The sequence below is a fragment of the Octopus sinensis genome, linkage group LG16 (genome assembly GCF_006345805.1).
Source record: "Octopus sinensis linkage group LG16, ASM634580v1, whole genome shotgun sequence".
NCBI lineage: Eukaryota > Metazoa > Mollusca > Cephalopoda > Octopoda > Octopodidae > Octopus > Octopus sinensis.
The window spans coordinates 8,916,467-8,988,555 of NC_043012.1; the positions used below are offsets into that span (position 1 = coordinate 8,916,467).

At 39.4% G+C, this 72,089-nt stretch overlaps 3 protein-coding genes across 3 annotated transcripts in view; 1 reads left to right on the plus strand and 2 right to left on the minus strand.

Moving 5' to 3' along the window:
- LOC115220552 (UDP-N-acetylhexosamine pyrophosphorylase) overlaps positions 1-8,571 on the minus strand; it is a 36,691-nt gene extending 28,120 nt beyond the window's left edge. The window contains exons 1-2 of the mRNA XM_029790697.2: positions 8,206-8,571; positions 530-804 (exon numbers count right to left, since the gene is read on the minus strand). Coding sequence (XP_029646557.1) covers positions 530-800 — 271 coding nt within the window. The 5' untranslated portion in view covers positions 801-804; positions 8,206-8,571. The remainder of the gene's footprint in view (positions 1-529; positions 805-8,205) is intronic.
- A 31,544-nt stretch (positions 8,572-40,115) lies between these two features.
- On the minus strand, positions 40,116-41,397 carry LOC115220411 (cell growth-regulating nucleolar protein-like). Its single transcript, XM_029790531.2, is given in 2 exon segments — positions 40,116-40,799; positions 40,801-41,397. Coding segments are annotated over 2 exon segments (1,071 nt in total). The 5' UTR covers positions 41,284-41,397; the 3' UTR covers positions 40,116-40,211.
- A 173-nt stretch (positions 41,398-41,570) lies between these two features.
- On the plus strand, positions 41,571-53,100 carry LOC115220535 (tRNA N(3)-methylcytidine methyltransferase METTL6-like). Its single transcript, XM_036509878.1, has 8 exons — positions 41,571-41,612; positions 41,645-41,665; positions 44,981-45,228; positions 47,747-47,863; positions 48,725-48,895; positions 49,732-49,873; positions 51,923-52,097; positions 52,614-53,100. The coding sequence occupies exons 1-7, from the start codon at positions 41,606-41,608 to the stop codon at positions 52,066-52,068; spliced, it is 852 nt and encodes a 283-aa protein (XP_036365771.1). The 5' UTR covers positions 41,571-41,605; the 3' UTR covers positions 52,069-52,097; positions 52,614-53,100.
- Positions 53,101-72,089: the final 18,989 nt, after the last annotated feature.

The following is a 72,089-nucleotide window of genomic DNA, read 5'->3' on the forward strand; positions in this document are numbered from 1 at the left end:
CCCGGAACCATGTGGTTGGTTAGCAAGCTACTTACCACACAGCCACTCCTGCGCCTATATATATATATATATATATGTAATAAATATGTTGAGTTACTTCTTCAACTTGTCTTTATGTACAGGACACACAACTTTGTACCAACTGGCTACATACACATTGACAGTCCTGTACCAACCAGGACTAGACCTGTACCTACCGGTACTAACTAAACACACACAAAGTAAGGGGGGTGGAGACAAGATAGACTAATGGAGCTATCATTTACCTTACCGCTTGACCTTAATGATCAATTTCAATAAACAATCTGACTCATACAAGCATGGAAAGTGGACGTTTAAAACAAAGATGATATATCTAAGTGTTTTTCTGTGTGATGGGCTTCCATACAATTTCTAACCCACCCTGCCAAATTTCACCCACAAAGCATTACAATTTTTTTTTAACTCTACGAAATCTGCTAATACAAACTGAAAAACACTGAAAAATTTGATTGTGAAATTATAAGAAACATCCAAAAAATCCTCTTACCTTTTTCATAGTATTTGGCTAACTGTTCTGGTGATGAGTTCTGAAAACTCCCATAGACATCTGAAGGCAGAGGCTGTAGAAGATCATCAATCTTGTTGCAGGCTGCTTTCAGAGTTTCCTGGGCATTTTTAAAGTAGCCTGTGATTTCTTCCAAGTTCAATTTCTTCAGTTCTTCTAGATAGCTGTTTTGTTCAGCTTTGCTTAGTTCATTCCAGAACTTAACAAGATGTTCTTGCCCATATTTCTCCAATTGTGGTTTAATACTCTCCATATTTCTGTAAACAAAGATTAAATATATACACAGATATACATATATATATATATATACATATATTATACACCATCTCCACGCCCCCCCAAAACTTAAGTTTCCCAAAGTATTAGGGAGTTTTAAATTGTCAAGTTTTATATGATATTCGTTTGAAGATATTCAGGTCTTGATGTTGGTGGTCTTGTACTATGGTTGTAGGTAGCAGTGGTAGTCATGGATGGCAGGATGTGTAGTGTGTGTGTGTTTGCATGTTGGTGGTAGTGTTAATATGGATCTATGTGCATGCAAAAGAAATGTGCACTGAAAGAAGCCCGTCGTATATATATATATATATATACATATATGTGTGTTATTGTGTTTGTCCCCCCAACATCGCTTGACAACCGATGGTGGTATGTTTATGTCCCCGTAACTTAGCAGTTCGGCAAAACAGACCGATAGAATAAGTACTAGGCTTACAAAGAATAAGCCTTGGGGTCGATTTGCTCAACTAAAGGCGGTGCTCCAGCATGGCCGCAGTCAAATGACTGAAACAAGTAAAAGAGAGTATGCATCTCTTGATATACAAGGGGAAGGAAGACAGGAGGAAGTAGCATACGTGTGTAGGTATGTACAGACATACATCTCTATACATGTAAGTGCATGTGTGTATACATATACACATGTATAACCCTTTAGCATTTAAACCAGATGTATCACACCAAATTATTCTATCTGTTTTATGCTCAAACTGACCTCTCACACCTGCCCTACAATGTCATTCTAAAAATAAACAATCACATCACATCTCCAAAATCTTAAAGCTATAAGATAACGCATGATTTGGTGTCACATAACTGGCATATAAAAAGCACCTTTGAGCATTGGGCCTCATGGAGGCAAAGTGGCCAATGCCGGTGGTATGTGAAAAACCTCCTTTGAGCGTTGGGCCTCACAGAAGCAATGACCGAGACCTTTGGTATTATGTCATGCTTGAGAGGAAGACCCATCAAGCCAAGTAGAAATCAGTCATGGCAGATACTGGTGTCAGTAGCACGTAAAATTCAATTCAATTCAATTCAATTTTTATTGGCTCAAAAAGCAAAAGCAAGGCCATGTAGGGGGACAGGGAGTTATGTACAGGGAGGGTGGTCATACAAAGAGTTCAGGCCATTACGCTCTCGGAGTGGTTGGCATTGGGAAGGGCATCCAGCCATAGAAACCATGCTAAATATCAGACTGGAGTCTGGTGCAGCCTTCCAGCTCTGGTCAAATTGTCCAACGCATGCCAGCATGGACAACGGACGTTAAATGATGATGATGTGAATAAATAAGCATTACATTTGATAGAATTATCTCAGTGCTAAAGGAATACACACAGACACATACACACATAAGAGTTTGCAAATATCTAATTAACATAACAAAATACTGCACAATTAGGAAGAAAGGTAACTGACAGCAGAGTGCTTCTGAAATTATTCTTGTATACTTATATCCTGTCATTTCATTTGTTATGGATATGACCATATCATCACAACAAGGTGACATAGGATTTGGCCGGACTGAGGCTATAGGAGAAGACACTTGCCCAAGGTGCCATGCAGTGGAACTGAACCCAGAATCATGTGGTTGGTATGCAAGCGACTTACCACACACCCACTCCTGCGTCTCTCTCTCTCTATATATAAACACATACACAAATACAGCTGTAATATACACACCTATAATGTCTGGTGTTTACTAGATTTTGGAGCTGACGATAAAGGTAGGAGAGGAGAAACTGAGTGTGTATGAAATGGGGAGAGAGAGAGGAGAGTGAAGAAGGAGGGAGAGAATAAAATGGGGGAGGTTAGAACGACATAAAATTATAGAGGGGGAGATGGAGTAAGAAGAAAGCATTTGACAGAAAGGAAAACAAGTTTAACGCACCAGTAATAGTTTGTATACGTGTTACAACAACAATAAACCGTCTACTTGTATTTTAGAATATTTTTAGATCACACCTCGTATGAATTGTCTAATTATGAGTGAAAAGAAAAATATAATTACATGCAAAAGCGTGAAATAACGATTGTAAGATGTCTGAAGTGTTTATAAAAAAAAAGAGAGAGAAGAATTTTAACAAGTTGATTAGCGTTGTAGGGCAAATGGCACGAGCGACGTGTTGTCAGTCATGTGAAAGTTCTCTAACCACCCTACTACCACTTTCACTACTATGATTTTAAGATCACAAATGTTGAACATTAATCACGAGTTTCTCTCCACTTTGCTACAGGTTGTGATAGTAAGTCAGACTGCGTCAACCCTAAGGCAGTAGGGCCACTTTAGATTAACCGCTTGTCTCCAAATACCTCATCATATCTGTTTCTTTACTACCCACAAGGGGCTAAACATAGAGGGGACAAACAAGGACAGACTAACGGATTGAGTCGATTACATCGACCCCAGTGCGTAACTGGTACTTAATTTATCGACCCCGAAAGGATGAAAGGCAAAGTCGACCTCGGCGGGATTTGAACTCAGAACGTAACGGCAGACGAAATACGGCTACGCATTTCGCCCGGCGTGCTAACGTTTCTGCCAGCTCGCCATCATATCCACACCTTAATCCAGTAGTTCTCGAACTGGTGTTTAATAAACGGTTCTCCTCATTAAATGAATAAACCAAAATAGCTTGTATCTTTAAACTTTCTCCAGCATAGTATTGCTGGACAAGTTGACTGTTAATCTATCCTAATTTTATTAAACGTGGTATTTTGTCTTCCCCCATTTCAATCCTCACAGCCAGTGCATACAGAGCAGTTGCCCGGGGCCTCACGGGTTTAGCTAGGAGCTAGAGCCGACTTAAGATAAGGTCACATTGGGCAGTTACCCTGGTGCCCTACGGATCTAAGGGCCCTATACTGAACTACGTATGCTGTAGTTTGTTCTCAATAAATACCTAAGGACTCACGGGGTTCTATAATATTACTAAGACGGCCCTGTTAGGGGCCTCAGTTCTGATCCACGTATGCTGTGGTTTAGTATCATTAAATAAATACTATAGGCTCCCAGTGCACTGATTTACCCTCAGGCCTATAATGCTAAGACGGCTCGGGCTCAAAGCCCTTAGTGAGAAACACTGCCTTACTCCACCTAAGGCTATCATTGTATTAAAGCCCACACTTAAACTACTCACCACCTCATCACACGAAGTACATCATATTTCAATAAATCTAAGACATAAATGTTCTTTGATAAGATCCCCCCCCCCCCAAAAAAAAATTAGACGGGAAATGGTGTACTGATATATCAGATGCAGTAGGGCTGATGCAGCTGAATGTTCATATCTTATACGAGATCGTTTTATCTATATATATATATATATTTTTAAGAGGAAAGAAAGTTAGGAATGTGTGTGTGTGTGTGTGTGTGTTCATATTTTTTTTTGTCTCCGCTCCTCTGCGTTCTGAGTTCAAATCCCGCTTCGTCACGGAGAGAAGGAGGAACAATTGTCAGGAGTTGCGACCAATTGATAGTATCAGGAATTTTAAAAATAAAAAAGCAAAAAAACAACTGAAATAGTTTCTTTAGTTCAATCGAAGACCGACTGTCTCTACCCCGCCACTCTTAGTTTATTAATCGTGGAAAGACGTCAAACAAATTCAAACATTATCAGATTTCATGTTCTAGTTAAAAATAGACGATAGTCTGTCTCAGACACTTTTTATTGCTAAGTCAGGAGAGGCGTGGGGGGAAGGTCCAGAGCTCACGACACGAGTTATTTTAATGGCTTTTGAGACGAGGGATGAAGGGAGGATGATATCCTCAAACCAGACTCTTGGCTCGACTGGTTAAACAAGGACCAGGAATTTGTCTTGAACCAGACGACATACATCACACACACATACCATATGTATACGGGGCCACCCATTAACAGCAGCCTTCACCAGCATTTTGAATCTCCCCCACTCTACTAAATAAACACTAATAGGGTTTTCCTAAAAGTCAAATGTACTGGACACCTCCTTCTCTCGTCATCACTTATCAGTGGCTTCTCACCCTTGAGAAATTTTATGAAATTTAACATCGTTGCATTTAACATCAGTAGTACATTCGACCATGACTGAAAAGTAAATCTCCTGGGGGCAGAGGCAACAGTACCCGCCCATGTGTTATATTCATTTCTTGAATAGGTTGCTTCTTGCCATATCATATTACAGCAGTGTGAGTTGAAACAATCTAGAGCCAAAGATTTGTGAATTGTTGCGTGCTCCAGGGTTCATCTTTATTTATTTGTAACACACGACAACGCCTATACAGGATAATTCTACTCTTCATTGCACTCAAACCTTTCACACCGAAGGGTTATTTGCAAGCAACTTAGAAGACCTCATACCAAAGTATGCATTGGTTCCTTAATTTTGCCCCCTTCAACCGTAAAAGCACACACACACACACACAAATTACGAGTCCCCACCTTACGCTTAAGCGTCACGCAATTAGTACCCTTATGATAGCTTCAAATAGCAGGCATTATCATCACTGGTTTTTGAGGTGTGTGTCTGCACACACATTGTAGTCGGACATATATATATATAAGTATATATATATATATATCACAAAATAAAAGGGTGGGGAAAAACCCAACGGAGTTTCGGATTAGACCCCATACAAATTGGAAAAAAACCCCAGCAAATTATCCCTGTGTTTCGAACAACGGAAATTACAATTCTGAAAAACAATAAAACATACACAGAGACAAGCGGGGGCGGGGGAGTCATTCGACTGAATGGTCTTAGAAGTGGGTTTTTTTTTTTGTCCCACGCTCAGCTTCGATTCGCCCCACCCACTAAGTTTATAGCGCATTTCGTTGCGGACAGCTGGGGAACCGCCTTCAGAAATTTTATTCCAATAGACACCGGTACTTATTTTATTTTTAAGCTAGGTACTTAATTTATCGATCGTATTTGCCGAGCCGCTAAGTTACGGACATGTAAACACACCAACACCGGTTGTCAAGCGGTGGCATGGGACAAACACACACACACGACGGGCTTCCTTCACTTCCCGTCTATCAAATGCACCCACAAGGCTCTAGTCGGTCCGAGATTGTTGTGATCCCGGAACCTTGTGGTTGGGAAGCAGAGTTCTTACCACACAGCCACGCCTGCGCCTTTTATAGAAATAATGCACCCCTCACCAAAAATATGGTTACGCTTCGCCGGTTGGGAATGCGCTTAATCGAGTAACAACGTTCCAACCCATAGACATCTGACTTTTTTCTTTTACTATAGCGACTTGCTCCTCAGAGCCAGCAGGCTATCTTTCGCTTGAACTCCACTCACTCATCTTTCCTCTGTCATTACCTATCACTACACCGACGTTCAATTCTTTCTTCCATAACTTTGGCTCTCAGGAATTCGCGGCGCATGATATATGCGCAGGGATTTTTTATTCAAAATGATTGCCATTTTTCGTCCATAAAAACACTCGACTTCTAACAAGGTAAACACTTTCGCTTTCACTGAAGCCTAGAAAGAAAAAGTGCCGAATTCCTTCACTATGCATAAACCTTTTTACGCCGCAGCCGTCAACTCGGCAACAATTTAGTGGAACATTAATGACATCAGACTATGACGGTTTGCGGAGGGCGAGGGTACCGATCCTTTCTCGAACGAAACTAACAACAAACTAACAACAAAGATCGTCCAGAATAGGCTATTAAGCGGCTTGTGATAGTTACATGTGATCGGTGCAACAACAGTGAACAAAAGTGGGTGGAAACTAGACACAAGAAAATCATAAGAAACAATGTATACAATGTGTCGTTTGAAAGAATTAAAGTATTACGGAGATGTACTTGCATAGCAAGTGACTTGATCTGAGATCGTGTGCTGAAACGAAAACAATTGCAGCGTGGAAGGTGTTTGTAAGCCATTTAAGAAACACACAAAAGCCGTTCGATTCACTTCAACATTTAAGTTTAATTTGTCAAAATTTTTTCGTCGCTTAAAGACCGCGACCTGTTCACTGACAAAAATTAAAGTATTATCTCTGCTTTATTTTGCTTTTTTTTTTTACTACAGTGTGTAAACGAAAAATAACCAACTATATTAGATAAATACTTTACTATAAACTTTATATACACATACATTGCATATATAGATACATGCATTACATACATTTTATATACATACATACGTGCATTACATGTATTTTATATACATATATGCATTACATTATACACTCATGTAAGTGGATGGGCTTCGTTAGCTCGTTAATCATCACACACTGTCGTGAATAGATTAACTCTTTTTTTTCTCTCGTATGGATGTCAAGTTGAACTGTCAGCAAGTTGGACATTAAGTCCGGACAGTTGTTGACGTTTGAATCATTTATACACAAACCCCAATCAATGTATACATACATACACACACACACACGTCAGGGCAAGTTGTTGGGACAAGGCGTGGACGTAGATGGAGAGAGAGAGACAGAGAGACAAACTAAAATGTTGCTTGCATTTAGAGTGAGAAGAGACATTAAGCAAGTCGTATACCTAAGCTATTTAGATTTGAGATGGGGACTGGGCAGTTGCCATTGGGTGCTTCTAAAGAGATTTAGTTTACTCGATGTATATCTTCAAATACCTCAACGTCTCCTCACCCGATGAATTTTGTTTCTGTTTTATCTGTAACGTTTAGTTTTGCTATCGCATAAATGGGACAACGCATAAACATCATTATCATCAAGTCCCATGGTCGATATAATGAACGTCTCTCCTCTTTAAAACAGCAGGAATCATTATTATTATTACAGAATGATAAAGTCGCAAATGTGGGAAGTGATGGGTTGCATGCATCGCAGTCTTTAATTATGGCTCGTGTTCGCTTCGGATCATTCCAAAGTTAACTCGGTCCACTCGTTGCTCCTGGGCTGATAAAGTACATTCCAGTAATGTACAGTGTTCGATTGAACCGATTACACCTCTAGCCTTCAACATTAGTGGTCATCAGGAAAGCAGTGGAAGTCGACTTTATGCTCTTAGAAGAGGACGAAGTACTTAAGTTTCAGTTTCGTTCATCCCCTAACGATGTTGGAATGAATATCTTTGCTATGTTTACGAAACACGGAAAATGAATTGCCTGTTTATAATTGAGAGAACAACTGAATACATTTTAGGACAACTATGTACTCCAACACACACGCACAAAAACAAATCAAGATAACAAAAGTAAACGAACTGCCAAAAGGGAGGTTAATAAAAGTAACGAACATTAATTAATTCATTAATTAAAGTCCAGATCTTTCAAATCCAATCACCAATTCGAATTTCCTTAAATATGTCTCTGTTTAACGTGATTAAAATATATGTCTCCCGTTCGAAAGATATAATTAAAAAAAAAAAAAAAGGTGTAATGAAACGAAGAAAAGGCCTTACCTTTAATCAAGATGCGTCCGTCTCCTCTGGGAAACAAAATTTGAATAAGCCGGTGCTAGCAGCGCTTTTACCTTTTTAATACGTGGCAAACGGAATCCTTCCGCGATGAACAAAATAGTTCGTAAGAAATTTGTTTCAAGCAACGACAACACCAAATAGATTTCCTTCAGAGAACTAATACGAGAAGATTTAAAGATAATTTTATTTTATGCCTGAAAAGTAATCCAATATAGCGGTTAATCTACTAGATTAATTGGTTTAGAAACAAGTTATGATAAACTATGTGGTTAGGATATCTGGTGTAAGGATAACTTTCGTTTACTTCTGTTACATTGATTAAAAATATATGGATCGCTGGGTAAATGAGGGTGTGCTAAGCGTCCCGTGTGGTTATGTGCTTTTGTATGTGTGTTCCTCACTCTCTCTCTCTCACTCTCTCTCTCTCTCTCTCTCTCTCTCTCTCTCTCTATATATATATATATATATATATATATATATATATATGTATAGAAGGAGCTTCTACAGGACTAGAACTGTTTCATTCAAGAGAAATCTTCAGGGCTTCCTGAAGATTTCTCTTGAATGAAACAGTTCTAGTCCTGTAGAAGCTCCTTCTATATAATAAATTAATTTTACTCTGCTATGTATTGAGTACCTTATTTACTGTGGTTAACCCCGAATCAACCCGGGACCTACATATATATATATATGTATATATTGGGTACAATAACTTCAGTTTATATGTGTTGTATACGTATGTTTGTGTGTATAAATGTAAATGTGTGTTTGGGAATAGGTATGAATTGTGTGTGTGTGAGTGTGTGCGTTCGTGCGTGTGTTTATGCCAGGCTGTACCTGATTGTATGCTGGCATTCTTTCGGTGCTACTTTAATCGAAAGAATGTTTACATGTTATCAGTCATGCAGTTTATGTTGTACAACATAAATAAAAAAAAAAAGCGATGCATGCGCGTATCTATCTATCTATCTATCTATCTATCTATCTATCTATCTATCTATCTATCTATCTATCTATCTATCTATCTATCTATCTATCTATCTATCTATCTATCTATCTATCTATCTATCTATCTATCTATCTATCTATCTATCTATCTATCTATCTATCTATCTATCTATCTATCTATCTATATATATATATATAATAGATCGTTAGCCACTACACATTTTTTTCTCTCCTTGTTTCTTCCTGAGTTCCTTTCTGTAGAAGAGCGTAGGCTCGAAACCTAAAAGACTTTTTCTATTCCTGAGCGTTATACTAATACATCTGTTTGTTTTGTACACTACTTGTCTTCGTCTTTTGTTGTTTTTTCGTAAATTCTCCCTAAATATATATGTATATATATACATATATATATATATACATACATATATATATATATACATACATATATATATATATATATATATACATACATAGTTGAAGTGACCTGTCAAGGGTAGAAACTCCGGGTTCATATATACATACATATATATATATATATATATACACCTGTACGTACACGCACACATACACGTTTGTTTATGTTTTTGACATTTGGTCAGAAAGTTAAGTTCATGAGCCTTTATTTTTTGTTCAAGTTGATCAAAGCCCAGCTTGAACCCTTGCCAAAAAATGACATGACCTCTGCTAAAGACATTCTTGAACCAGATACTGGCATTACATTGGACATTGAACAAAGGCTACAACCAAGAACTTGGACAAGTTCTTTATTTTATTGACCCTTGATAAAAGACGAAATTGACATATTTTAACAGGTAGAAAATGAAAATGTAGTCATCAATGATACTTTCTTAACAAAATCAAAAATTGACGGAGAAGTGTTCCAAGAAACTCTCTTGGAAACTCTGTCAACGTTGGAATGGTTGTATTATCCTGGTTCCTCTGGGTGATTAATAATGTGACCAGATGAATTTTGAAATGATTTCTGGGGTGTATCTTACAACAGCAAAGACCTAGAGAAACATCTTTTCGCATTGATATTATTAGCCCTTTTAATATCCACCTGACCATCTTGATCTTCTGAATCTAGGCAATTACATCTCCCTCATCACAGAAAAGTTTGGTGGCATCATTACCGATCCTTATTTTTGCTTACCAAACCGCTAAGTTACGGGGGATGTAAACACACCAACGTCAGTTGTCAAGTGATGTGGAGGGACAGACACAGGCAAACATACATACATACACACACACACACACACACACACACACACACATATATATATATATATATATATATATATATAGGCACGTAAAAAGGCACGCATGGAAAAAGCACCCACTACACTCACGGAGTGGTTGGCGTTAGAAAGGGCATCCAGCTGTAGAAACACTGCCAGATCAGACTGGAGCCTGGTGCAGCCTCCTGGCTTCCTAGACCCCGTTTGAACCGTCCAACACATGCCAGCATGGAAAACGGACGTTAAAGATGATGATGATGATGATGATATATATATATATAGATATTTATATATACGATGGGCTTCTTTCAGTTTCCATCTACCAAATCCACTCACAAGGCTTTGGCTGGCCCGAGGCTATAGTAGAAGATACTTGCCCAAGGTGCCATGCAGTGGGACTGAACCCGGAACCATGTGGTTGGTAAGCAAGCTACATACCACACAGCTATTCCTGAGCTTATCTTTACATTCTGAGTTTAAATTCCTCCAAGATTGACTTTGCCTTTCATCCTTCTGGGGTCAATCAAATAAGTACCAGTTGAGCACTGGGGGTTGATGTAATTGACTTGCACCTGCCCCCACAATTGCTGGCCTTGTGCCAAAATTTGAAACCATTGTTATTAAACAACTAGGCGCAGGAATGGCTGTGTGGTAAGTAGCTTGGGCAAGTGTCTTCTACTATAGCCTCGGGCCAACCAAAGCTTTGTGAGTAGATTTGGTAGATGGAAACTGAAAGAAGCCCATCGTATATGTGTGTATATCTTTTCTCTTTTACTCATTTACTTGTTTCAATCATTTGACTGCGGCCATGCTGGAGCACCGCCTTTAGTCGAGCAAATTGATCCCAGGACTTATTCTTTGGAAGCCTAGCACTTATTCTATCGGTCTATTTTGCTAAGTTACGAGGACATAAACACACCAGCATCGGTTGTCAAGAGATGTTGAGGGGACAAACACAGACACACACACACACACACACACATATATATGACGGGCTTCTTTCAGTTTCCGTCTACCAAATCCACTCACAAAGCTTTGGTCGGCCCAAGGCTGTAGTTGAAGACACTTGCCCAAGGTGCTATGCAGTGGGACTGAACCCGGAACCATGTGGTTAGTAAGCAAGCTTCTAACCACACAGCTACTCCTGCGCAACAAGCTTCTCTCAGTTTCCTCCTGGCAAGCTGCTAAATTATGGGGACGTAAACACACCAGCATCAGTCATCAAAGACACAAGCACATATCTCTTTTACTCTTTACTCTTTTACTTGTTTCAGTCATTTGACTGCGGCCATGCTGGAGCACCGCCTTTAATCGAGCAACTCGACCCCGGGACTTATTCTTTTTGTAAGCCCAGTACTTATTCTATCGGTCTCTTTTGCCGAACCGCTATGTAATATATATATATACAACAAGCTTCTCTCAGTTTCTGTCTATCAAATCAACTCACAAGGCTTTGGTTGACCTGAGTTTGTAGTAGAAGAACCCAGAACCATGTAGATAAGACGGAAGCTTCTTACCACACACTTCCTTAGGACCATTTCTCAAGGGTAGGTTTTTTTTTTTTGTTTCATTTCTTTAAACCATAAGTGGATTTGGTAGATGGAAACTAAAAGAACCCATTGAATATATGTGTATATATATATATCTATGTGTGTGTGTGTGTGTGTCTTTGCTGCCCCCCCCCCCCCGCCACTGCTTGACAACCAATGTTCACTTTTTTTTTTCTTGTTAATTATAAAATTTGGGACAGAATTTCTGGAAAACAGGGAAATATCTTGGAGGAAGTCAAATGTTTATTGTAGATTTGGCAGCCAACTGTAAATGGGTGGTGATAGTCATGGTAGTAGTGGCAGTAGTGGTTGGGGGAAGGAGTTAGTGGTAGGGGAGAGGGGAGATAGATATAACAAGTTTCTTGTTGACCTTTTACCTACCGCCACCACCACCACCACCACCACCATTAACACCCACAGCCACCACTACCATCAGAATGTTGAAAATTTTTAATGGTGGCATTTCATTACCAGTCTAGATCTAAAAGAAAGCAGAATGAGAAGGGGGGGAGGAGGAGAAAGAGGAGCAGGAGGGGGAGGTAGAAAAGTAGGAAGAAAAAGAAGAGAAACAGGAAAGGGAGGTGGGAAGGAGGAAGAGGAGGAGGAGGAGAGAAAGAAGAGGAAAACTTTCCTTGCCCAAACCTGTTTCATGGAAGACTTATAAACAACTTTTGTGTTTAAATAAATTATTTTTTTTTTAGGTTGATATGAAAGTTTACAAGTGAGGGTTAATTGAAATAATTATGTTTTGCCAAATGTTTTCTGCAGTAAAGTTACCAAAACTGGTTCCAGCTAGAAAATCAAAACCAAGCAACAAGTTTACTGCTAATCTATGGCACTTCCCTTCCCTTCCTTAGGACCATTTATCAAGGGTGGGTTATTTTTTTTTTCAATTCTTTAAGCCATGTGAATAGATTTGGTAGATTGAAGCTTAAAGAACCCATTGTATATATATGTATATATATATATATGTCTATGTGTGTGTGTGTGTCTTTGTCCCCTTCCCCTCTGCTTGACCAGTACTAACATGCTTACATCCCTGTAACTTAGCGGTTCGGCAAAAGACACCAATAGAATAAGTACCAGGCTTATAAAAAGTAATAACTGGGGTTGATACATTCAACTAAAAGTTCTTCAAGGCAGTGCAATCAATGATTGCTTTTATACAATGACTAGCTGACCATGTGCCATCAATAATGATCGTTAATTATAGTATTTTATATATATACTAGTAGTATCACCCGGCGTTGCTTGGGTTTGTAAGGGAAATAACTATATAAGCATTTTTAGAGATGTAAAGTATAATAGCCATCTCAATATGGCTAACCACAAAGGGGGGTGGTGTTACTGTAGCTTTTTACGTTCTGAGATTTAATAATAAATTTTTAGAGAGTTACTTCCCTTATATATGCCAAAAATGCATTAAAAATGGGAAAAATTGATGGTAAATTCTTTTTAAAATCATAGACTCAGCGTAGACGCGCGCTAGTACCCAGAAGGGCTCGATATGAATCACGACTATAAGATACCCGGTTTTGGTTAAACTGCACCGCAAAATGTGGGAGTAGTTAGGAATCTAAATCGTAGGAGACAGACATCACACAACCTCACTTTTATATATAAAGATAAGGTACATAATAATCACACATACAAACATTCACATACTTCCTTTGTACACGCACACACATACCCACATATACTTACACAGAGTTGAAATGCTGATTTTTTTCACCCCTTCCTTTCTCTCATTGCTATTACTTTCTCTCACTCCCTCTCAGCCAGGGCTATTACTCTCACTACTTCTCCTTCACTGAATTACTATTTTCTCACCTCCTCCACGTCCAGCGAGAATCTGGACAAATATATAAAAACAGTTCACTCATTATTATATTAGGAGATATGAATAGATCAGATTAATGACTGTGATTTATAAATGGAAACCTACAAAGGTATTAATTACCTTTTTTTTTTTTTATCTCTTACCCACCTTTCAGTCATTTGACTGCAGCCAAACTGGGGCACCACCTTGAAGGGTTTTAGATGAATGAATGAATCCCATGACTTATTTTTGTTTTTTAAGCCTGGTACTTAATCTATCGGTCTCTTTTGCTGAACTGTAAAGTTACTGGGATGTAAACCAACCAACACTGGTTGTCAAGTGGTGGTGAGGGACACACATACACACACACACATAGATATATAGGCGCAGGTGTGACTGTGTTGTAAAGAAGTTTGCTTCCCAACCACATGGTTCTGGGTTCAGTCCCACTGCATGGTACCTTGGGCAAGCGTCTTATACTATAGCCTTGGGCAGTCTAAAGCCTTGTGAGTGGATTTGGTACACAGAAACTCAAAGAAGACCATAATATATGTATATATGTGTGTATGTGTGTGTGTGTGTGTGTATGTATATATTTACGTGTGTGTGTCTTTACTCTTTACTCTTTTACTTCTTTCAGTCATTTGACTGCGTCCATGCTGGAGCACCACCTTTAGTTGAGCAAATCAACCCCAGGACTTATACTTTGTAAGCCTAGTACTTATTCTATCAGTCTCTCTTGCCAAACCGCTAAGTTACGGGGACGTAAACATACCAGCATCAGTTGTCAAGCGATGTTGGGGGGGACAAACACACACACATCACATATATATGTATATATACATATATATGACGGGCTTCTTTCAGTTTTCGTCTGTCAAATCCACTCACAAGGCTTTGGTTGGCCTGAGGCTATAGTAGAAGACACTTGCCCAAGGGGCCATGCAGTGGGACTGAACCTGGAACCATATGGTTGATAAGCAAGCTACTTACCACACAGCCACTCCTGCGCCTATATATATATAAAGAGAGAGAGACATCAAGCTTTATTCAGTTTCTGTCTACAAAATCCACTCACAAGGCATTGGTTGGCCCAGGGCTATAGTAGGAGACACCTGCCTAGGGTGGTATACAGTAGGACTAACTCAGAACCATGTGGTTGGGAAGCAAGCTTCTTACTACACAGCCACACCTATGTCTAAGTGAATCAATTCAAAGAAACTGTGTCAAATAAGTCCTATTTTTTCAATAGTTTTTTGTAACAAGGAAAGGAAGCTATGTACAAAAATACATTCTCCTCTTTTACAATACTGACTTTGACTCCAATATATTACTTTTACATATGTTCCTAATATTCAAAGAAATCTTTATATATAAAAGTGAAGTTGTGTGTCTGTCTCCTACGATTTAGATTCCTAACTACTCCCACATTTTGCGGTGCAGTGTAACCAAAAGCGGGTGTCTTATAGTAGTGATTCATATCGAGCCCTTCTAGATATTAGCGCGCGTCTACGATGAGTCTACGATTTAAAAAAAAAATTTACCATCAATTTTTCCCATTTTTAATGCATTTTTTGCTATTATATAAGGGAAGTAACTCTCTAAAAACGTATTATTAAATCTCAGAACGTAAAAAGCTACAGTAATCCCCCCACCTTTGTTGTTAGCCATATTGAGATTGCTATTATACTTTACATCTCTAAAAATACTTATATAGTTATTTCCCCGACAAACCCGAGCAATGCCAGGCGATACTGCTAGTTAAATATAAGCCTGAGAAATGCATGTCTCGGTGGTATTCGACATTATTGGCATGCAGTAAACTGTTTAGTCTGGTTTGCTTCAGTGACATTTCAGCTGGACTAGCAGCAGAATCACAAAGTTGGTTGGACCATAACAATGGTTTTTGACAAAAAATACCTCTTTTTGTACTCCATTATGTGAAATAGTCAAGCATTTCTTAACGACAAAGGAAATTAAATAACACAGCCATTGATAAAATGTTGAGATCTTTTAAACTTCGTATACTGGTAGAATGTGTTTATAAAACATCTTTTTCTCTTGGCTTTATTGAGAAAATTCTATAGTTTGTAAGATATTTGTTGTTTTTTTTCTTCAATTTCTGCAATTTCAACCAATCAATGACATCTATTGAGTTAAAAAGCATTCTGTGCCGTATGAATATGTCCCTCGTTTAAGAAACAGATTGGGTTTATTTACATTTGTGAAGAAAAAAGGATACCCTTCCCCCCACCCCTAACCCTAAGCCTAACCTTAACTAACCCTAACCAACCCTAACCAATCCTAACCCTAAAACAGATTGAAATGCAATAGATCGATACTAGGGTCATATTTATGAGTGACAATTTCATATGACACCGCTAGAAAAAACTGCCGTTCAAACCAAAAAGATCCAAATGTTGTTAAAATCTTATTGCAAAGATTTCAGTCACGTATAATATAATTTCATATTTATTTAAAACTATAAACTCATGGTTTTGTAGATTGCTCTTTTGAATGTCTGCATATTTTAAAACAAATCAAAGTCCTCCTTTTTCATTAATCATTCATCTATGAAGTGAGTGGGTTAGTGCTGAGCTAATTTTGTATGTTCAGAGTTAATGAATGGAGGTATTGAAGCATTTAATAAATGAAGATATGTATGCAAAAGAATTTAACAAAAGAAGATATGTGACGTCTAGGAGAGTCATTTTCTTTTTGTGCATTATTATGTAACACACTCACCTGTAAAATTTCAACTTATTTCTTATTTTTATTTTCCTAAAATTTTCATTGCGTCTTGCAACCTTTTCAATAGTCTTGAGAGTCAAGACTATTGAAAAGGTTGCAAGACCTATCAAAAACTTATCCAAATTCTGGAAGATGTGGTAGTCAGTGGGGGCAAGATCAGGTGAGTATGGTGGTTGATGGAGAACTTCCAACTCCAACTCCTGTAGTTTTGCCAATGTCATTTTTGTGATGTGTGGTCTGGCATTGTCTCGCAATAAAACAGGAGTGGATCTGTTGACTAATCTAGGCTGATTTTTTGTAATTTTCGGCATCATTTGATCCAGTTGGCTGCACTATACATTGGCCATGATTGATGAGCTAGGTTTAATGAAATCAACCCATGCTAGCATGGAAAGCGGACGTTAAACGATGATGATGATAATGGATTACACCTGCACCAGATCACCAAACACATACCATCAGCTTCTTTTGATGAATTTTGCATTTTGGACTGTGTTTTGGTGGCTTGTCTTCATCCAACCATTGTGCTGAACATTTATGGTTGTTGTATTGGATCCATTTCTCATCACATTACAATTCGATTAAAAAATGTTTCATTTTTGTGACATAATGCAGGTTTCCAAATGTTGCTGTTTCTGATTTTTATTGAGTTCATGTGGAACCCACTTATCCAACTTTTTCACTTTACCGATTTGAACTAGGTGAGTCAATATCATTTGCTTGCTAACACCAAACAACAACGATTATTCACAGGCATTTTGAGATGGATCTAACTCCACGGTGGCTTTCAGTTCATCATTATCCATCTTCATTTCTGGTCAACCATGTTGCTCATTTGTGAGGTCAAAGTTACCAGAACGAAATTTTGCAAACCAATTTGATACTGTCTGCTGTGTAATAACATTGGAATGAAATACTCCATTAATATTCTGAGCTGTCTGTGATGCTGTATTTTCAAGAAAGAACTCATATTTCAAAACTGTATGAATTTCCAACTTATCCATCTCTAAACAAAAACAGCAAAAAACGATTTATAAATACTTTATAAAGCACAAAATGAGTTAGAATAAAGAAATAGATGTGTCAGCTTTTATAACAAAAAATAAGATTGTCAAAATATAATAATTAAAAAAAATTTTTTTTACTACCGACAAGGGGCTAAACACAGAGGGGACAAACAAGGACAGACAAAGGGATTAAGTACATCGACCCAGTGCGTAACTGGTACTTAATTTATCGACCCCGAGCAGCTGTCAAAGTTTACTATATACCTTACTACAAATTTCATACTTGACGACCTAATATAAAACGATGGTATGTAGGCTGCAATATCCCTCATGTCATACCTCATGGTAAATAGTGCACTGTCAACAGAATGACGCTTATTCCAATGTAGAAAAAAACTGGTTTGGCTGGAGTTCATTACCTCATTCTATATTTATCACAGAATTTATTTTGTTTTTACAATGGTGATGTCCATTGTTGTTAAGTTGCTCTTAACTATATTCAAAAGAATGACTGGCTGGGGGAGTGATGGGGAGAACAGCCGGAGACACCAGCTGCATAAACAGCAAACAGTAAAGTGAACGCTTGCATATATAATGTAACAGGCCAAGATAAGATGCTGATTTCTTTTTCGTCCTCACTTGGTGTAATGTGAAACCTAATTGATGCAGATTTTTGGCTTATGATCATAAGGTCATGTGTTTTAATTCTGGGATTGGGCAGCACATTGTATCCTTGAGCAAGACCCTTCATTTCATGGTATACGAGTCCACTCAGCGGCAAACAAGGACTAACCAGGTGCTGCTGCAGCCCTTTCTCTCTCCTAAATGTGACACCTTGGTCGAGTGCAAGGGGCTTGGGAGAGAGTCTAGGTCTGCTTACAGGCCCCTAAATCAGTTAGAGAAAGCATGGTAAATGTTACTAAACCAGACTTGCTCCTGAAAGCTAATTAACTATCCTCTATTTAGCTACAATAATAATAATATACTAAATATATATATATATATATATATATATATATATATATAAATACATACATACATACATTTGTGTATACTCTCTTTTCTCTTTTACTTGTTTCAGTCATTTGACTGCGGCCATGCTGGAGCACCGCCTTTAGTCGAGCAAATCGACCCCGGGACTTATTCTTTGTAAGCCCAGTACTTATTCTATCGGTCTCTTTTGCCGAACCGCTATGTTACGGGGGACATAAATACACCAGCATCGGTTGTCAAGCAATGCTAGGGGACAAACACAGACACACAAACACACACGCGCATATATATATATATATACGACGGGCTTCTTTCAGTTTCCGTCTACCAAATCCACTCACAAGGCATTGGTCAGCCCGGGGCCATAGCAGAAGACACTTGCCCAAGATGCCACGCAGTGGGACTGAACCCGAAATCATGTGGTTGGTTAGCAAGCTACTTACCACACAGCCACTCCTGCGCCTATATATTGATATCTATTTTTATGTTCAGTTCCAATAAAAGGAAGTTTACATTAATCTGGTTGATTACTCCATACTTTTGCAGAGTACAATTTCCTTCTTAGACAACAATGTTATACACACACACACACACACACATGTAGCGCTCATGTTGCAAAAACAAAACAAACAAAAAACAAAAGACATTAAAACGTTACCATATTATCCCATACAACCAGTACATACCTGTAAACACACGTGTGTGTATATATGTGTGTATATATGTGTGTGTGTGTGTGTGTGTGTGTGCGAAGTTGCACTTGATTACATGTTAGCAGAAGCAGTTTTGTCTTTGCCTGGGTGAATATGTCCTGCTCACCCATGTGTACAAACAACAAAGATTTTGCTCAGCTACAAAACCAGCAATTTAGAGGCTTGGTGGATTAGACAATTACTGGTACTTGATTCTATTACCTCTGAAAGAATGGGAAGACAAAATTGAACTTAATGGTATTTGAACTCGAAACGTAAAGAACCGGAACAAATGCTTCAAGGTATTTTGTCTGACAAGCCAATTAATGAGCATCTGTTTGTCTGATCGATTGGAAATAGCAGCTAAATCTCCTTCATGTCACACTATTTTCAAGAAAGAGGGACACATTGGATAACGTAGAGCTCTATGTGTGTGTGTGTGTGTATATATATACATACATACATATATATATATATATATATATATATATATATATATATATATATATATATTTAGGCACAGGAGTGGCTGTGTGGTAAGTAGCTTGCTTACCAACCACATGGTTCCAGGTTCAGTCCCACTGCATGGCACCTTGGGCAAGTGTCTTCTACTGTAGCCTCAGGCTGACCAAAGCCTTGTGAGTGTATTTGGTTGACGGAAACTGAAAGAAGCCCATCGTATATATATATATGTGTGTGTGTGTTTGTGCCCCCACCCAACATCACTTGACAACTGATGCTGGTGTGTTTCCCTCCCTGTAACTTAGCGGTTGGGCACAAGAGACTGAATGAATAAGTACTAGGCTTACAAACAATAAGTCCTGGGGTCGATTTGCTTGACTAAAGGCGGTGCTCCAGCATGGCCACAGTCAAAACGACTGAAACAAGAGTATATATATATATAGGGTGCAGTGGGTAAATCAGTGCTATTTTATACTTTTAATTTCACACATGCGCATTGTTTGTTTTTGGTTTTGTTGACTACACAGTATAGTAGGGTCAGTTGGGCACCCTCTGTGAGAAAAGCAGCACCATGACGCAATTCATCAATTCACTCTGCCTTGAATTTGGAAACAACATGCTGTGCTGCTTGATATTCATACTGGAAGCTCCAATATGAAAAGATGGTGAACACACTGAACAACCATTAGCTTGCTGTGCCCCCCCCCCAACATGTAGAGTGAAAGTGATAGAAATCAAACATCCAGTCAACATCATGGTATTTGGAGTGATCACTAGTGATGGTCACATTATACCTCTATTCATCTTCCCACACAGCCTCATACACAATATGGAGACCTACATCAAGTGCCTGGAGGAGGTAGTGCTGCCCTGGCACAAGAGTCAGACAATTTATGTGACCACATTACCCTTAACATCTGGCCTCCTAACTCCCCAGACAGCAACCCACTTGATTGGTATGTGTAGGGTGCTGTTGAGTGAGAGACCAACAAAACTCTTTGTGACACCACAGATGAACTAAAGGCAAGGATTATGGCAGCATTCACCAACTTAAACAAAGAACTGTCCAAAAGAGTTCCAGTAGATTCCGAAGATGTCTAGAGGCTGTGGTTGAAGCCAATGGCAATTTTACTGAATAAATTTAATATTTCAAGATATTTTTATGTAATTTTGGTAAATATATCTGTTAAAGCTTCAGTGTCATTTTCATTTTTGCATAATTTAGATGACAATATATTCACTGCATGTAGAAAGTTACCCTCCCAGGCACAAGTCCGGGCAAGGTTGTTTATGGGAGATCAGCAGTCGCCCATGCATAGCGGCCTTCCCTCTCCATGCCACCAATGTTATCCAAAGGAAAGGCAACAGCAGATACAGCTTGGCACCTGTGATGTCGCAACTCATTTCTACAGCTGAGTGAACTGGAGTAACGTGAAATAAAGTGTCTTCCTCAAGAACACAACACGCAGCCTGGTCTGGGATTCGAACTCACAACCTTACGATCGTAAGCTCGATGCGCTAACCACTGAGCTATGCGCCTTCACTCAAGTATCATCATCATCGTTTAACGTCCGCTTTCCATGCTAGCATGGGTTGGACGATTTTGACTGAGGGCTGGCAAACCAGATGGCTGCACCAGGCTCCAATCTTGATCTGGCAGAGTTTCTACAACTGGATGCCCTTTCTAACGCCAACCACTCCGAGAGTGTAGTGGGTGCGTTTTACGTGCCACCGGCACGGTGGCCAGTCAGGCAGTAATGGCAACGACCTCACTCGAATCTTTTTACACATTCCACCGGCACAGGTGCCAGTGAAGCGACGTTGGTAATGATCACACGGCGAGCTGGCAGAAACGTTAGCACGCTGGGCGAAATGCTTAGCGGTATTTCGTCTGTGTTACGTTGTGAGTTCAAATTCCGCCGAGGTCGACTTTGCCTTTCATCCTTTCGGGGTCGATAAATTAAGTACCAGTTACGAACTGGGGTCGATGTAATCGACTTAATACCTATGTCTGTCCTTGTTTGTTCCCTCTATGTTTAGCCCCTTGTGGGTAATAAAGAAAAAGAAATAGAAATAGGTAATGATCACGCTCGAATGGTGACATACACATACATATATATATATTTATATAAAAGCAATTAAGATTCAAGTAAATTCCAATGAACTTTGGAAAACTGTTTACAACCTATATCTGCCTTTAATGGAATTATCTCCAATATTTCATGAGTATAACCTCACCCACTAAGATGTCTGGAGAACTCATATGTATTTTAGCTGAGTACGGGACACTTTTATCTGCTGCAATTTTTTGCAACTTGTAATAAAGCCTGTCTTTGTATGAAACAATTGTACTAAAAACTAATCCATTCTTGTTGCTTCTTTCTCGTATATATTTATATATATATTAGTTTGGAAAATTCTTCCAAAATGATGAGCTCGTCATGGCTGGAATGTCTTTGATCATATATCTGCTGAATCAGGGTCGATCAGGGGTTAAACCACAGCAACAAAGGGTGACACATGAACATGATTTGACATAGGGATTTTGCAATCTTTTTATAAATCTTTTTCTTAGTATGATTAACAACTATTTTTTTTTTTTATTTTGTTTACCTTTTGGTATGCAAATCATTCACACTTCACTAATGACAACTGACACGGTGTTGTGTTACTACTTACACACCTCATACTAACCAACAACCATGCCTAAACCACTATGATTAAGAAAACAAAGAAGTGTTAAGTCCTGTTACAGATAGAACGGCCAATGGTTTGCAAGAGGAATGGAATGTATGACAGGTGGTGTACACCTTTCATTTCCTTTTCATTTGATTTAATCACTGATCTGTAAACCACCAATCAACAGCAGCAGCAGCAGTAGCAGCAGCAACAACAACAACAACAACAATTGTGTGTGTTTATTGAGCGAAAACACCTAAAGCTCCAGCAGCAGCAGCAACAACAACAACAACAACAACTGCAGCAACAGCGATGGAGGCGCAATGGCCCAATGGTTAGGGCAGCGGACTCGTGGTCGGTGGATCGCGGTTTCAATTCCCAGACCGGGCGTTGTGTGTGTTTATTGAGCGAAAATACCTAAAGATCCACGATGCTCCAGCAGGGGTGACCCCTGTTGACCAGGTGGTGACCCCTGTTGTACTCATTCCCTTCAACTTTCTCTCACTCTTTCTTCCTGTTTCTTGTCCCCCCCCCCCGACTTCCTATGCAACCTCTGAGCCTGGATGCGCATTCATCCATCTATCGATGCTCTCGGTGTCGGGGGTGAGTTGGGTTGACCTGCTTTCTCTTCTGCGGGTCTTATGAATAGCAAAGGACAAAAAAAAAAGAAAAAAAAGAAAGAAAGAAAAGAAAGCAGCAACAGCAATGACAACAACAATAACAACTCTTTTTCTTTCTTTTTTTTTTTGCCAGATATCTAACAATCTGTCATTCTACAGTTCTTTCTCAATATTTTATCTCAGCAATGATTTATAACATTAACACAAGGTCACATGTTTTGGAGGAGGTGGGGAGTGGAAGGGAAAAGCTGTTGATATTTAGAATTTCACTCCCTGTAGGAAAGCAGTGCTCATGATGTTTTTTTACAGAACCTCAAAGACTTGGGGGGAAGGAGGGAGGGAAAGAAACCTTTAATTTCATGCTGGTGGGCACGTAAAAAGCACCATTTGAGCATGATTGTTACCAGCGTTGCCACACTGGCACTTGTGCCGGTAACACGTGAACAAGACATTCGAGTGAGATCGTTGCCAGTGCCGCTGGAATGACACCTGTGCAGGTGGCACGTAACAAACACCATATGAGCATGGCCATTGCCAGTACCACCAGACTGGCCCTCATGCAGGTGGCACGTGAAAGCACCCACTACACTCTTGGAGTGGTTGGCGTTAGGAAGGGCATCCAGCTGTAGAAACTCTGCCAGATCAGATTGGAGCCTGGCGCAGCCATCTGGTTCGTCAGTCCTCAGTCAAATCATCAAACCCATGCTAGCATGGAAAGCGGACGTTAAAGGATGGATGATGATAATGATGATGATGATGATGATACTTATTTATCCACATTTTTAAAAATTAAACATGTAGTATCTTGTAGTTTCAAGATTTTGAAAATATGATTGTTTATTTTTATAATGACATTGTAGAGTAGGTGTGAGTAGCTGGATCTGGACAGTTTGATAATAAAACAGGTAGAATATTTGGGCCAGATATAACTGGCTTAAATGCTAAAAGGCTAAACAAGAGACTCGGCTCAAATTCTTGCACAAGAATGAACTCTTCCACTAAAGGCAATGGTGTTAAACTACTGCCTTAATCTGGACAATGGATTAAGTCTTATATCCATAGATCCCAATACATTGATTGGTATTATTTAGTCAGTTCCCTGAGGATGAAATGCAAAGCAGTTAAGTAGATATTATGTAAGCATGTAGTTTCAGGTTCAAAACACTTCAAGGCACTGTGGGCATTTATGCATTAGGAAGGGCGTCCAGCTGTAGGAACACTGCCAGATCAGACTGGAGCCTGGCGCAGCCTCTTGGCTTCCCAGACCCCAGTTGAACCGTCCAACCCATGCTAGCATGAAAAACTGACATTAAACGATGATGATGTACGTATATATATATATATATATATATATATATATATATATATATTATATATATATATATACATACATATACATATATATATATATATATATATATATATATATATATATATATATATATAATAATAATAAATATTAGGGAATGAATCCAAAATTACAGGGAAAATCAGATTTAGGGTTAAATCCAATTTTATAGTCAAATATTATATAATATAATTCGAGACAAAACCACTATTTAAAACCAAACAAGGAAAGACTTAATCAATACATAAAATTTTAATATAATTAAATAAACCGCCACTACAAATGTTTCATGTCTGCTCCGACAATCTTCAGGTGGATTTTCGATCTAAGAATAGCAATATTTTAAAATATAGTCTGATCTGGTAGTGTTTCTACAGCTGGATGCCCTTCCTAATGCCAACCACTCCAAGACTGTAGTGGGTGCTTTTTACGTTCCACTGGCACAGGGGCCAGGCAACGAGCATGATCATCTGGTGCTTTTTTATGTGCCACCGGCATGGAAGCCAGTCAAGGTGGCACTAGCATTGGCCACATTCAGATGATGCTTTTTATGTGCCACCTGCACAGGGACCACATCTACAATTTCCATTTAATTTAGATTTTGATGTACTTGACTCAATAGGTCTCCTCAAGCATGGCATGTCACCCTACGATCCAAGGTAGTTTTGAGTGGGCTGGTTATATATACGACACTGGTGTAAGTTACAGCTGCGAGCTCATTTTATTTGCCAGGTCTTCTCAGTCACAGCATATCTCCAGAGGTCTCGGTCTTTTGTCATTGCCTCTGTGAGGCCCAACGTTCGAAGGTCATGCTTCACCACCCTATCGCATGTCTTCCTGGGTCTCCCTCTACCAGGAAGAAATGAGATTATATATATCTATATATTGGGTCAGCTCATAAATAATGTCGTTTTTTTTCATACTTCTTTTACTTTTCAAAATTAAGATAAACAAAGTTCTTTTTTAATCTAAATAATGATGAGGCATCAGGCCTGAAATTTGGGGAAGTGGGATAGTTCATTATATTGACCCCAGTGCTTCACTGGTACTTAATTTATCGACCCCGAAAGGACGAAAGGTAAAGTTGACCTCTGCAGAATTTGAACTCAGAATGTGGTGCTGGTAAAATACCGCTAAGCATTTCGTCCTGGGTGCTAACGATTTTGTCAGCTCACTGCCTAATAATATATAATGATAATAATGAAATTATTCTGTAGTGTGCTCAGGTGCATTACAACTTATCAAAGGTGCATGTATAGTAAACACAACTATGTACAAATGTCAAGAAAGTGAACAGTGTAAGAGTCATGATATACATGTGTGCATGCATATGGAGTGGGGGACATATCAGGTATAGTGTTGGCAAATTTCAGAAAGCATGGAGGTTTTAAGGGATGCAATGTCTTGGCTGCTGACAACTGATGCAGGTAGTTTGTTCCATGCTTCAGCAACTATGAGTGTGAAAAAATGTTTCTTAAAGTCATGGGTGCTGTGCTGTTTCCTGACTTTGTAGGTATACCCATGTATTTTAAACACATGGAATTCAAAAACGTGCTCAAGGTGGTTGTTGGCATGATGGTCAATAATTTTGTGAATGTTTACCAAGTCAGTTGCCAGATGTCAGAGCTTCAATGTATCCATGCCCAGGGAAGCAAGGCATTCAGAGTATGGTAGATGCCTGATGAAGGGGATTTGATTGGTTGCACCTCTCTGAACAGTTTCCATGAAGTCAATGTTCTGAGAAAGATAGGGGTTCCAGACTGGTGATGCAAATTCCAAGTGTGGCTGCATCATAGCCATATACAGCCTTAAATAGACAGCTGGAGAGCAGCTGACAAAGACCTTGCTGAGTGATGCTTGGACGCACTTGGTCTTCTCGACAATTTTAGAGATGTGCTTTGTCCAGCACAAATCGCTGCTGATAGTATACTCTCCTTCATTTTCCACAATGCTCTTCCATCTATCTGGTAGGCTTCCAAAATTCACTTGTCCATGATGAAAACTACTCCTCCAGTACTGTTCTGACCTTGTCTTGCAGAATTCATATTTTTTCTGTCCAAATGATTTTGAAGACTGTGGAATAAGTGATAATCAGATGGGGCAATGTCCAGTGAATATAATGGGTGGGGCATCGTTTCCCATTGAAACTGCTCCAGCTTTTGGAATGTCATCCTCACTGTATGTAGCTGAGCATTGTCTTGGTGGAAGAACACCTTTCCTCTTGAAACCAAAGATGGTTGTTTTCCTTCTAGTGCTGACTGAAGCAACGCAAGCTTCTTGCAGTAGATCTTCTTGGTTTGGGTTTAAAAGTTCAAAGTGGACTAAACCTTTCATATCCTATCAAACAGGTAACAACAACTTACATGGGTGAAGACCTTCAGTTTGGAGTGATGGTGTTTTTTCTGTTCCTATCTCTATCTTTGGTGCTTGACATTTTTATAGAGAACCCATTTCTCATCACCAGTCACTATTCGGTCCAAAAAAGGTTCATTTGTGAGACATGACAGCAAAGAAGAGCACACATTCGCTCTCTGTACATGATTAGACTTGGAAAGTTTGGGAGGAACCCATTAACACAATTTGCTGACTTTTCCAATGGCCCGCAGGTGTTGATGAATGGTTGAATGACCAAATCCAAGCTTCTCTGCTGGTTCCTCAACAATTACAATGGGATTTTGCTCCACTAGTGTTTGCAAGACGTCTTTGTTGAGCTCTACAGATCTTTCAAGAGGTGGCTCATCCTCTTGGCTGTAGTTTCCAACTCAGAATTTCTGGGACCACCGTTGATACTGGCTTATGCTTATTGTCCGATCTCCATATACTGCATTAATATTCCTCACACTTTCCGTTGTGTTGTTGCCTTTATTGAACTCATAAAACAAAATATGCCAAATATGCTCCTTTGTCACTTCCATTATAGCTTTGAAAAAATAACTGTTAAAATGAAACTGCAGTCTTCACAACTTGCATTATGAATATATTCAAGGTAAAATTACTACCTGCTTTTATAGCGAGTTAATGCAGGTAGTTTATCCCGTCCACTCTGACTTTATTTATGGGATGACCCAATTATACATATATATGTATATATATATATATATATACACACACACACACATGTATGTATCTGTATTGGAACACTCCTTCTACACTCATATTGCTTAAGACATTTACTTAAAAAAAAAAAATTGACCGTTTCTTTGCCAAGGAAGTCTTCTATTAACCTTCTCTAGCTTTTGACTCACCCCAAAATATCCTGTTTCTGTTCATTCCTTTGCTACTACAATCGTCATCGTTTCTCTGAACTCTATAACCCCCACCCCTGCCACTACCACCTCCCCCATCAATTTCACACCTTCTTTGATGAAGGCATTAACTCTCTAGCATTCAGGTCACTCTGTCAAATTTAATGCGTATTCATTTACCTTATTTTGAATCAATCCTGCATTACCTTGTAGCTTTGAGATTTCAATGATATGATTGTTTATTATTAGAATGCTATTGTAGGGTAGGTGTGAGAGGCCAGATATATGTTTCTTTACTGCCCACAAGGGACTAAACATAGAGGGGACAAACAAGGACAGACAAAGGGATTAAGTCAATTACATCGGCCCCAGTGCGTAACTGGTACTTTATTTATCGACCTCGAAAGGATGAAAGGCAAAGTTGACCTTGGCAGAGTTTGAACTCAGAACGTAATGACAGACGAAATACCGCTAAGCATTTTGCCCAGCGCACTAATGTTTCTGGCAGCTCGCCGCCTAGAGAGGCCAGATATAGCGAGCTTGGGCATAAGACAGGTAGAACATTTGGGCCTGGTATGGTCAGTTTAACCCTGTAGCATTGAAACTGGTCATAAAGTTCCGCCTGTTTTATGTTTAAGTCGGTTAGATCTGGCCTCTTACACCTATGCTGCAATGTTATTCTAAACAATCGCATCGTCAAAATCCCAGAGCAGCAAGGCAGTGCATGATTGATTCAAGACAATGTGAAGAAATGACTATTACATTTCACAAAATAATCCAAATGCTAAAGAATTAAATAACATTTCATTGTTATTGGTTACTGAAAATATAACTTACAATCTGTTAAGTGATTTGTTAATCTGTTAGACTGGGTTCATTTTTGCATTAAGATCGGCATCCAACCATAGAAACCATGCCAAAGCAGACACTGGAGCACGATGCTGACCCCTGGCTTGTTGTATAACAACAATATAGTAATAATAATAATAAATCAAATCGAAAATATATATATATATATATATAATATATATATATATAAATAAAAAAAATTTTTTTTTTTAAAATATATATATCTACATATATATATATACATATAGATATATATCTACATATATACATATATATAGCTATTTATTTATATTAGTTTATTTATCTGTGTATTTATTATGTTTTCAGGATCCTCTATTGTCATATGTTGTGGTGTGTGTTAGTGCTCCATTCTAGTTTCTATTCAGGCTAGGTTTATTTTCTATTATGTCTGTAGCTTCTGTAATTTGTCTAATTGTTGCATCTGATCTATGTGTGGATAATATTTTAATTTCTATGTTATTGATTGATCCCCCGTGTTCCTGTTCAGCGTGTTGGTACAGAATCGATGAGCTTTTACCTTCCTTGAGTTGTCTCCAATGCTCATTTACCTGCTCTCCTATGCTTCTTGCCGTTTCCCCTACGTATGTCGTTGTCTTGTTACTGCATTGTCCCTCTATACATCTTATACTATAGACTACATTTCTGGCTTTACAGTTTGTTTGTGGGCTAAATCTACATACAGTACAGTACTTATCCGTACAGGGGGTTCTACAAAAAGGATAGGTTCTACCAATTATAGATTTGATAGGGTTGCCTGGCTTTTTTCAACAACCTTAATTCTTAGCTTAATTTTGTCTAGGGTCCTTCTAAAGTGGTACGCCAGTTCACCTCCAGGGTGGTGTCAACGAACATGACACTCTGGTATTTATGGCTATCATACCAAGAGTTGGCCTTCCCTATTTTCTTTTTTGTCCTTTCTATAGTGTTCCATGACTTGTTCCTATAGAGTGGGCAAATCCCATTCCTATCATTACATAATATATTATCAAATTTCTTAATGGCTCCTTTGTATACTCTGATCCTTTCTTTATGGCTGTAACCTGAGAACTGCATGCAGTGAATGAAATATTGTATGTGACTCTGTAGGCTCGCACATGCGTGACACATTTCTCATTATTCTGACGAGGACTCCCATCAAAATATTGAATTTGGCATTGTCCGCAATGGCTGAGTTCCGGTGGATCAAGTATTTTGAGGCCATAGGTTTGGCATAGTATGAATGAAGGATTTGGGTTTTATTATTCACATTTTCTAGCCAGAGTTCGGTGTCTAGTATGTATATATATTATATATATTATATATATATATATAATATATATATATATATACGTATATATATACGATATATATATATATATATATTATATATATTATATATATTATATATATATATATATATATATGAATATATACATATAAATATATACACATAAATATATACATATAATATATACATATAAATATATACATATAAATATATACATATATATATATATATATATATATATTATATATATATATATATATATATCATCATCGTTTAACGTTCGTTTTCCATGCTAGCATGGGTTGGACAGTTATATATATATATATACACACACACAGGTATGTATCTGCATTGGAACACTCCTTCTACACTCACATTACTTAAAACATTGACTTAAAAAAAAAAAATTGTCCTTTTCTTTGCCAAGGAAGTCTTCTATTAACCTTCTCTAGCTTTTGACTCACCCCCAAAATATCCTGTTTCTGTTCATTCCTTTGCTACTACAATCGTCATCGTTTCTCTGAACTTTATAACCCCCACCCCTGCCACTACCACCTCCCCCATCAATTTCACACCTTCTTTAATGAAGGCGTTAACTCTCTAGCATTCAGGTTACTCTGTCAAATTTAATGCGTATTCATTTACCTTATTTTGAATCAATCCTGCATTACCTGGTAGCTTTGAGATTTCAATGATATGATTGTTTATTATTAGAATGCTATTGTAGGGTAGGTGTAAGATGCCAGATATATATTTCTTTACTGCCCACAAGGGGCTAAACAAGGACAGACAAAGGGATTAAGTCGATTACATTAGCATCAGTGTGTAACTGGTACTTAATTTATCAGCCCCGAAAGGATGAAAGGCAAAGTTGACCATGGGGGAATTTGAACTCAGAACGTAAAGACAGATGAAATACCTATTTCTTTACTACCCACAAGGGGATAAACCCAGAGAGGACAAACAAGGACAGACAAACGGATTTAGTTGATTATATCGACCCCAGTGCGTTAACTGGTACTTAATTTATCGACCCCGAAAGGATGAAAGGCAAAGTTGACCTCGGCGGTGTTTGAACTCAGACCGTAATGACAGACGAAATACCGCTAAGCATTTCGCCCAGCGCACTAACGTTTCTGCCAGCTCGCCGCCTAGAGATGCCAGATATAGCCAGCTTGGGCATAAGACAGGTAGAACATTTGGACCTGGTATGGTCAGTTTAACCATGTAGCATTGAAACTGGTCATAATGTTCCACCTGTTTTATGTTTAAGTCGGTTAGATCTGGCCTCTTACACCTATGCTGCAATGTTTTTCTAAACAATCGCATCATCAAAATCCCAGAGCAGCAAGGCAGTGCATGATTGCTTCAAGACAATGTGAAGAAATGACTATTACATTTCACAAAATAATCTGAATGCTAAAGAATTAAATAACATTTCATTGTTATTGGTTACTGAAAATATAACTTACAATCTGTTAAGTGATTTGTTAATCTGTTAGACTGGGTTCATTTTTGCATTAAGATCGGCATCCAACCATAGAAACCATGCCAAAGCAGACACTGGAGCTCAATGCTGACCCCTGGCTTGTTGGATCCTATCGAGCTATCCAACTAATACTAGTAGACGTATTCGACTACTGCCCACCCACAAAAGTTCAAGCCTTGTGCCTATAGTAGAAAGGGTTATTAGTGAGAATGGTGGACTGGTTTCACTGTGTTTCTTTTGAGTTCAACTTTACAATTCATTTCTCTGGAGATGATAAAATAAAGAACTAAAGTAGTTGTAATCAAATATGTCTCCTTTGAAATAGTTGGCCTTGAACTAAACTTTGAAAGAAGTATTTATAATTCAAGCCATATCAGAGAAAGCATCTGTCTTACTTCTTCTAAATAGCCTGGAAACAAAACCAAAACATTTCTGTCAAATATTAACTTTCAGTTTTCACAAACCATTGTGATATCTTATACTGGCATGAGAACTTGTATTTATAAGTGAAATTATATGCGGTGGCTTTCATTTTTCCAAGGTCTTTATTGATGAAGGATAACTACCTTTTCCCTGATCAGTGATGCATTTCAATGGATGATAAACTCTGCTGATTTTATAGAGTGAAAGGCATTAGCAGAATAAGTAAGAATCAAAGCTGGTAATAGATACAATTTATTTAGCATTAACTGCAATTGAAACATGCAACCGAGATCCATATACACTAAAACGCTTACCTCATTTAATGACATAACTGAAATAAGATGTTACACTAGGTTCCTTACTGTCACAATGACTGTTACTAGAGGCAGTTATAGTACTTTAGTTACTTTTACACAGACTTGACATAATGGTTTCAAAATTTGATTACACCAACCCTGTGCTCAACTGTTACTTATTTTATCAACTTCCAAAAGAATGAAAGGTAAAGTTGACTGTGGTAGAATTTGAACCCAGAATGTAAAGACAGACAAAATGCCACCAAGCACTTTACCTCGTGTGCTAATGATTCTTATTTGTTTACTACCCACAAGGGGCTAAACATAGAGGAGACAAACAAGGACAGACAAAGGGATTAAGTCGATTACATCGACCCCAGTATGTAACTGGTACTTAATTTATCGACCCCGAAAGGATGAAAGGCGAAGTAGACCTCGGCAGAATTTGAACTCAGAACGTAACGGCAGACGAAATTCCGCTAAGCATTTCGCCCGGTGTGCTAACGTTTCAGCCAGCTTGCCACCTCATGTGCTAATGACTCTGCCAGCTCACTGCTTTACACAGACTTATAAAACTTGATCACAATTACTGTTATTTTTGTCAATCATAGTCACAAGTTGCAACAGAAGGAATGGGACAAGCTACTACCTCATTATTGCAAGCCAGTTGTTCATGAAATGCAGTATAAAATAATATTTAAATATATTACTGATGATATTAATTGTAAGAGTACAGAAGCGAGGTTTGATGGAACAAGTAAAGGATGTGGGGCTACAGCAACCCAAGGGTAAACTGAATCCTCCAATGGTAGACTAACAAGTTGAACAATTAATCCTTTTGCATTTAAACCAGCCATATCCAACCCGAATATTCTACTTGTCTTATGTTCAAACCAGCCACACCTGGCCTTTCACACTTACCAGGCCACTCTAAAAATAAACAGTTACATCATCAAAATCTCAAAGCTACAAGACAATGCATGATGAACTCAAACCAATGTGAATAAATATTACATTTAATGTCCGCTTTCCATGCTAGCATGGGTTGGAAGATTTGACTGAGGACTGGCGAACCAGACTCCAATCTGATCTGACAATGTTTCTACAGCTGGATGCCCTCCCTAACGCCAACCACTCCGAGGGTGTAGTGGGTGCTTTTACGTGCCACTGGCATGAGGGCAAGTTTGGTGGTACTGGCAACGGCCATGTCCAAATGGTGCTTTTTATGTGCCACCTGCACAGGAGCCAGTCCAGCGGCACTGGTGACGACCTCGCTTGAATGTTTCACGTGCCACCAGCACAAGTGCTAGAAAGGTGACGCGGTAACGATCACGCTCGAATGGTGTGTTTAATGTGCCATCGGCACGAAGGCCAGCTCGTTGCTCTGGCAATGATCTCACTCGTATGGTACTCTTAGCACACCACTAGCAATGGATACCAGTCAGCGAGTTTGATTTCGACTTCGATTTCACTTGCCTCAACTGGTCTTCCTGAATGCTAAAGGGTTAAGACATTCTTCACAATGGAGAAGTCTCCCAAGTTGTGAAAGGATTTTATGGAGTTGTTGGTGAGTGGATCAGCTGGCAGTGATTCTGAAACTGATAAATGCCAGAAGCCAGCTTCAAGTATTTGCAGCTTCCATCCCTATCAATAGCTAAGACATTGGAGGAATGTAAACACATCAACACCAGTCATGAGGGACAAACACAGACATATATGACAGTCTTCTTTCAGCTTCTATCTACCAAATCCACTCACAAGGATTTGGATGGCCTGAGGCTATAGTAGAAGACACCTGCCCAAGGTACCACGCAGCAGGAGTGAACCTGAAACCATGTGGTTGGGAAGCGAACTTCTTACCACACAGCCATGCTTGCACATATAACTACAATTTTTGTTTCTTCATTAGGAATTTGGACGAATTGAAAACGTTCTTAATTTTATCAAAGATGGCAGTTTGGTAGAATTATTCGAAGGTTGAATTCAATGACTAACAATATTTTTCCCTCTGCCCTGAGTTCGACCCAACAAACCCTAAGTCAACTGTCTTTTGCCCTTTTAAGACTGTAAAGAAAAAAAAAAAATCCTACCAACCTAGGATGGTGAATTGACAGAATTGCAAGAATGATGGTCTTGTGGTATTTTTCAGATCCTTCGCGTTCTGAGTTCAAATATTGCTATGGCCTACTTGGATGGCAGATTTAAATTCTCACTATTTTTGACATCATCACCAGGCACCCTGGGGTACCTTTAATTAGCAGAGTTCATTCTGTTGCCAACATTCAGGTGAGGAGAATAATTTAAGCGTTCCTTCCTCTGTCCTTCTTGCTAAAATGTCTTGGAGGCATTGCAGAAGCTGATTAGCAGTTTTCACTTCTGACAATGTGGAAAAAAAAAAAAAAAGATAAAGAAAGCCCTCCTCACAGTAGCCTCCCCTCCATAGGAAACTGCTGAGCTCGCTCACTAGTTGGATCTTTTCGGATTGAACGGCAGTTTTTTAATATAATTTCCACGTAACTAAACACTTTTAAACTTCGTATACTGGTAGAATGTGTTTATAAAACATCTTTTTCTCTTGGCTTTATTGAGAAAATTCTATAGTTTGTAAGATATTTGTTGTTTTTTTCTTCAATTTCAACCAATCAGTGACGTCTATTGAGTTAAAAAGCATTCTGTGCCGTATGAATATGTCCCTCGTTTAAGAAACAGATTGGGTTTATTTACATTTGTGAAGAAAAAAAAAGATACCCTTCCCCCACCCCTAACCCTAAAAGAGATTGAAATGCAATAATTATAGGTGACAATTTCATATGACACCGCTAGAAAAAACTGCCGTTCAAACCGAAAAGATCCCATCTAGTTTACCTCAGGTACTTTCAGAAATAAGAATTTTAAATATAAATTCAGTACAATTCTGTGTTTTAATATGGAGAAAATAAGCCAAAAAATCACCTCGCAGCGCCACCTATCCAAACTGTAAGATTCAAGCATTTCAGAATGACTATCTCCTCTTCAGTCACAGAGTATGCCGCGAGTAGATAAGAGATTGAGTGTCTCTCTTATGGTATTCAGTGCTTTTGCTCAAAGATACCAAACTAATACATGTAATGGTGTATTCATTAAAACAGACTAAGGGAGATAACTCTAGTTATCAGTGAGGAATGTAACAGACGTCGATTAATTTTACTTTTACATTTAATATTTTTGGATTTTAACCACAATCTTCTCTCGCCACCAGAAAACGAAATCGAAATTAACCAGTTTAGAGATTTTAAAAATATTCTTATGAAAGTTCGCCGCAAGAACTTAGTGAAAATAGTGATACGGCTAGATTAAATAGGAGAGCATTTAAAATTCAGTAATTTAACAATGATGCCATTAAGTTATTGTTTAACACTTGAACTAATCAGTTAAGTAGGCAATTTATAGAGAGAGTTTGAAATAAGGTATTTTAATGCACAAAAACTACTGCTTTATTAAATCTCTCGTGTAAACTAATTCCAGATCCTTACATAAAGATCAGACTTGAAGGGTTTGCCAATGTCCTAGAGTAAAGGTTCTCAACCCATTTTGGCCAAACGCCCCCTTTTGTCCCTTGGAGTCACAAATGACCCCCCCCCCCCACAAAATATTTATTTTTCAATATACTACTTATTTTGATGTCAGCAGATAATGATTAAAAAATAAAGGATGTCGTTTTACATATGCACTTGCACGCAATCGGGAATACAAACTGAAATGAAAAAAAAAACCCCCCCGAAATAAATGGTCTTATGAATGAAAGTTTGGTAATTGCGTTTATTTACACCATGCGACACTTATGAGACCAACGTGTTGTCTATCAAAAGAGTGCTCTTTGGTACAAGTAAATGCCAATGAAATCATTTCAAACCTTTCCGATTTCCCTTATCAAAAGGGCTAGAACTTGTGCAACAATCTGACAAGTTATTGTCACCCCGGAAGAGGATTTCTTATGCTCAAGAAAGGGAGTGTATTTGATAGAAATTGTTGAAATACATATGTATTTTAGATGAGTAGCAAATTGTGGAAGAAGGTATTCACTGCGCTTGGATCTAGTCAGTTTGAGTCACAAAATCAGCTGCCTTTTAAAATGAAGTAAAAAAATCTGAAAATTTGTCATATTAAACATTCATTTCTTATTCAGGTAGTCCTTCAGTATGGAAGATTTAAAACAGTAAATAAAAATTAAAGGGAAAATAAATAAGCCAACTTACTGTTGAACAGACACTGGATATAGCAACCAAAAAGTGAACAAATGTCTTTATTTTCTCTGTGTGTGTGTATGCATATATATAATGTGTGTGTGTGTGTGTGTGTGTGTATATATATATACGTGCCGGCGGCACGTAAAATCACCCACTACACTCAAGGAGTGGTTGGCGTTAGGAAGGGCATCCAGCTGTAGAAACTCTGCCAGATCAGATTGGTGTCTGGTGCAGCCATCTGGTTCGCCAGACCCCAGTCAAATCGTCCAACCCATGCTAGCATGGAAAGCGGACGTTAAACGATGATGATATATATATATATGTGTGTGTGTGTGTGTGTATATATATATATATATATATATATATTCAATTAGATTGAGTTATTTGTTATTAAGGTTTGCCTCTAAATGGCATATAGTTTTATTTTTTAAAATGTCAGCTGAAATTCTTTGTATTAATTTTTCGTCAAGAACAAGCTTCATGAATTTTATGTGAATTGCAATAAATTGAACGTAGAAATGTTTACCTGATTCACTTTATAAGGCAGAGTGGTATGGAAGAATTCTGTACCGAAGAGAAAGACATTTGTTCATTTTTTGGTTGCAACATCCAGTGTCTGCTCGCATTCTGAAGGATTATCCTTATTCATTTGAACCAAAGAATTTATCGAGAAAAAAATTTGGCAAAGGCGATCCTTCAGCATTGGTACAGTAAGTGGCTTTGTTTACATATCTGAAGATAACAGAAACCCTTTTCTCCCACCCCTAACCCCCCATATATATATATAAAAAAAACACTTTCTTAAAATTTATCCGGTACTTCCGGTACCTAATACACTTTGGCAAAAATGTTAGACGTTTCAAAATCGAAAAACTGTCTATTTTAATTTCGTTTTTGGATAAACTTTTGTTGTAGCGATCAGCGTCAACTTTAAGGTTGTACCCTGTGTGACCTGTTCATTGTAGGTTTCTAAATTAAAACAAAAAATTAAATTCATAGAACCAAACTATAAAGTCAGATTTTAATTTTTTTTGTTGTTATATTAATATATCTGTCTGTACTTGTTTGGGTAATTTTTTACAAGTGGACCCGAATTAGCAGCTATTTGCGATAATGGCGGGTCCTTTATCGCAAATAGCTGCTACGTGGTAGCAGGGCGTGTTAGAAATAGCAGCCAAATCTTTCCTTTTCTGGGTCCAGGGAAACTTCGCGGTCCCCCTCCGGGGGCGGGGGATACCGCCCCACTTTGGGAACCACTGCATCAGATGCACTGGTTTGGTCATGTAACTTGGATAGATACCGACAGCTCTATAAAGAAGTGCTATTTACTCCATATCAAAAGCACACACAGTAAAATGGTTGGCATTAGGAAGGGCATCCAGCCATAGAAACCAAACCGTGCCAGCATGCAAAACAGATGCTAAAATATGATGACGATGATGATGAAATCTTATAATTTATTCTGCAGAATATTATGAGTATTATGCAATGCGTGGTAGAGCTGGTATAGGATTACATAGTGACAGTTCTTATGAATAAATGCATATATAAGAAAACCTCTATGTGGTCGTTCAATCTGCTAGAAATAGCAGCCATCTCATCTACTGCTTTAGAAAATGAATGATGTATTGGTTATGCATGTTTTCACGCAAGACGCAGTAATTCCCTATTTTAACGTAAATTTTGAAAACTTTATTGTATGTGTTAAGAAACAATATCCTCCCCGTGCCGGTGGCACATAAAAAGCACCATCCGATCGTGGCCATTTGCCAGACTTGTCTGGCACCTGTGCCGGTGGCACGTAAAAAGCACCCACTACACTCATGGAGTGGTTGGCGTTAGGAAGGGCATCCAGCCGTAGAAACATTGCCAGATCAAACTGGGCCTGGTGCAGCCTTCTGGCTTCCCAGACCCCAGTTGAACCGTCCAACCCATGCTAGCATGGAAAGCGGACGCTAAACGATGATGATGATGATTTTTAATATAATCTTTGAAATATATCATATAATCGTGGATAATTAAAATATTTTTAATTTTTTTAAAAACTTGTGTACCATTCTCTACATAAAAATTTAAGTTAAAACGATGATGATCATGATGGAAGAACTGTGGTTATAGGTCAGTTGGATAAATATTTACTTAGGGTTAAACAACATCAATAATAATATGGTAGTCTTGTACTAAAACTGGTGTTTACTAATTTTAGTACAAGATTGCTGTATTTGTGATTCTAAATTTCCCATCCACACAGACTGAAAAGGGAGAAAGCAATTTCAAAATATTTTTCATTTAATAAAATATAAATTAATTAGTACATTTGAGTAATCTTGAAATAAGTACTTAGCAATCAAAGATAGTGTAAATAAAAAATAATTGTTAGTTTTTCTCATCACACGCCACTAATACAAACACTACCATATCGTTAAGACACCACCTATTGGTTTTATCCTCATTTGATTCCAATTGTTCAATGACCCAAGTGTCTTAATTTTGGCACACGGGAATGTAAATGCATTACTGGTCACTTAGTGCATGTGGTCAGCTCTCTCTATATAAATGGCAGTTTGTACCCTCACCCGGACCACAGCTTTCAACCGATTCTGATAAAACTTGACACACACATAGCCCAATGTCATAATTCAAAACTAACACAGGGAAAATTTTGAAAAGTTCCCCCAGTTCTGAACAAATCGATAAATTCGACATGGGGTCAAGAATCTAAGCTTTTTATATGCAACACATTTTAGGGCTGTACGTGGGCTGTTCACGCGTTGGGAGGCGCAATGATGTTTTCATGTTTTCGCCCAAAGGGACAGCTAGGAACATCGTATACACAGAAGTATTCGAGTGAAGAGAAGACATTGCAACCTACACATGCGTCTTCGTTCCCTAGAGGGAAAGGACTACATTGGGATTAGTCGTTGCCTACTAGGGGCTCTTACATACCCGGGCAACGCCGGGCTATGCTGCTAGTATCGGTTTAAGTGTGTGTATTACTGGTCATCTCGCGTGTATTATCAGGTGTATTAGTGATTCTATGTGCTTGTGTGAGTTGCTGGTCATTTCGGACATGTATACATGAATATCCCCGAATCGATCGCGGTTGAGCAGGCCAATAATGAAAAGCACCCAAGGATTTAATCCTGAGTCCTTTCCTTACTTAAGACGGGAAGATGTGATTTGAGAAAAAATTCGACAATTATTTCTATTTGCAGCATTTCGAATACAATCAAAGGGGATGGTCACTTGGAAGAGTCCTGTAGGAGAGGGAAAACATATATTAGATTATCGCTCAACGGCACTGCTGTGATAGAAACCTTAAAACCATAAGGAAGGGGTGTCTATACAGCCACTCAGCCTTCCGAAAATAGCAGCCTAATCCCTCTAAAAATACATTCTACCAATTTAAAAAGGGAAGAGGACGTGTGTATGTTTCCGATATATTATACGGTACTACTAGCGAACAGTCCCGGTGCGCGTACTCGCGCTAGCTAGTCGTGACTAGTCGATCCTACAACGACTACTTAGCAAAGTAAATAAAACACAAAATAATTTTTTAACACGAAGTAACTAAATTTTGTTAAACAAAGTAAATAAAACACAAAAACACAAAGAATCGACTAGTCATGACTAGCTAGCGCGGATAGGCGTGTTCGCTAGTAGTTACCATATACTTTGGATGGTCACGGATGGAATGAATAACATAGATAAGCCCAATCAAAACTGCTTCGGTCTTGAACAATTTTCTCCAACTATTCTGACGTATAATTTAGTTTTATCATGAGCAACATATTGGAACCAAATGGCTCGAAATCGAAACACCCACCACCAAAGAAAATAAAAGACCCCCCCCCTGAATGTAGGAATGGAAACATAAAAAGAAAACACGTTACATTGTAAATAACCAAGTGCTCCAACATGGCCAGAGATTAGTTGGTAGAACAGATTAAAGAATGAACAATAAAAAGCTAAAAACAATAACAATTTTAAGAAGCGAAAGAATGCCATAAGATCACATAAACCCAAATATATTTAGCTTTTTGTGTATAAAATATTCCAAGAAATTCAGTTTTTCCGGGAAAGTCTTACTTCGTCTTTTACACAAACAAATCGAGGATTTTTGGTAACCTTTTTAGTAAAAGTTGCACGGAGTTTATCATTTGACTTAGCATGTCCTCCTTGAGCAAGATACTCGGCTATCACTTTTTTACCAACCTTTTTCATACTCATTTTCTGATCTTCTTTAGTTTTAAGAACCGATACAATAGTTTCTTCCCAATCGAATTTGATTTTCTTCGATTTCCTTTCTGGTTCTTCCACCTCCTCCTCCTCTTCTTCATTGTCGTTCACATTTATTCCTTCTTCGTTTTCTTTTTCGTCATTCTCTTTCCTTTTCTTGGAATACTCAACCGTTTCCATTTCCTCGTGTTTCCGTTTCTTCGATTTCTTCTTCTTTTTCTCCTCCGTTTCATCACATTCCATTGCCTCACCATTATTATTATTACTTTCATCTTCCACATTCACATCAATCATTTTCCGACGATCTTTTTTCTCCTTCTTGTTTTGCTTTTCGGAACGTTTTGCCTTCTTTTCTCGTTTACTTTCCTTATTCTTTTTATTTTCATCGATTTCATCATCCACGGACTTTTCCTCAACATCTTGTCACGCTGGTTTCATCCTCTTTCCCATCAACTTCCTTACTTTCCGATGCATTTTCACTCATCAATATATCCCAGATTTCTTTTACCAACCATTGATCTCGAACCCGTAAACTGTTTTGTAGAAAGTTCTCAAACTTGGCCTGTTTCCTGGGAATGTTTGGATAATCTTTGAGTCTCTCCAGTAAGTTGCGAATGTTCGGCTTCGAGTTGCTTTTGTCGATGGCTGTTTGTACTTTCTGAAGCCAGGCATCTTGCTTGACTTCTCCCTTGTTTTGAGCCGGACGAGCTTTATAATCTTTACCAGAATATTTCTCTTCTTCGCTGATACATTTGATGTGACTATTGAAGTCGTCTCCCCAAAACTCTTTGTTGCAGTCCAGACAAGACACCATACTCATCCGGCATCGGCTGTAATGTTTATTTACTTGGTTTTTCTTCAGTGATTCACCACAGTTAGAACAACTAAAGAACACCATTCTGACCGTTAAATTTCCTTGTAAAAATTAAAATCAGTTCCAGGCGCCAACTTTCAAACACGTTGGGTGACCGGTGCCACACCAAACTACTTCCTCATACAATAATATCCAGGAAACAAAATACAAAATAAAAAATTACAACTGAATTGGTGGGTGGATCCCATAATAATAATAATAATAATTATAACAAAATAATAAAATCGCGAAGAGTATGAATATATTTTAATTCTGCAATTATACGAGTTAACCTGGTAATTAAATGAAATTGATTATCAATTAGACTGGCGCCATGTGACCCCCAACCGGTGTTAAACAGAAGCACATGTCCTCTTCAGTATGAATAGATGTCCAACGTTTTAAATATTTTTGTCAAAGTATTTAAGTAAGTATTTATGTTTATATTTAGAATAATATAGCTGGTAATATCTGGCTATATAATATATCTGGTCATAGCTGTTAATATCTTTGGAATAATTACTGTGTATTGCTGGTCCCATTATTCATTTTAATTTCATTATTATATCCTTTCGTTCTCTAATTTAACAATTCTATGAATTAATGATAAATTGAAACAATATTTAACTCTAAATATTAAATTAAAAATAATTAATGTTTATATTTTGAAGGAGAATAATACTAAAAGGTCACAAAGTTTTCTTTTTAATTATTTGTGTAAACTTTTTAGTGTGGCGGGCAAAAATTTCCAATGTAAAAGGTCCGCAAGCAGACGCCAAGTTCTAACTCTTATATCTGTGAAAATCTTGTATAAATCTATGTATAATTCGATATACATTAATAAAGATAACTTTGACACATTAAATTAACGCCACCACTGTCTTTGGGACGTTTATATTACTTATGTGGTATTATATATATTTTTTAGCTACTGTAGTTGGGTCTCAAGAGGCGAGCTGGCAGAAACGTTAGCACGTCGGGCGAAATGCTTAGCGGTATTTCGTCTGCCGTTACGTTGTGAGTTCAAATTCCGCCGAGGTCGACTTTGCCTTTCATCCTTTCGGGGTCGATAAATTAAGTACCAGTTATGCACTGGGGTCGATGTAATCGACTAAATACCTATGTCTGTCCTTGTTTGTCCTCTCTGTGTTTAGCCCCTTGTGGGTAATAAAGAAATAGGTATTTCGTCTGCCGTTACGTTGTGAGTTCAAATTCCGCCGAGGTCGACTTTGCCTTTCATCCTTTCGGGGTCGATAAATTAAGTACCAGTTACGCACTGGGGTCGATGTAATCGACTTAATACTTGTTTGTCCCCTCTGTGTTTAGCCCCTTGTGGGTAATAAAGAAATAGGTATTTTGCCTTTCATCCTTTCGGGGTCGATTAAATAAGTACCAGTTACGCACTGGGGTCGATATAATCGACTTAATCCGTTTGTCTGTCCTTGTTTGTCCTCTCTGTGTTTAGCCCCTTGTGGGTATAAACCTAGCAATATGTTTTATAGTGAAAACAAAATTTCCATTCAAATGGCAGTTACCGGATGGTTTCTGTTCAAGTCTAACCGTTCTAAGCCGTAGTGGAAATGTTACCTATGTCGCAGATAGGCATATGAATATTGTATAAATTTTACAATTGTAAAATTTATTATATTTTGTACATACGAGTATATCGGCCTGCGTGCCTGGTTTTCCCCACCCCTCGTATAAATGAATGGACTTGAACACGTGGCCTTGGAAAGTGTAAGAATCCCTGTAAGAATGAGGTTTTAACGTTTACATATTTCTTTATTTTATCGCAGCGAGCTTAGCGGTATTTCTTGTCTTTATGTTCTGAGTTCAAATTCCGCCGAGGTCGACTTTGCATTTCTTCTCTTCGGGGTAGATAAATTAAGTACCAGTTGCGTACTGGGGTGGATCTAATTGACTGGCTCCCTTTCCCAAAATTTCGGGCCTTGTGCCTGTGGGATGACGTCAGCAGCTGGGTGCGTTGACCGGAAGCTGGGGCAACCGGAAGGGGCAGCTGTCAATTGGGCCTTTCCAACGTGGGTCGTCCAGGTGACGAGACGTGTGAGGACGGTCGCTAAGGGTTTGGGTGAGCAGCTGCTATCTTTAGTGTTCGGGTCGGGGCTGTGTCGAAGGACTAGTTACCACAGAAGGGTCTCCATCACGAGGAAGAGAAGGTAGGTGCCTTTATATCCAAATCGTGCACTCACCACAGTGCCTAGAGCAGAAAAGATTATTTTATCTTTGTTAATTTTTCGTCCAACAAATTCCTGTGAGATTTGGCTGTTTACCTCCCACTCGTATCGTTTCTAGCCTGTGGATAGCCTGCTTGAAGACCAAGGCCGTAGAATAGGGAGAGGAGTGGTTTGGGGGTAATTTATTATTTTTTTTGAAATATTACAAACAATTTTTTTTTTCAGAATCATAGTCTCCGTATTTCTCAGGGCCAATACAATTTTGCATCTCTCCTTGAAAAATGCATTTAAAAAAAAATATTTTTTCAGATTCCTACATTTTAGATGTCGGAGATTCCGATTCTGAAATAAAAGTGGCAAAAATCGCAACTTCAAAATTTCAATTGCTCGAAAGGTATTTTACGTAATGCCATTTTCACATAATTACACCTATTTCACTATTTTTCCTCCATTTTTTTTACCCGGGTCAGAAACTGGAGTTTTACTGATATCTTCCCCCACCCCTGACTTTCGATGATCATGCCAAATCAGACTGGACTCTGGTGCAGCCCCTCAGCTTACCTGCCCTGGTCAAATTGTCCAGTCCATTCCAGCATGGACAATGGACGTTAAATGATGACGACGACGAAGTTTGTGTGAATAACAAAAATAGGAATTTTGAAAAAAAAAAATCTATTAAACACGTTTATAAACATTAAATGGATATGAGGGTCCACCAGAATGAAATAATAATCAAAGGGGTCCATAGATAAAAGATGGTTGAGAACCACTGGTCCATCATCATCATCATCGTTTAACGTCCGCTTTCCATGCTAGCATGGGTTGGACGGTTTGACTGAGGGCTGGCGAAGCAGATGGCTGCACCAGGTTTCAATCTTGATCTGGCAGAGTTTCTACAGCTGGATGTCCTTCCTAATGCCAACCACTCCAAAAGTGTAGTGGGTGCTTTTACATGCCACCGGCACGGGACCAGTCAGGCTGTACTGGCAACGACCTCGCTCGAATCTTTTACACATGCCACCGGCACAGGTGCCAGTAAGGCGATGCTGGTAACGATCACACTCGAATGGTATCTTTTACATGCCACCGGCACGGAGGCCAGATAGCCGCTCTGGCAATGATCGTGCTCGGATGGTGCTCTTTAAGGCGACGCTGGTAACAATCACGTTTGAATGGTGCCTAGTTGGAAAGCTTTGCTGCATGCTGTCACCAGTTTTCTTGCCAGGGGAGGTTTATTTTTCATTCACTCAACACCATAAAAATCACAACTAAGCATTCTCAGACTCTCAAAATATTTGTAAATTTATTTTGTTTCATATCAAACCTTCCCTGTGGCAAATAAGTGTACATATGGTAATGGCGGTATCATCTTCACTGGTGATGTTGAAGGTGTGTTTGTCTGTGGATTATGGAAGCAGCAGCAGAATTGAATAGAATTGAAAAAATTTGCATCCACAGTACCCACTCTAATTTACATTTCTGGAAAAATAAGAATAGTAAATTTGTTCTTCAGTTTTTAAGTTAACATTTTCTTTTTTTCTTTCAAGGTATGCTTGAAACTAATTCAGTTTCGAGTGAAGACACTAAAATATCTTCCTATACTTTGTCACCAGAAGACATTGCTAAATTAGAAAAAGATCAGAAACTGGTGTCTGAATTCAAACAAAATAAATTTGAAAAAGATGCTTGCAAAAATTGGGATTTGTTTTATAAACGGAACACAACAAAATTTTTTAAAGACCGACATTGGACAACTCGAGAATTCAAAGACTTGTTAAATGAATCAGATTCTCATGTAAGACAGGTTTTTTTTTCTTTTTTAAATTCTTATTTCTGATTCCTGTTTTGTTATACAAAGAATAAAAACACCCAGTGTTACCGTATAACAATGAACACCTTGAACCTGCTCCACATTTTTATTCCTCGTTAAGATTTATAATATTTCATTCATTAATTATACTAACATCTATTGACCTAAAAACTTTCCCTTAACGTTCACTTCTCTCAGTTTCTTCTCTTAACATTCAGTGTGTTGTGCTGAGCAATGAGCCATGTCAGGTGTTTTATTCTGGAGACTTACACATCCTAACAAAGGACAAAAACCACTCAACCATGTCTATGTTATTGGCAGACATACAATATAAAACTGAGGAATTGGCAGAGCTAATGGGGGAGACAGAGATTCTTGGTACTACATTGTGGAATGCATCCCAATTGTGGTTTATTTGAAGGAAAAGAATGATTTTATCTTTCATGCTTTCAATGTTCATTTGGTTACACCCTGGTGTTGAATAAATTTTAACTTATAACCCATCACTAAATTTGGGGCTTTACGATAATATAAGATACTATTTCATGAATTATGTGCCAGTGCCTCTCATCAACTGATACAACGCCACCTCCCTCAACACTTCTGCCCCTATTTGAGGGGACTTTGTCTTGCCTTGCAAGTGACTTGGTGACCCCACCAGTGCTGGAGCCAGGAAAAAAGTACTCAGAACACTGTGAAGTGGTTGGTGTTAGGCAGGTTATCCAGCTGTGGAAACTATGTCAAAATAAACAATAGAGCTTGGCATAGCCTTCTAACTTGTCAGCTCTTGTCAAACCATGCAACCCTCATGCCAGCATGATGAAGGACCATTAAATGATGAGAATAATCATGTACACACAGAACAGTGAAAATGAAAGCAATGACGTCCATATTCTTAATACATTCTGACACATTCAAGTGCGGATATGCTGATTGCTAATGTATTTCATCTGTGTAGTATACCTTCTCTCTTAAGACGATGTATTAGGTTGTCCGGAAAGTTCGTGCCGATTTATAGTAGCTTACCTTTCGACTTTAGAACATGGTTGAGTCCATAAAATAGGATTTGACTACACCTCCATTTACATTTAGAGCGCAGTTCAAGCTATCTTTTCGTGGAAGAAGGTTTATGTTCCTATAACCTGTGTTAATTTTGTAACCCTTTAAAATGGAAGATAAGCAAGTTCATTTTCGGCACTTGATGCTTTGGGAACCAGACAAAAATTGCTGCAGCTTGGCTGGGATGTGTTACCCCACCCTCCGTATTCACCAGATATTGCTATATTGCTCCTTCGGATTTCCACTTATTCAGGTCTCTGCAGAATAGTCTTAATGGTAAAAATTTCAAATCCTTCGATGACGTAAAAAGATACCTTGATGAATTCTTTGCCATGAAACCACCTCAATTCTAGGAAGAGGGTATTTTCAAGTTAAAGGAAAGATGGAAATGCATTATGCAACAAAATGGTTCATATTTGGTTGATTAAAAATGTAATGGCAAGTATTTATTGACCTTTTTCTTTCCTTTAAAAATCGGCACAAACTTTCCGGACAACCCAATATTTTCATAATGCTGTCAGTTTATTGACATGTGGGAGACTTTGAGACACTATAGTGTTTTGGTCTGATTGTGTCTCTTCTGTTAAAGCTTTCTCTGGATTAATGAAGTAAACAAGTGAAGGCTGAGTGTGTTATGAATATACATTATCCGAAGGGTGGAGGTGTTCCCTGATAATGAAATACAACAGTGATTAACACATTCACATTGGAATCTATTGCAACATAAGTACGAATATGCATCATTTCTTTGATTCTTACTCTTCTGCGTGTCCATAGTAATTTCTTATTGGTTTGGCAGTCTTCAACATACATCAGTATACGGCTTTGCTGATTTCTATAAACAAGAGCATTTCATCTCTGGATTCTCCAAAGGCAGAATACAACAGCAATTTTTACGTTTGAAAGTGCCAGAATGTATTAAAAATGGATGTACGAGGGGGGTGCTGAAAGGTTTCTAGCTTTAACCCTTTAGTGTTCAGATTACTCTGTTAAATGTAATACTTTTTCACTCAAATTGTTTTGAATTAAATCATGCATTATCTTATAGCTTTGAAGTTTCAGTGATGTGATTGTTTATTTTTAGCATGACATTGTAGGTTAGGTGTGAGAGGCTAGATATTGCCAGTTTGAATATAAAACATTTAGAATATTTGGGCCGGATATGGCCGGTTTAAACACTAAAGGGTTAATAGTGTTGCGAAAGGCCTGGTTGGAGGCTCAACCTTCCGAGTTCTTTTATAGAGTTTAGAAAAACTGAAGGACTGCTGCAGTTAGTCTGTGAATGTGAGAGAGGAATACGTTGGATAATATTATAATTAACTGATTCTCCTGTATTTTCTTTCACCCCAAACCAGGAACTTTCCATCACCCCCCACATATATGTCATTGAAGAAATTAAAACTTATCTTATTTTATTTGAATTTCCTCAAATTTTTTTCAACAGAAGACAGCATTGGAGGTTGGTTGTGGTGTTGGCAATTTCTTGTTTCCACTGCTACAAGAAACCAGTTTGTTCTTCTATGCCTGTGACTTTTCGAAACGAGCTGTAGAATTCGTTAAGGTAAAATTTTTAATTATTATTTTTTCACAACTCTTGTAAATGGACTTTGAATTCACACTTCACTAATTGTATCAGTTGATTAAATCAAATCCAGTACTGACTTGTATTTTATTTTATCAATACTGGAAAAATGAAATATAAACTGGATTTGAACTCAGAATGTAAAAGGAGGACTAAATCTTAAAGCATGTATTCTGCTGTTCTTCCGAGTTTGCCAATCAACTACCTATATAATGGGAGACAACTCATACAATATTCGCAATAGGGATGTAAAGATTATATGTTAGTTTTACATCAGTTTTTCCAGGCTGGCATGAATTGGGTGAGTTTTCTCAGGCAATTAAATACTTTTCATTCTAAAATTGCGTAAATATTTTAATATAAGTAAAGTATTTTTACTGCATCTTTGGGCCAATGAATGCCTTCATCATCATCATTTAGCGTCCGCTTTCCATGCTGGCATGGGTTGGACAGTGCAACTGGGGTCTGGGAAGCCAGAAGGCTGCACCAGGCCCAGTCTGATCTGGCAAATGTTTCTACGGCTGGATGCCCTTCCTAATGCCAACCACTCCGTGAGTGTAGTGGCTGCTTTTTACATGCCACCGGCACAGGTGGCAGACGGCCATGGTTGGATGGTGCCTTTTACGTGCCACCGGCATGGTTACTTGAGATGGAAACTATATAGCTCATTAGCATGGAAGATGGATGTTTAAAGGTGACAATGATGATGACATATATGTGTGAATATGTTTTTATGGTTAATATTGTTCAACAACCAGCATTGGTTTATTTACATCCCTTCACTTGCATCATTAATTAACAATGAACATGTTATTTGTATTATTTTGTTGTTTTTTTCAGCAAAATGAATATTATGATGAGAAAAGATGCAAAGTATTTGAGTGTGATATAACTGAAGATGATTTGATGGCCCACATCCCATCCCAGTCTGTTGATATTGTTTCATTAATTTTTGTCTTATCATCAATCCATCCTGATAAGATGCTCAAGTGTTTACAGAACATAAAGAAGGTAAAACAAAAGTTTTTCATAAATGGTAGTTGTGGTGGTGATAGTGATTATGGTGATGTTACTGGCAGTGGTGTTTACACTAGCTGCCAGCTAAAAATATTTCTAAATCATGCATGTACCTTCATAAATTGTGTAAATAATGTTTAGATTGACTTTCTTGATGAACACTAATAATAGAAAATAAAATCATACTTTATATATATATATATGGCTGTGTGGTAAGTAGCTTGCTTACCAACCACATGGTTCCGGGTTCAGTCCCACCGCGTGGCACCTTGGGCAAGTGTCTCCTACTATAGCCTTAGGCTGACTATGGCCTTGTGAATGGATTTGGTAGATGGAAACTGAAAGAAACCCACCAGTGGCATATAAAAAGCACCTTCTGAACATGGCTGGTGCTGTCTGACTGGCTCCGGTGCTGGTGGCACGTAAAAAGCACCCACTACTCTCTTGGAATGATTGGTGTTAGGAAGGGCATCCATCTGTAGAAACATTGCCAGATCAGATTGGAGCCTGGTGCGGCCTCCTGGCTTGCTATTCCCCATTCAAACCTACGCCAGCATGGAAAACAGACATTAAACGATTATGATGATTATATATATGTGGATATACATTTATGTCTAGATATACGTATATATGTAGATATATCTATATACACACACATATACATTTGTTTGTATAGATGTACATGCACACACAAACTATACATACAATAACACATGACTCACGGACACACGTTTAACTGTATACAAACATTTCCTAATTTTATTTGGTTTATCATGCAATTACAAAACTTGTTTCATTTGTAAACTTGTCTGTCTGTTTGTACGTCACAGGTAATCAAACCCGGTGGTTGTCTTCTATTCCGAGATTATGGTCTCCATGACTACGCCATGTTACGTTTTGCACCTGGTCACAAATTAGCAGAAAATTTCTATGTACGGCAAGATGGCACTCGGGCGTATTATTTCTCAACAGGTAAGCTACTCTACATTCCTCTGCTACAGATAGGATGAATGTGGTGTTTTTATATGATCAGGGATCTATGCTATATTGTAGATATTATACAGTACCAACTGTAGTATTTTGTTAATATTACATATAGTATGTCTGTGTGTCTGTTGAACAGCTGCTGTCACGTGTTGGATGAATTCAGTTATCAGCCGAGTCTATCGTGAATATTGCCCCGCCACCTTCCTTTAACCCTTTCGTTACCGTATTTCTTTTGAGATGCTCTGTGTTTCTTTCAATTAATTTTAAATATAACAAAGAATTTAATAAGATAACTCAGTTATCATTCAGCTAGTGTTAGGAACATAAATTGTGACTAAGGTCCGGTGGAAGATTTTAATTCAAAACTTAAGAAAACAAAGACATTTGTACTACAGAGCCGGAGCCGGTTTCAGCCGGATTGGTATCGAAAGGGTTAACTGGGAAGGCAAGGCAGTTTTCGTTGTACTGGTGGTTGCTACCCACACTGCCATATGCACAGCTGGTAAAACAGCTTTACCAGGAAATGAAAGAGCATCAGCAACCAACAAGCCAGCCCAACTAAATGACACCAAGAATAGAAACAACACCATCACCACCTTCATGTATAGAAGCACCAAGAGTAAAACAAAAGGACTCATACCCCACTCCCCAAAAACCCATACACCACATCCCAACTGTCACCAACCACCAACAATCAATCTATCCACTCAATTGAAGTTGACTCTTGGTTACTCAATGGATCAGTGTTCTCCAGTCAGTTCTATCCTGGGTCGCTTCTTTCAGATTAGCTTACACTTTTGATCCATAGAGTACATTGGCCAAGATTCTGGGGTAGGTGACCAGGTCTTTCCCCAGGCCAGAGCCGTTTAGCCAGCATACTTACCATTTGCCGCTGCCACCCCCAGCACCACGGTGAGGGGAACAGTTGGACTTTGAAGGGGGCACTAACCAACACCAACAACAAAATCAGCATTAACACACTCAGAAATAGACCCCTATATCCTTCCCCTCCCAGTTTCTGATTCCTCCCACATGTCATCAGATGAAGGTAACATGGAGGAATGGCAAGTGGCTGCAGGTGGAAGGAGAAAAAGGGGGAAAAAAGAATAGAGAAGCAAACAAACAAAGCAGAGTGGTTCACCACTCCAGAAACCAAAATACCCACACAAAACAAAAGCATTAACAGAAACACAGAAACACAATGAATCCACAATGCTGACAGCAATAAACACAAACAATTCAAATAACATAAGACAATATCAAAACATCCTACATGTGGCACAAAACACATACAACACGCTGAAATCTCTCTATCATGATGCAGTAGGGTGATTTCAAATGTACTTATCAAAAGAATATATTCAAAAACCTCCTGAGAGAAAATTCTGAGGTGGAGAACAACCTACTTTTGAACAGTAAGGACCTATGGACAATCAACAGAGATCCCTGGCCTGGCAATGCTATCAGGAAGCATTGTCCGTTTGGGATAAGTTCTACAGGCACAGTTCGAGAAACACTGGACCGACTTACCCAAGATGGGGTCAGAGCGATGAAACCATTCTGCATGCACTCATGCAGTGTCCAACCATTTCAAACCTGTGGGCTTATGTCGAACAGCTGCTGTCATGTGTAGGACGAATTTGGTTATCGGCCGAGTCTCTTGTGAATATTGCCCTGCCGCCTGACTGGCCCCTGTGCCGGTGGCACGTAGAAGCACCCACTACACTCTCGGAGTGGTTGGCATTAGGAAGGGCATCCAGCTGTAGTAAACTCTGCCAGATCAAGATTGGAGCCTGGTGCAGCCATCTGGTTTGCCAGCCCTCAGTCAAACCGTCCAACCCATGCTAGCATGGAAAGTGGACGTTAAACAACAACGATGATGATGATACACACACACACACACACACAAACAGTTGTTGTACATTGTAGAATTATATATAGCACAGTATGGTACAGTATATAGTATAGTATATACTATAGTACAGTATATGCTGACACCTTTAATATTAAAGCTATTCTTTCTTTCTTTTTCAGAGTTTATTGAACATTTACTGTGTGATGCTGGTTATGACATCCATCAACTCCATTATGTGAAACGGGAGACTGTCAACAAGAAAGAAGGGCTTTGTGTACCACGTATATTTGTACAAGGGAAGTTCATGGTGACAACATCTTCTTGAAGTTTGTGTGTGTAGCGGGGTGTCTCTTTGTACCGTAAATCCTCGAGTATAGTCCGCCCTTAAGTATAATATGCAGGGCATTTTTAGGGGGGCTGTACCTCTGAAAAACCGAAACCTTGTGTATAATACGCACCCCTTCTCTAAATTGAGTCAAGGAGGTCTACATAACGTCCTTGGTTTGTAAAAATGTATACGGTAACGTCCTTTATTAGTATTGTATATATAACATAATGCAAACATGTAGCTTTTTTGTGCATTTTGTTTGCAGAAAATAAAGAAATAACAGTAATAACATTCAATAAATGTTGCTTACTGCATGTTATGGATGATTCTTTTATCACTTCATTGCTTTCAGGCTTAGCTTAAGGTATTTTTGCACTCGACATCACAAAATGTGTCTGAATAAACATTGCCGGACATCAAATAGAGACTCGGACATTGCTTAGAAAATAATTTTCATTTTTAACCGCGTATATAGTACGCACTAGGGATTTTGACCTCGAAATTTTTGGGGAAAAAATGCGTGTTATACTCAAGGATTTACGGTATTTCTGCTTGATTACATCATCTTAAAGTTCTCTGTGGGTGTATATATATATCATTGTCATCATCCCATTAACATCTACTTTTCCATGCTTGCATGTGTCAGACAGAGTTTATTGAGACAGATTTCCTACAGCTCGATGCCATTCTTGCTGTCAACCCCTCACTTGTTTTCAAACTGGGTAATATTTCCCTCCATGATGAAACATGTTTTCACAGAAATTTGGAAGTGAATTACACTACTTGTATGACAATTATTTACAGCTATCATGTAATTTGAAGACAAGGGGACACAAAAATAGACTCACACACATAACTCTGACCGCCCCCCTCCCCCCGCCGACTGATCTTGGTCGGTGTTTGTGGACACTACGCATACTATTTTACTCTTTTACTTGTTTCAGTCATTTGACTGTGGCCATGCTGGAGCACTGCCTTTAGTGGAGCAAATTGACCCCAGGACTTATTTCTTTGTAAGCCTATTACTTATTCTATTGGTCACTTTTGCCGAACTGCTAAGTTATGGGGATGTAAACACACCAGCATCGATGTTGGGGGGGGGGGACAAACATAGACACACACACAAACATATACACACACACATATATACGATGGGGTTCTTTCAGTTTCCGTCTACCAAATCCACTCACAAGGCTTTGGTCGGCCCGAGGCTATAGTAGAAGACACTTGCCCAAGGTGCCACGCAGTGGGACTGAACCCGGAACCAAGTGGTTGGTAAGCAAGCTACTTTATTTTATTAAATTTGCCATAAAGGCAATACACAGAGGGGACACTACAACACATGTGGGGACATATAACAATTAAAAAATACAATTGCAGCATGGAAGGTGTTTATAAGCCATTTAAGAAACACACAAAATCCATTAGATTCACTTCAACATTTAAGTTTAATTTGTCAAAATATTTTCGTCGCTAAAATCCGCGACCTGTTCACTGACAAAGTCCGTGCTGCATCTAAGAAAGTAACAGTTAGTTCGTCATATATATGTACGTATGTATGTGTGTATGTATGCATACATGTGTGCATGTATGTACGTATGCATGTACGCACATACGCCTGTGTATGCATGTATGTATGTATGTATGTATGTATGTATGTATGTGTGTATGTATGTATGTATGTATGTATATATGTATGTGTGTGTATATGCACGCACATGCACTCTATAAAACATAAAGCTATAAACCTGTAGCGATGGATGGATGTAGAGTGACCACTCATCACAAAGCTATCAAATTTCAACTTCCTACGGCCGAAGCTAGAAAGTGATTTATGACGCTTACTCCCAAAACACTACCCTAAAATCTATTATCAGATTTTTATCTCTATATCACAGAACTATTGTTTTACTATTGTGCGTATGTATGTATGTGTGTATGTACATACGTGCGCATGTGCGTATGTATGTATACCCGCTTGTGTGCATGTGCCCATGTATGTGTGTGCGTACATGTACGTGCGTATGTACGTGTGTATGCCCATACGTAGGTATGTATGTATGTTTGTATTCATGTGCTACGTATGTATGTGAGTGTCTAGGAGAATGGGCAGATGTGTCTGTGAGAGTGTGTGTGTGTATGTGAACGTATGTCCGTCCAAGTTGTGTACATGACTTACTTTGCTGAAGGTTGTATACATATTTACATATATGTTTGTATAGACGCACACACACATATATATGTGTGTGTTTGTTCCTCTCATCATCGTCTAACCGTGAATGGATACAACGCCTAGGTGCAACTGTTCGTATCAAACAACGTCTGCTCATACCGTTGTATATAACTGCACATACGCGTTGCAACCCGTATGTAAGGACTACAGGTAAAAGGGAGAGAGAGAGAGGGGTGGTTATAGAATAGTCCTTCTGAATGGGATCTGGATGTTATTCCATTCGGACTTTCGGTTGAGAGTAGGTTTGTATTCTTGTATACAAACAGCTTCTGTGACCTGTCTCAACATTGCGTCGGTGGGGTGTGTTGATAGGATGTTCAACTTAAGCTCCCCTAAGGATCCCTTGTGGCAGTCTACAGCATGTTGGTAGAAGATGGAGTTTGGCTTCCTTTCAATGTAGTTGTCCAGGTGTTCTTTGAACCTATCATTGATGCTTCTAGAGGTCTCACCTATGTATGACTCTGGGTTAGTCGCGCAAGCTCCCTCCTGGCACTTAATCTGGTATACAATGCCCTTGGTTTTACAATTTACATGTGGATTTGTCGAACATACTGCACAATTACTTTGGCAGGTGATTCTATCAAATGGATATGATCTGCATAATGCCGATTTGATAGTCCTACCTGTCTTTTCTACAACTTTAACTTTTAGGCCCGTAGTGCGCAGGACTTTCTTGAATGCCTTACTTAGCTCGTTCTTAGGTGTGGCGTCAACGAACATCACTCCGTGAAATCTCCTGTTATCGTACCAAGTAACGTTTCTCATCTTTTTGTTGGTGTCCCTCTCTAACCTATTCCAGAACTTGTTGCGGTACAGGGGGCATATACCGTTTTCGTCGTTCCTTAGAATGTGTTCCAATCTAGCTTTCGCTCCTTTGTACACCCTGACTCTATCGTCTTGTGTGTATCCGGAGCGTTGCATTCGGAATATGTAGTGCTGGATGTGTTGTTGTCGTTCTTGTGGTTGGCATAGTGGTGATACATTCCTCATTACTCTAACTAAGTCTGCCACTAGGATGTTGAGTTTGGCAGTATCCGACATAGCTGAGTCACTACGGATTACTAGTGGATTAGCCATCGGTTTCTGATAGTGTGAGTGGAGTATACATGGTTTAATGGTACCATTAACCATAGCATCTTCCATCCATAGCTCAGTATCTAGGACGGGTAATCGTTTACTGGGGTGTTTAGAGGGGTAGTCTATGGTAAGTTTTATACTGCTGTGGATAGAGTCAGCTATGTGTTGTATAGATGTCATCACCTGTTCTTCACTGGGTAGAGGGCCCATAACTGTGTCTGTATTATATTTAACAACAAGGTTAATGTCGTCGACGTAACGAGAGTACATAGCCAAGTGGATGTTACGGTTTGCTAGGCACTGTTTAAAACGCTTGTCCCACCATACCATGAAGAGGTTCGCAACGTCACCGGCGATCCCCACTCCAATAGCACCGCCTTTCGTTTGCTTATACAGTTTGTTGTCAAATTTAAAAATATGTGTTTTTAGCGTAAATCTCAGGCTGACACCAATAGCATGTGCGATGGTGGTTCTAATATCGTGTGCACTTGAGGGTGGGTAGTCCGGCTTTGTCCATCCCTGCCAGCGTTCACAGTGAGTCTTCCTGTAAGCTGAGGTAATGGTAGGTGGTCTACCGCGTTTGTTACGGGTGGGACAAGCATATAGAAGGTTATTGCGCGACAGGTATTCATTGGTACACGTCAGGGCCAGGAAGAGCCCTAGTTCATATACATCCACATTCTTAAATATCATACCACTCTCACTAACTATTTCTATACATTTATCGACAGCAAAGTCTATATCGATGGAGGGGTATAGTGATACCACATCCATGCTACCCACGATGTGGTTCTTGAGGTCACACGTGTTGTTGCATTCGCGGATCCTGCTAAGGAGGTCCTCAGTACTATCACATACATCCGCAGATAGTTCTATTAACGGTCGTAGGAATTGTGAGAGAAAGTATGATATTTTGTGGTTGTTTGCATTGTTGGCACCACAAATGGGTCGGGTGGGTGGCCCAAGTATATGATCCGTGTGGCTCTTGTGATCTTTGCGAAGGCCATATAGGGGTGGGATTTCGTTGTTGGTGGTTAAAAAGTTGTTAGCTGTGCGCTTCTCCGACTGGAGAATTATACTCCACATCCCCATGTGAGCATTGACGATCTTTTCGTTCTCGATATATTCGAGTATTGTGGTTTCTGTCATGTCTCTGATGTGTGGTTGCATGTTCGAGATATAATTAGGTATGTTGTCAACAGACATCCTACCTGATTTGTCAGTCGGGAAACATACAATCTCTCTGTTTTTGATGCGTCTTTTTAATATGTTAAGGCCTTTCTTAATTTTGGTGTTAAGATCGTGGGTTTTATTTACTGATCGTTCATGTATATGCCTTTGGGTGTAATTGGAGAAGGCTGATAGAATCTTGGCTTTAGTAAGTGTGAACTTCGCTTCCAAAGCAGCGTCAGTATAGGGTGGCATGCATACTCTTTTGTTGAAGGGTAAGTTGGTAGGGTAGACCCTTTTCATGTCGAATGACATGTCACGTTTATCATAAAAGCAACGGTTATAGTCAGGCATGTATTGTGTGTCAGGATTTTGGTTGTGGTTGTGGTTTTGGTTAAAGTGTGTTCTCCATCTAAGTTTGGTGAAGCACTTTTCAATGTCAGATAGTATAGAGATCTTACTAACCTTATTATACGTGGCGAACTTTGGAGGAAGTTCCAGGGCCGCGAGTTCATTAGTATCCAGTTGTACTCCACCGTACACTCTTACGTTACTTGTTAGCTGGTCGTCCTCTACTGGTTTGTCATTCATAGAGATCCCATCAATCGATTCAGTTTTGACAAACTGTTTAGTTGTTTTTTGGTTGTATGGTAGTTGTATTGTCCATGTCAGTTTCTCTTCAAAGTGTTGTACGCACCTGTTCCATACAGAGTTACTTTCACGACGGAGTAGTTCTTTCAACTGTTTGAATTCTTGATTAGTAAGTAAGTCCTTCACTTTAGCGAGGGCATCTCGCTTTTCCTTGTCTTTAGTGGCAAGGTGTGTGTATAGCTCGGACTTCAGGTTCGTCATTAAAATACGTTTTAGTCTCGACGCTTGTCCCTTCTTCAGGTTCAGTGCTTCGACTGTATTGTAAATCCTTTTCGGGTAAACCTTCAGTGAGATGCAGTGTCTAATGAAATGAATTAAAAAATAAAATATGATATAATGAATGAACATGAAAATGCACATGAAGAACAAATTAAAATATGATAATATGAAGGATATCTGAAAATGATATTATGAAGAGTGTGCTACTCACTCCACACTGAGTAACACAACTCGCTGCCTCTGGGTCCTGAGTCCTTTTTCTTGTTTCGTCCAATCCTTTTCACTGTCACTTAATAACATTCTCTCCGTCATGCATTCATAACCTTTTTCACCAGGAGGGGGGGTGTCTTCTAAATTTTGTGGTATCTGGTCTTTCTTTTTCTTTTTTTCTTGAGGGGAAATGAGGTGGGTGGGTTTGGTGTCTGTATGGGGAAGGTGGGTCTGAGTGGTCTTGGGTGGGATGGGGTTGGACTGGGGTGCCACATCATACTCAGTGTCTTTTCTTTTTTTCTTCTTTCTCCTTTTGCGTTCTGCAATTTTCCATTCTTTTTTTTATCGTTTCCTTCATCTATTTTGTCTTCCTCTCTTTTCTCCTGTCTCCGCAACTATATCCTCAGCCGTAGTCCTTCGTAGAGGGCAGTATGCTCTAATCTGGCCCTTTTGGCCACATTTGAAACAACGTGGTACTCTGCCCTCTATCCACACCCTCAGCATGATTTCCCCCAGCATCACAGTCTCTGCCAAGTTCTCGAGTTGTCCCTCCTCCGTCTGAATAATTAACTCGAGCGTCCTTCCTTTCCACCCTCCTTCTTCCGTTTCCGTGGCCTGGAGGACAGCCACTTCCTCTTCACTTCCAATGAGGACGGCTGCCACAACCCAAGCCACATTTATATCAGGCGGAATTCCTTCTACCCTTATCTTGGAAGTCCTTCTTCCAAGATACGTGGGTAGAAGGACCATTTCCTTCGTCTTTACCATTTTACCCGCCAGCCTCCTTGCCTCCTCCTCTTCTAAACTGGACTACCATTGTCCCATATTGGCATCCTCTTGTCATGTATATTACTCCGTTGGATTCCTCCTTTACTGCCTTTTCTATTTTCTCTATTTCTATTAGGTCGACCGTCTTACTCTTTATCGAGTAATAATAATAATAAAACAATGTGTACAGTGCTCAGGTGCACTACAACTCATCTAAAGTGTATGTATAGTACATAGGGTAATGTACAAGCGTCAGGAAAAGAACAGTGCATGAGTCATGACATACACATATGTGTATGAGTATGGAAGGGGGACAATCAGGTGTAGTTTCGGCGGATTTCGGAAAGCATGAGGGCTTTAAAGGATGCAGTGTCATGGCAGTCAACAACTGACGCAGGCAGTTTGTTCCATATTTCTGAAAGTCATGGGAGCTGTGTTGGTTTCTGACTTTGTAGGCATGTCCACGTGTGTTGGACACATGGAGATCAAAAAGGTGTTCAGTGTTGTTGTTGGTGAGGTGGTTGATAACTTTGTGGGTGTTTACCAAGTCCATCGCCAGACGCCGGAGTTTCAGTGAATCCATGCCCAGGGAAACAAGGCGCTCAGAGTATGGTAGGTGTCCGATGGAGGGTATGCGTTTGGTTGCACGTCTCTGAACAGATTCCAAGAGGTCAATGTTCTGAGCAAGATAGGGGTTCCAAACTGATGATGCGAATTCCAAGTGGTCGTACCATAGCTGTATACAGCTTTAAATAGATGGCTGGAAAGCGGCTAACAAAAGTCCTGCTGAGTGATGCCAAGACACCCTTGGCCTTCTTGACAATTTTAGAGATATGCTTTGTCCAACGCAAATCACTGCTGACAGTGATGCCTAGGTCACGCTCGCAAGAGGATTTCTTGATATCAGTGTTGTGGAGGGAGTATGTGGACGCAGGGTTTTTTCTCCCAAATTGCGTGGTGGTACACTTGTCCACAGCCAGTTTCAGTTGCCAGTCTGTGATCCATTGCTGCATTGTGTCCAGGTCTGATTGCAGGAAAGAGATGTAGACATCAGGAGCTGTCCTCTTGATTTCAACGTACAGCTTGATGTCATCTGCATATTTCAATACTGTGGCATTCTTTAAATTGGAATCTGTGTTATTAATGTATGCCACAAACAAGAGGGGATCAAGAACAGATCCCTGTGGTACACCCGATGACATCTCATATGGTGTAGAATGCTGTCCTAGAACTGTGACTACCTCCTTTCGGCTGAGAATGAAGGATTTCAACCAGTTAAAAAGATCATCCCTCACACCCATTGCAGAGAGTTTCACCATAAGCCTTTTGTGTGGAACAGAATTAAAAGCCTTAGCAAAGTCAAGGTAGACAACATCCACCCATGAGCCACTGTCAGTGATCTGAGTAATGTCCTCAAGGAACTCAACAAGCTGATCACTGCAGCTGGAGTTAGGGACAAATCCATATTGTGAGGGTCGGATGAGACTGTGAGAGCTCCAGAAGTTCCAAAGTGTTTCTCTGACACACGATTCCATCAGTTTTGCAATACAGCTGGTGAGACTGACTGGGCGATAGTTGACAGGTGATGTGCGGTCACCCTTTTTGAACAGAGGAATGACACTGGCAGTTTTCCACTGCTCCGGAGTAGCACCATTGTTGAGACAGTACTGGAAAAAAATAGAAAGCTGGTGTGAAAGGAAGTACCTGCCATGTTTGAGAAGCAGGTATGTAACGCCATCAAGACCAGGGGAGGCATAGTTGCGCTTATTTTGAAGGTGACGTCGCAGCATTGAAGGTGTAAATTCCATAGTTGTTATGGAATTTGCTGTTAGAGATGGTGAAGATGGTACATTTTGATTTTCAACAGTGAATATGCTTGCATAGCACTCGGCAATGAGTTCTGCGCATTCCTTGGGATCGTCAGTGATCTGGCTTGTGTGAGGGTTGCGAAGAGGGCCCACTGGAGAGTGAGGTCTCTGCTTTGAATGCACATATTTCCAGAAAACCTTGCTGTCAGGATTGGCTGCTATGCACTGTTCAAATTCAAGCACTGCTTTTTTTGTCACTTGCTTGAGATTGTTGGAAGATTTATTCCGCTTTTTCCTGTTGGTGTCTGATTTATGCAATTTGTATTCCTGTTCAGCAGTCCGACGTTCTTTCCTGGCAAGTCGGACCGCTGAAGTTTCCCAAATTGCCATTTTGGGGCGGTTCTTATTTTTCTGTTTACGTGGCAATAATGCTGCACATGCTGCCCATATTGAGTCCAGGATACTCTGGAGTATAGTATTCACATCTCCAGTGTTGTAGAATTCACGCCAGTTTGGGTGCTGTAGTTCAGTGTGGTACAGGTTCCAATCTGCTCTCTTCCAATCGAAGGAAGCAGATTGGAGATGGTTCAGGTTTTTGTTGTTGCCCGCAAGAGCCAGATTGGCGATGATCAGAGTCACCTAGAGGTTCCTCCGTAGTGTATTTGATAACCGCTTCAGGAGTTGTGGTGAAGAGCAGGTCCAAGGCGTTGTCGCCTCTTGTTGGAGAGGTGACTACTTGTGACCAGTTTGAGTCTAGTACAAGCTCAACGAAATCGTTTGCACTCTGTGGCCAATGGAAGGTTTCCCAATTTATCTCAGGATGATTGAAGTCACCTGCAATAAAAACATAAGTGGCTGTTTTCCTGGCAGCAGCTCGGAGGATATCACAAAGCTGTGTGTCTTGATGGTAATTTGGGGGACGATAAACAACGCCAAGCAGGAGTGTTGACATGGTCATACGTATGTCACAGAAAAAAACTTCTTGTGATTCGTTCAAATCAGCACAAGGAATTACCGAAAAATTTGAACGAACGTAGACCATCACACCACCACCACGGCGGTTAATGCGGTCCTTGCGGAAAAGGTTGTACCCAGTAATATTGAAAACCCCATCACAGAGTAAGGAATGTGCCCATGTTTCTGTGACTGTGATGAAGTCAGGGTCAATACTTCTGACATAGGAGTTGAACAGATGTATTTTGTTGCATAAACTGCGAGCATTTAAGGACAACAATTTGTACCCTGCTTGCAGTTTATGATGGTGTGTAGAGGATGGCAGGTTGTTCTGATTTAGTTTCCCAGAGTTGCTGTAGTTTTTTTTCCATTTTCAGTTATTGTGGGTAGAGAGCACTCAGACCAGCTGTTATCTCTCTTCCACGTTTCACCAGTCTTTACAAATCTCCAGATTTGTCCATCCTCACGAAGACTGAAACTTTCTTGTAGAGCTGAGTTCCGGTTCAGGGAAGCCGCTACACGTAGCTTCGGACGTACATCGGGTGGTAAGCCTGGGCGTGTTCGGAAGGTAGTCTGATTTTCATGCCCAGCTTTAACTGAGTATGCTATGAGGTTGCCTCAGCGTGGTCTGAAAAAGACAGCTTGATGAGCCTGGGTTTTGGGCCAGGTCGTCCAAGGCAGAGAGCACCCGTTGGGGGAACGCAGCCTAGGTCTTTGGCTGAGTTGGCAGCAAATGCCTGAAGATCAGCCATGTCTTCTGGTACCCCAATGGCAATAACTTTGTGGGTAGCAGAATCCGCGGTCTTCTCAGTGTTTTTAAATGTGGCAAGAGGTACAGATGTGGTAATGGTCCAGTACCATATATTAGTATGCTTGCATTGGTCATTGTTAGGCTACCATTGTCTTTCTATGGCACTCCCCTAAGAAATCTGGTGTGTTCCAGACACTCAGAGAATTCTTGGATCCTATCTTTCTCGAAAGGGTTATTAATAATGTAACTGTTCTTTTATGATGTCATCTTTTTGGTCAATATTTAAAAATAGATTTTGTCTTCTATAGATAGAATTGGTTTGTGGTTGAGGAAATTTCCTTCATTTGGTATAAAGCATCCCTCCCATTGCCTGGTGGAATGGTTCCCATTTCTCATATATTGGTAAGTTATAGTGCTTGGGTTGTGGACAAATCTTGCTTTGTCTTTTCATTTAACATTTGACTTCTCTCCAGGATGATTTGCTGATGTTCATCTCTTTTCCAGGTATTTCAGCAATGCTGCTGATTGGGTCGGGGTCCAGGGCTTTGTATTTTGGAACATTATGGGCCTCCCTCAGGAACTCTACACTTTCTCTGAGGTTGCTCAATTTTCCAGATTTTGCTTCACCTAGCAGTGTTTTGATGAGTCCTTGGTCAATTGAGCCCTTTTGTTTTTTTTTCAATGTATCCCCATTCTGCACAGACTTTGCTGGTGTTGGCACATCAGCTCCTTGACTCCTTTCTTTCATCCAGAACTTTTTCTAATACTGTTTGTTTAGATCAGGGGTGGGGAACCTTTTTGTTCATGAAGGCCACCTCACAATTCATCGCCCCTCATAGAGACCGCATTGAACAAATATTTTTTTGGTCATTTTATCCCTATGCTTAGGCTGCTAAGTAATTTAATAGTAATGTCATAAAAAAAAAGACAGGTGAATAAAAATTAGAAATATGACATTTTCAAATATTTTACTTAAGTAGGAACTTTTTTTTAATAAGTAAATGAATAAAAGTCAAGCTTTTATTCAAATTAATTTATTCAAATTAATGGCTTCTTTGAGTTTGCTTTTCTACTTACCAAGTCAAAGGCCTTTGTCAGATCAATGAAGGCCATATATAATGGCATTTTCTGCTCTCTGGACTTCTCCTGGAGTTGGCATATGGAGAATATCATGTCAATAGTTGATCTGCTTCTTCTAAAGCCACATTACGATTCTGGATAAATTCGAGAAGCAAGCAGTTGTAGCCTGGACAGGATAACGCGAGCAAAGGTCTTTCCAACAGTGCTTAGAAGAGATATTCCACGGTAACTGTTACAATCACCATGGTGTCCTTTGTTTTTGTAAAGCGTAATGATGTTAGCATCCCACATATCCTGAAGGACTGTACCCTCTTCTCAGCACTGACACAGAAGCTCATGAAGGTGTCGAAGCAGGACGGTATTTTTGCCGGCTTTGATGATCTCTGAGAGGATGCTGTCTTTTCCTGGAGCTTTGTTACTGGCTAGGGAGTCAATAGCCTTGGTGAGCTCTGCTATAGATGGCAGACTGTCAAGTTCACACATAACTGGCAAGATCTTAACACCCTTGATTGCAGCCTCTGCTGCTGTGGTCTCCCCTGAGTAGAAATCCTGGTAGTACTCTACCCATCTATCCATTTGCTTGCTTTGGTCCTTGATGAGATCTCCAGTAGTTGATTTCAGAGGGGTTGACTTGGTTGCGGATGGACCGAGGGCCTTCTTCAAACCGGCATACATCCTACTGACTGGATACTCTGACAGATTTCCTGTCAATACTTATTTGCACAGCGTCTCGCAGTCAATTGGGTTTTATTTCTTGCCTTTCTGAGTTCTTTGAGTGACTTTGTAGAAGAATTACTCTTGTATTGCATCAGAGCTGCACGCTTTGCTTCGATAACTGTTTCCAGCTCTGAGAGCTCAGCACTTAACCAATCTGGGTTTTACCTTTCTCTCATGCTGAAAGTATCTATTGATGTCATATACAAAGCTTCCTTGATATAGTTCCACCTACTTTCAGCAGAGGAGGTTGGGCAGCCACCGAGGGCAACCTTGATAGAAGCAGCAAAACATTTTCGCAGTGTAGGGTCCGAGGTTCTGGCAGTGTTAATGCGTGGTCGGCCCACTTTCTTGGAGCGATGGACTTTTTTAGGTAGAATCCTCACCCTACTTCTAATTAGTGAGTGGTCTGTGTCACAATCCGCGCTGTGGTAACTGCGGGTCAATAGAGTAGAATTCAGGAAGGATCTCCGTGTAATGATGAGATCTTGGATGTCTCCAAGATGCCTTGTGGGATGGCTTGTTGGTAAAGAATGTGTTTGTGATGCACAGGTTGTGGTATGTGCAGAATTCGAGTAGTCTCTGACCATTGTCATTCATGTTGCCAGTACCAAAGTGTCCAACACAAATGGGCCACGAATCATGGTCAGATCCCACGCGAGCGTTAAAATCCCCATGAAGGTAGATATTTTCAGTTGTTGGTATATTTTCTATGACACAGTTGAGATCTTTGTAGAACTGGTCCTTGGTCTCCTCTGAGCTGTAGAGAGTGGAGCATAGATGCTGAGTAGATGTACTGAGCCAGAAGAAGTCGAGAGGCGCAGTGAGAGGATACGCTCAGTGCCTCCTGATGGTGGTTCTATTGAGGAGAGTAATGAGTTTCTCACTGCAAAGCCAAGACCATGCTGACGAGGTTCTTCTGGATCGCTTCCCTGCCAAAAGAAGGTGAAATCCTGTTCTTTGAGTTTGCTGTTTGAGGGGAGTCTTGTCTCCTGCAGCCCAGCAATATCTATGTTAAGCCTCTTTAGTTCACAGTCAATGATGGCTGTCTTTCTTGTGTCTTCAGCCCTGAGTAGGTCATCAGATATGCCAGGGCACATGGTCCTGACATTCCAGCTTGCTAACTGCAGGACTGGTGGTTTCTTGTCTTTTAATTGTTTTCCTGGTGCAGAGGTTGCAGGCCATTTTTCAAGTCAAATTCTTCACTCCAAGCACCCAATGAAGCAGGCGACCTGTGGTGGGTCAGCACCTTATTAACTTTAGCTTGGTCTAAATGGACCAGTGCCCTACCTTTGCCAGAATCATTATCAAACTCTTCTACAGTGTAGCGTATAAGATGAAGATTATCCTGGATGGCTCTGCCAGGGACTGCACAGGTTTGTGCCTTCCCGATCAGGTCATCCATGACATGCGTCAATCTTTTTCCTAACATCTTGGCCAAAATCTTCACCTCTGCGTTCAGCAGCGTGATGGGCCTAAAATTGTGTATCCTATCCCCCTTGTCCAGGTCCTTCTTGACCAGCGTCACCACTCCCTGGCGCACAGAGCTATCTCCCACTCTGTCTCTTCTTTATTTTCACTGTCATTTTCTTCTCTGCTTTCTTCCTCTGTTTTTTCCATTCTCTGTAGTTTCGTCTTCCAAGTCTTCTTCAATGTTCTCCTCTTTTTCTTTTTCTTCACCATTCTTGCATTCAGACCTAACATGGCCCTTCTTTCCACATTTAAAACACCTGGATTTTCTACCCACCACCATAACTACTAACTTCGTATACATCGTATCTATGACCTCTGGAATTTTTTCTAGGGTCATAGGCTCTGCTTGGATCAGCATTTTTATTATCTGGCCAAGCCAGACTGTGTCTTCTGTTACTTCCACAGAAAGAAGTGTTATTTCTTCTTCTAGGTCGTACAGTACTGCCGCTACTAGCCATTCGGCGTTCACCTCTGGTGGTACACAGCTTATCTTTATTTGGGAGGTTCTCCTCCCCATATAAATCGGCAACAGTACCACCTCATCCGTTCGCAGCAGCTCCACAGAACACTTTTGCACCTGTTCCACTGTTGACATCCTCATTTCAACAGTTGCGTATCTTTTTCCTCTGGCCAAATATTTGGTGTCTTTCCAAATTGGCCTTAAACATTTTTCTACATTTTTGTCATTTACATAGTCAATTCTTTTCTTTTCAACGTTATATGTTTTGAACACTATAGTCCTTTCGAGTGCATCATCAATGATGCTATGAGGAGGGGGCCACCTTTATTTCGGTCCCTTCTTTTGTTAATAGCTCTTGGTGTGCCTTTAAATTGGTTGCATCAATTTTCCTTGAGTTTCCTCCGGCGGCAGCCGCAAAGCTCCTTATTGGTTCCTCCCCAGTTGCAAGGCTGGGTGCATCAATATTCCTTCTGCTCACTACGGAATCCTTGCTGGTACTTGGCACTGGAGATACACTCTCCCTACACATGACAGTACCTTCCATTGTGTAAAAACACAAATAAATACAGTAAAACGTTCCCCTGCACGGGGGAATTAAAACAGATTTTGCTTCAAAACAAGCAATAAACAGTTCCTTTGTTTTGGATTCGAGGTGCTGGTTTAAAACCAGTCTCTTGGCCTTCACCTGAGCCGCACTGCCAGTTCGCATTGCTTCCTCTAAGTCCTTAACTAATTCTGATCCCCTGCTAACCTCTCTAGCTACTAGACTTATGCTATATCTAATAGACTCGTATCTAATGGCTCGCTTGAGGGCATACCACCATTTGTTGTTAATAATGGATCCGCTTAATGCCCTCTGAATCAGTAACCTAATCCTGTCTCTGTACTCCTTAATTGCCAAAAGGGACGTATTAAGTTTCCAGTAGCCAGGACCTCTATGTAACTTATCTATGTCTAGCCTACAGGTGACCATCTTGTGATCACTGTAGCTGACCATGTGAAGCTGTGGACTCCTAGCTATTTTTCTATCTGCTTTTCTAATTAATATTCTATCTATATACGACCTGAAAGATCCGTCGCTGTTTGACCATGTCCTCAATGGAGCGTTTGGATGTACCAGTCTATATGGGTCTACCAGCTCAAAATGTCTTGGTAGATCCTGGAAGCAAGCATTTCCTCTCCTATCAGTTTGTGAGCCTCCACAGTCTACCCGCGCATCGTAAACTGTGTTGAAGTCTCCTAGTATAGCTAAAGGATACGATGTACCAAGAAACTTTTCTAGCTTCCGAAAATATTCGCTTTGTGCCCCTGAAGTGTGAGGTGCGTAAACCGCAACCAGTCTGATTTTCTTACAACTGCTGAACATCAAGTCAATGACGACCAGCCTACCTTCTGGATCTGAAAAAATCTACTTTTTCTCAGAAACCCGGTTCTTTTTGCAGAGGACCGACACCCCACTTCTGCTGGGCGGACGGCTCAGAGAGACAATCCTCTTGCAACCGCTGAACAGCAGGAGCAGATCTCTTGGCCGTTTTAACCAGGTTTCTGTGGCAACCATAATATCTAAATTCTGTGACCTGATGTCATTTAGGAAGCACCCTTGCTTCCAGCTTGACATCAGACCACGCACATTTATGCACCCTACTTGAATGCGAGACATCACCTACCTTAATCGGTCTTCTTTATTTTCTCGGCAGCTTGTGGGGTAAAATTCCAGGTCGTGTCGTTGTCCGAATATGCTGGACTTATGTACGTTTCTTAGGATATTAAAGTTCCTTTTGTCTACTTTGTATATTTCAACATTATTTGGTAGATTTTTGTGTGTTTGGCATTTCTGTGCCAGTGTCTTATTGTCCAGATCTTTCATCAGTCTGTCATTTTTTGTCGACCGCCATGTACACTGTTTCAGGAGATGTAAAGGACATATCTTCTTCTGAGGAAGATTCTCCTGGACTTGGTGAAGGGTTGGACGAGGGGGTGGAGCCTTGGAGGGGTGGGAACTGTTCATCATTGAGGGGTGAGGGTGGTTGTGGTGGGTTAGATGGGTGGGACTTCACTTTTTTTTCTTTATATCCCCACCCTCTTCTTTCGTTCTCTCAAAAAGCTCGGAGAGCTTCTCCGTTTCAATAATAATATTTTTTGAAGACACTGTGGCTACTGCCTTGAACTTTTTTGCTGGCTCATGCAGCTGGTTCTTTTCTTGGGTTATTTCGACCGACATATTCGTTCGAAATAAATGAAACACAATTCAATCCCTGAAAAAGGGAAACCTATAATTTTTTTACTTTTTTTCCCTCTTAATGAGGACAACAGTCCAAATACCGCCCCTGCTGGGGGGGGGGGGAGACGTAGCAACAAATCCTGTGACATTCGAAATTAATTATTTTTTTTTCACACAATAATATAATATAGAATCCCCCAAAACGGGAAACCTATAATATTTTTTCCCTCACAACAAGGACAACAGTTCAAATCTTGCTCATGCTGGTTGCGGATGCCACAATAGAGCCTACAATGGCTAAAATTAAATTTTTTTTTTTCCGCAATAATAAATTGTTTATCCCCAAAAACGGGAAACCTATAATATTTTTTTTTTCCTCTTAATGAGGATAACAGTTCAAATGCCACCCCCGCTGGGGTGGGGTGGGGTGGGGGGCATGACAATAAAGCCTACAACGGCTTTAATAAGTTAAATATTAATAGTATTAATAATTTCAATATTTCAACAATTACTTTCTCCTGTCACCGGGAAAATGCACAGAAATTTTCAAAGTTCACGAAAATATTCAACACTAGGCACAGGAGTGGCTGTGTGGTAAGTATCTTGCTAATCAACCACATGGTTCCGGGTTCAGTCCCACTGCATGGCATCTTGGGCAAGTGTCTTCTGCTATAGCCCCGGGCTGACCAATGCCTTGTGAGTGGATTTGGTAGACGGAAACTGAAAGAAGCCTGTCGTATATATGTATATATATATGTATGTATGTGTGTGTGTCTGTGTTTGTCCCCCTAGCATTGCTTGACAACCGATGCTGGTGTGTTTATGTCCCCGTTACTTAGCAGTTTGGCAAAAGAGACCAATAGAATAAGTACTGGGCTTACAAAAAGAATAAGTTCCGGGGTCGAGTTGCTCGATTAAAGGCGGTGCTCCAGCATGGCCACAGTCAAATGACTCAAACCAGTAAAGAGTAATAACCATTCCACAATAGAAAAATTATCCACGTGCAACAAAATGTTTGACTCACTGCTAAAAAAAGACATCCGTCTACAACAAACGTAAGCAAGCTACTTACCACACAGCCACTCCTACGCCAATTATTCGGAATTGTATTAAAAAAAAATTGTATTTCGAGTTTATTGTAGATAAATTTTAACAACAAATTCTAACATGGACTCCTGTTGAGAAGTACTGGTCTGTTTCATGGGAGCATGGAAATTCAAATCCAGAATGAACAAATGAAAAAAGTTCCTGTTTATTATCAGCATCAAACTAGATTTATAAATGTTATATTCGTTGTGCATCTATAATTTATGTACCGAGTATGTTCAATAAAGGAACCCTTCTGGTTATTAAATTTTATACTCCCGCTATATCAATGCAAAATGTTCTTTCATTGCTGTAATAAAATCCTTAATTTATTTCAAAACCGCTTGGCTTTCTTCCTTCAAAATTTATTTTCTGTAAGTTTCCATTTCTAATTCTTTGTGTAACTGTAGCTTTGGAAGAATTGTACATTTGGTTCTTGTTAAATGATAGATTTTCAAATGAAATCATCATCATCATCATTTAACGTCCGCTTTCCATGCTAGCATGGGTTGGACGAATGACTGAGGGCTGGCGAATCAAGTGGCTGCACCAAGCTCCAGTTTTGATCTGGTAGAGTTTCTACAGCTGGATGCCCTTCCTAACGCCAACCACTCCGAGAGTGTAGTGGGTGCTTTTTACGTGCCACCGGCACGGGGCTAGTCAGGTGGTACTGGCAACGACCTCGCTTGAATCTTTTACACATACCACCTGCACAGGTGCCAGTAAGGCGATGTTGGTAATGATCACACTCGAATGGTGCCTTTTACGTGCCACCGGTATGGAGGCCAGATAGCCGCTCTGGCAACAATCACGCTCGGATAGTGCTCTTAATACCCTACTAGCACGGGTCTTGAGTGCCAGTAAGGCGATGCTGGTAACGATCACGCTCGAATGGTGGCTTTTATGTGCCACCGGTACGGAGGCCAGATAGCCGCTCTGGCAACAATCACGCTCGGATAGTGCTCTTAATACCCTACTAGCACGGGTCTTGAGTGCCAGTAAGGCGACGCTGGTAACGATCACGCTCGAATGGTGGCTTTTAGGTGCCACTGGCACTGAAGCTGGTTAGTCGCTCTGTCTGATGTTGTTTAGGGCAATGTGAAGATGGAGTCAGATCTCGGCAGCGGAATTTTAGTGATGCTGATTGAGAGCATCCTAAATGCGAAAGGTGGATAGGGTTAGGTAGGTGTTGTAGTGGGACTAGGGAGAAAATACATGTATTGAGGCTGCTATAAAGGGTGCTATTTTAGGAGGAAGAATATTTTGGGATGTTAAATTATGTTTTAGAATTAATGGTTGACTGAAGAAAACAGAAGTTTGATCAGGGAAAACACTCTCGGAGGTTTGCGTTAGGAAGGGCATCCAGAAACTGTGCCAGATCAAGACTGGAGCCTGGTGAAGCCATCTGGTTTGCCAGCCCTCAGTCATTCGTCCAACCCATGCTAGCATGGAAAGCAGACGTTAAACGATGATGATATATATATATATATTCCAAGAAAGTTAGCGGTTGTGAATCCAACCCACTAAGGGATAATATCTATCCAATATACTGTTGGTAGAAAACCCAATTATTAATACACAAGTGTTTTTTATTGCATTGCAACTATATTACCGAGTGTACTAAATGGGTGAAGGTAAAGGGATATTTTACCATTAATTTATATAGCAATAAGAAAATGGAGGGGACCAAGAGGTGGTTCATCTTGTCTGAAACAGCTGTAAGATATTTTCCCAATTTATATTCCTGTATGTTATATTTTAATAATTACTGGTATCCTTATATATTGATATATTTTATTTCTTATATGTAAAGCATAATATATTATACATATATGTAAATCGTCATTTTAGTAAATAAATAAATAAGTTGACATAATATAATGTCTAAAAGTTGATGAACCATTTATCGATCCCCTCCATTTTCTTATTGCTCTCTCTCTCTCTCTCTCTCTATATATATATATATACACTTTATTTAAAGCAGCAGAAAATTCAACAAAACCTGTTACTCTGAGTTTCCCGTTGCCGTTCATCGGACAGTTTTTGTATATATATAGTTGTCCAAAATCACGGAGTAGGAGAAAGAGTAGTATAAGTGAAGGGTGAGGAGAGAAAGTAGTGATTCGGTGAAGGAGTAGTGAGAGTAATAGCCCTGACTGAGAGTGAGAGAAAGTAATAGCAACGAGAGAAAGGAAGTGGCAAAGAGCGCGTCGTGTATCTTGTTTTTCTCTGTCACAAAATACGAATGACGAAGGAAGGGGTGAAAAAGAAAAGCAGCGTTTTAACTTTGTGTGTGTGTATGTAAAATGGAGGTATGTAAATGTGTGTATGAATGTATTATTATGTACCTTATTTTCTACGTTGTTTATTATATAAAATACTACAATTAGCCGTCATTTTTGACGGTACGGATTAGCTAGTTATTAATGTTGGATAACAATCCGCTCTGACTATTTTACATTAATATTGTCGCAAAAATTAAATATTAGTTATCTCCCTTTTAATCAATGCTGTCTTTATGGTCTAAAGTTATTTCCCTTAGACTAGTTTTTGCGTCTTGACGAAATTAGTTTAAAACTAATAGTTGCTGGGGTTAATTAACTTTTTTCTTAATTTCCCTCCATCTTTAAACTAAGACACTAGGGTCCAAGTAATAATGAATTCACTATATTTTTTATTGAAACAGTTTATTGAAATAAATGTTTAAAAAATTTAGAATAAGTAAACTCTTATAAGTCGGATGTAGAGGGTTCGTTGGACACAGTGTGAAACGACTGGGATCTTTTCAGTTTGAACGGCAGTTTTTTCTAGCGGTGTCATATGAAATTGTCACCCATAACTATGACCCTAGAATCGATCTATTGCATTTCAATCTGTTTTAGGGCTAGGGTTGGGGGAAGGGTATCTTTTTTTCTTCATAAATGTAAATAAACCCAATCTGTTTCTTAAACGAGGGACATATTCACACGGCACAAAATGCTTTTTAACTCAATAGACGTCACTGATTGGTTGAAATTGCAGAAATTGAAGAGAAAAACAACAACAAATATCTTACAAAGTATAGAATGTTCTCAATAAAGCCAAGAGAAAAAGATGTTTTATAAACACATTCTACCAGTATACGAAGTTAAAAATTTTTTAGT

Coding starts and splice junctions, on each gene's coding strand:
- LOC115220535 (XM_036509878.1), top strand. Junction 45,229..47,746: donor TAAATGAATCAGATTCTCAT/GTAAGACAGGTT, acceptor TTTTTTCAACAG/AAGACAGCATTGGAGGTTGG. Junction 49,874..51,922: donor GGCGTATTATTTCTCAACAG/GTAAGCTACTCT, acceptor TTTCTTTTTCAG/AGTTTATTGAACATTTACTG.